A 72,089-nucleotide genomic window follows, 5' to 3' on the forward strand; every position below is an offset into this window, starting at 1 on the left:
ACAGAAAAAAGATAGAAAATATTAGGAAATTCTTTAAAATTGAAATCCTTATGTCGCCAAGAAAAAGTAATTGCGACTGCCATAGTCTTTCCTTCCAACGGATTAATTTTGAATAGAAATGAAAGCACTCGGGCTTGATCTTGAAAACTTAAAATTGGTACAAATGTTAGTTCTGCTTGACACATGCAGAATTGCTAAGTAATTTTTTTATAAGTAAAATTGACTACAATCCCTTTAATTATCCAAAATGTACATATGATATCCCTGAAATTTGAGAGAAATGATAATAATACTGTTAATCAATTTTTCAATTATGCTTTATCAATTTTTTATTGCATATTTGTTTAACTCTGAATAAGCAAAACCTGTTTGTAGCGCTCTATCATTTACCCACACAATTAAGCGATTATCAATGAGGCAGAGTCAAAAACCTGAATAAATCTGTAAGCTGTATAAACCGAGATATGACAAATTAGATTGAGATTAACCAGGCACAAACATTCAAATTGGAGTTGGAGAAACTTAATTCAAAAAAGTTAATATTAAGGATGACAGGATAACAAAAGTTCCGAAAGCATGATCAAAAACGTTTTTTATTTATTTATTGCTAATTACAACTGTATTTACATAAAACACATTAATTAATTTGATCAAATAATAAAGTAATTAAGTAAATCTGATATAAAATCAAAATGATACAGGCATGTAGAGAAACTAACCATTGGTAGTAGCACTCTAATCACAATTCAACACTAGGTCTCAAGACCATCTCCTTGGTGTTGGTGTTAGGGAGTTTATAATGAGTTATTATTGACTGCCAGCACACTTCAGCTTAAGTGGTGAGGATAGTGTTAGGATTGGTTGAGATGTCAGCTGTATAGACTGTAGAGGATGGGACCGAGGATTCCACCTTGAGGAACACCAGCGGGCTGAGAGAAGAGAAGTGAACAGGGACCATTGCGGTTTACTTTGAATAATCTATCTCTAAGAAAGGAACGGATGATGAGAAAGTATGTAGGAGGTAGGAATTTATGGAGTTTGAAAAGCAGACCCGGGTACTAGACTCGAAAAACGCTTTTAAAAATAGTCCTTTGCCTTCAATATTTTTCGCAGTAATATTTAAATAACAATGGCTTAAGATACTCGGGGAATTGAACAAAAGTAGTAAAAACAGAAGTCCCAAAACAGTTATTTCTAGAAATAATAGCAATAAATTGTGGAAACCACAAAAAAATTTACTTACAAAGTTTTCCACCTAGAATGTGAAATTCAAATAAAACTTTGACTGCAGTTAGTTAAAAGATTCTGACAAGTCTAGGAAACAAAAATTCTTATATATATTTTTGTTTTAGATTAATATTTATTAAAATTTCTCAGTATATCCTCCATAAAGGCAGGTCATTTAATCATTTATTTTTTGCATCAAAATACTTCAACTGAGCGATTTTCATTTTATTGTGCTTAATTTTTGAAATATATACCATGTTATGTTATATTTATCATGATTATTAATCAGCTCAACACAGTGGTGTGGCATTCATTACAATGTACAACATCGGATCTGAGAGTAATACGTTTCGCGGAAGAGTAATTTAAGAGTCATTAGCAGAATTGTTTGCATTTTCTATCGTTCCATTCATTGAGATCCGATATGAAAGGGTACGAAAAAGAAAATTCTCAATACCTTTAGATGAGTTATTTCTATTTAAAACTGGGTTTATATAACCAAGTAAGTCGATTTTTTAATTTATTTTATACATTTAATAAATTACATCCAATATGGCCCGACCAGATGACATCTATCGTTCGGTGCCAAAATAACACATTAAAATGATAGACAAGTGAAATGTAAATATTGCAGTTTAGACTATTAGGGCGTTGTGGTGTCTATACAAATTTTAATAAAATTGCAATATGAATTGATCTCAAGTGATACAATTAATAATTTAATTAACAACTACTCAAACTAAATTAAAAACTCTCATTCATAGTTTTATTTGATGGACGAATTATTATTTTATTATGTCACGGTGAAAAAAAAGATTACTGAACTAAGAGAACCCGATGACCATACCTCTGAACGTTAACTAACTTTTTATGGTAAGCACTCTTCAGTAAGTTTATTATTTTAATCTATGTGTTAGTGAAAACAAGTTATTCATAGTTGGAATAAATAATTATTTGTTTCTACCTCTTACATTTATCCATCCATGTTCGGATTTTGGACGATCACTCCTTTCATATAGTAATTAAATCCAAAGATATGACACGATGGGCTTTAGATTAATTATGATATACGGGAATCTAATTTAGTATTATATCCTCCATATGAAAGACGAAAATGTTTTGACCACATTCCAATCTGAAAATTTTCTTCGTTCTTGACAGACACCGCTGAGATTACATGTATAATTAAATAGACTACAGCGGCTTCAACTTATCATACTAACTTAAAACAACTTACCTGCCTCGTACTGAACGTATTACTTGAATGTTTGAAATTTAAGTGAAAAAACTCTGAGGCATAAAATAAAAATATAGAACATCATTTTTCGAAATGATCAAAATTCGCTTTGGACTAAGCAGACTTCCTGTCTCCATTAAATTCAGCTGATGAATTATTAAATGTCTAAATTAGTCTTTAAAACAGGTTAGCCTGTAGACGCTAAGTTGCATTACAACGATAATTATAAAATAATTCAATTAGATCAGATAAAAAACAATATCAGGAAAACTCCACCGGGCAGTTCTATAAAAATATATTTTCTCAAAACATTTGAAAGCCGTGTTTCGCACAAGCAAACATAAAACATATATTAGACTTAGGAGGAATCATAGAATTTGCTATACCTGTACAAAATAGGCTTAACTGGAAATTTTCAATGTGAATATTTTAGCGGTAACAAGACCCTTAAACATATTATACTTGAATATCCGGCATCCAAAAAAACAATTAGAAATATTGTTCAAAGATCTAGACAAATAAAAATATTATTTATGGTAGTATATTAAAAGTAACAGGTTATGAAAAATATTTTACATCCATAAATATTTGATATCTATAAACAAAAATGTACAACAGATATAGTTATGGTGTACTCATACACTATACCATCTACAATCAGACATATTTAACTTAATAAATAATAACAGTAACAAAGGGATATGACAAACTGTCCTACAGAGATTTCATAGAATATAATTAGTTAATATTTGGCTGTATGGGGATGCCACTCACACGAGAAAAAAAAAATTACTAAATTACCAAAAAATATAGAATATATATAATCTTTTCATTTTATATTTTTCCTTTGAAAAAAAAAAATTATACATTCAAAAAATATTTGAGTCCGTTTACATATCAAAAAACTTTTATTATACAATGAATTTTAAGACAGACAAGAAAACATACTCTACGCCGATATCTGAAGCGAAATTAATTTATGAAAAATATAGGATATTTATGTTTATAATTATAATTAATATTGATATGAATTGTAATAATAAAAGAAATAGGAAATTTAACTAAAACAAAGTTGAAATGAATAAATTATATGCCTGACCTGAATGTCGGGAAAGTTACAAATATTCTGATAAAGTATAATAGTGTAAATTGACTATCATTAAAAGTTTTGATTTAATGTGATGAATTGAAAAAATAGGTAATTAGACATAAGCTAAGGATTTCTTATTAATACATTTATATGATGTGTATTTACTCATAGTGTAATTTTGGACTGAAATTATTGACATGGACAGAATAGCCTGCATAGTTTTTTTTTTTTTTTAATTAAAGAGGTTTTAAATTTATATTTAAGGTGTAATAATTTATTTATAATATTGTTGTTTATTTAAAATTGTTAAAAATCATATTTATGATAAAAGCTGTTTTATGATAGATCGTCCATGAGGATGGCCGAATAGATGGCTGTTAGACTTAGACCTCTAGAAATATGGATTGTTTTGAGTAACTTAAATCAGATAAAATTTATTTTATTTAAATAAATATAGAATATTTTAAAGAGCTTAATTTTTGTTTTTTGTCTAATGATAACAATATCATTACTTGGTTTACAAATATTCACTAGCTAACTAAATCTAATTATTATTTACGTAATAATGTAAGGATAAATTAATAATTTAAATAGTAATTCATTTCCAGAATCGTTCCGAGAGAACGAGAAGACAAGAGGTACTTATGAAAATTTAATTAACAAAATGTTTTATTTTCGTTTATTTTTAATCTAATTACGCCTGAACTAAATTTTGGGCTTCATCATTGACAAAATAGTGAGGTTATCATATTAGTCATAAATAATTTCATAATTTTATCAATATTGGAACCTAAATTTGGCCCAGCCAGAGGTAAATATAAAAACATTTCTTATTTGCAAATTCGGTATTTGCAAATAACCCTTTGGTTTCTCAATCACTCACATAATATTAAATATTCTGCCAAGTTATTGAACAGTATTGATCTATCTGGCAACACTTCTTTCACAACAAAAAACTTTCTTCTCATGCTAGGGCATAGATTAATATAATTTACAGAATGAGTAATTTTCTGTGTTTTGCTGAAAGTACTATTCTTTCCCTCATGTAGATCTTTTAACAACACCAATTGTAATTGTTTTAATAAAATAAATTGTATCCGTTTAAGTCTCAAACACTCCTTTTTGGCAACGTTTGCAGGCTGATATGCCCAGTTTTAATAACTTATTTAATTTAATTTTAAAACTTTCAATTACAAACTATCTTACACTATTATTATTCATTTATCAAAAATGTTGTTCTGTGTTATTAGTAAGCGTATAGTATTAAATGAAATAAATGACAAAATCGGTTCATTAGACTAAAATTATCAGACCTGGCTATCAAAGCTTCCAAACTATTTTTGATAGTTGGATGTGAAGTATAAATTTATAGTTATAGTACAAGAGCCAGGAAGAAAAAAAGGCAGTTATTTCACCCCTAGTTTAGATTACTTTAATGAAACTATGTATAAATACTAGTCAAAACTGATGAGTCTGCCATGTATAGGTAGGGGGAATAAAAAATGGCCGCTGTTTCAAAAACTCAAAAACATTAATTTTTCATTTGGAGCTCTATATCTTAAAAACTACCAACAACACTATTAAATCTAAAAGAACATTATTTAAAGGAGAGTAAATTTGCTAAAATATGAGCCCTAATAGAGCTATTTACGTCAAATAGTTCTCGAGATATAGCTTTCTAAAAAGCAACATTTCTTAAAAATCTACTGAAAGATTAAGGTTAGTTAATTTTTGAGAAATCTATATCTCAAGAACTATGTGACGTATAGGTGTCTATTAGCACTCAACTCAAAGCTAGTTTAATGTACTATAAAGTAGTTTATGGCCTTTTCCTTCGTAGGAATAGTAGTTTTTATTAGGAATAGTAATTTCAGAAGCCATAAGACGTACAGATGTCTGTCAGCACTCAAATTAAAGCTAGTTAAATTTACTAAAAAATAGTTAATAATGTTCATCTTTGTAGGAGTAGTAGTTTTTTTATATTTGACTAAATAAAATCACAAACAGTTAATTTCTAGTTGTTCGTATAAAATGTTTGATTTTTGAAAAAATATATCTCTAGATCCATTAGACGCAGATATGTTTGCCAGCACTCAAAATAAAGGAAATTTAACTTACTATAAAGTAGTTTATAACACTTATCTTCATAAGGATAGTAGTTTTTATGATATTCGCATATGAATATAAATTTGGTAAACGAAAATTTGTCCGAACAACTATAAATCAATTTATTTTAGCAAATATCATGAAAACTACTTCTCCTATAAAACTAATTTATAGCTCATTAAACTAGCTTTAATTTGAGTGCTAACAGACATCTTTACGTCAAATGTTTTTTGAGATATAGATTTTTCAAAATAAATTCACTAACTACTGATCTTTCCGTATGTTCTGTACAACATGTTTTTGAACAATTGCTTTTTAAAAAGTTTCCTCGAGAACTATTGAACGCAAATAGATCTATTAGGGATTACAGTTTAGCAAATTTACACTACTTAAAATGATGTTCTCTTAGATTTTCTATTGCTGTGGGTAGTTTTAAAGATATAGAGCTCCGAATGAAAAATCAATTATTTATAACGGTTTTAAAAAGCTACCATTTTCTATTCCCCCTATGTATACTTGGCAGACTCGTCAATTTTGACTAGTAATTATACATAGTTTTCATTAAAGTAATCAAAAATTGGGGTGAGATAACTGACTTTTTTCTCCTCTTGGGCTCTTGTACTATTAGGATTGTCCTTGTGGATAGCCAGGTTAGCCGAAACTTACAGGTTAGTAATTTAAAATATTAATAAGGAGTGTTTGAGACTTAAACGGATAGATTTTATTTCATTTAAATGATATAATCAGTCTAGAAGAAGTGATAAAATTATATATAAATTAATTTAAATTAAAGAAATTAAAATTTCCCCTAATAATAATGCCATCCTAATTCAATAACCCAAAGTAAAGAACGTATAAGTAACACCAATATATATTAGAAATTACAAATAATGATATATATTTAGAGTAATCAGAGTTCATAAAATATTTAGGAATTTGTGTCGATAACTCTAAAATGGTATTAGAATTCATAGATAACAAAAATATCTTGAAAGTTGATTTACAAATTTCTAAAGCAGTGAAATACCTTAAATAAATAACAACAGTATATTTCGCGTTGCCTCAGTCAGTCCTACTGGCATGAGGTCGAGCAGTTAAGACAGTTTGAAATGTGATGATCATAGTGCATAAACGTTCTAACCATCTAATAATAAAAATAAAATAAATCCTCTAAACCACTTTTCCAGAAATTTAATCAGTAATCGTAAAAATATTATACGATAATAAATTTGATAAATATCAAATCTCAATAAACTCTCGCTTAAGGGATATATTTAATCTTCCAAACATTAAAAGAAATATTGCTCTAATGGGAAGAAAGTTTTCTTACATTTATGTAAAATCGTTCAATAACCTACCAAATACCATTAACTATATTATACACCACTAAATACAATGAAAAACAAAAGCTACACTCGTTAGATTGTAGGAGAGTCCAAAAACAATGTAAAAAGAACATTAAATTAAATAATTCTAAAATTAAGTCTAATCAATGAATATTAAAATAAACCGTAAAATAAATAAAAGTTTTTTTTTTTTTATTTTTGAAAGCTGCACTTATCAAACTTTCTCTCAAAATTGAAAGTTTCCCAACTAAAGAGCTTAGATACTATAATCAGTTTCCTAATGATATCTCGACTATCGATGCGATTACAAGTGGTGCTTGCGATTTTCCTTTTTTGGTAAACTAAAACAAAACATTAAATATTTTTCATAAATAATTTTAATTATTATTTTATCTTTTAATTATAATCATATAATTAATTTAACCTTTAAATGTATATGGTTCATTAAGATTGAAAAAAAATCTTCCATGCTATTAAACAAAGAAAACGAAACAGAATGCATTGAAACCATCGAAAAATATGTACTCAAAATTAAATTTTCACTAATTTATTTGTTTGCTACAGGGCTCATGCTAATACTTTAAGATAATTCTTATAAGATTTTTCGTTACGGATAAAATTTGTTCAGAATAATACAATAACAAAACTAGGTTAAAACAGACTTAAAAAGTCAATTTTTTGTAATTGTCTTTTGATATACTGTTATATATATTAGAATATAAAAATGTATTCTCTAAATACAAAACATACGACGCATGTAGAATTTTAAAATCGTGTTTAAACATAAGAAAGGGAGCAAAAAATAATTTTAGTGAAATCGAGGAAATATAAGGGGATAATTACCAGGCAAAATTGAAACAAAAATTCGTAATTACATATGGAATTAAACGAAATAGACTTTTATTTATGCAATAAATTAAAATCATACAAAATACAATATAAACATTTAAAGAAGATAGAGAAAAAATAAATTTATATATATAATAGGTGATAAAACATTAACTTTTATCAATTTTCTTTCTATCTTTCTGTATCCTTTCCTTCATAGGCCTTTCCTTTCGGGAGTAATAGTGAGCACTTCCCGGGGTGACCAGCCCTATTGGGAGGCGAGTTCTTTCCATTTCTTCTTCCAGACATCCCTGTCCCTAGCAGCTCCACTTTGAAGGTCGTATGGAACCATTCTATGCCAATTTTTGATCATCTTTCATCTTCGCACTGAAGGAGATGTCCTATCCTTTTCCATTTGCTCATTCTTGTCATCTTCAGTGTGTCAGTGAGTCCTGTTTCATTCTGGATCCAAGTATTTTTTATTCGATCTCTTTGTCTCACATTCACAATGCTTCTTCCAATATTATTTTGCCACACCTGTAATTTCCTCTCCTGAGCTGTAGTCAGTGACCACGCTTCGCATCCATAAGTGACCACTGACCACTGGGCTAATGAAACTATCGAAGACCTACCTTTTAAAGTCAATAGTTGTTTTTCCCTTCATTGTATGCCTGAGGGACCAAAACTTTTTCCAGCAGAGTAACTGACCCAGATAAATATACTGTTCAATATATGCCAACTTATGGTTGTTAATTTCACACTCCTCTTTTACGCCAGCTGTCATAAGTTTCGTCTTTTGGTAGTTCAGATAAAGACCAACCTCTTCACACAATGCCAGAAGCTTCATCATTTCTCTCCAGTTGTTCCATACCTTTTGCAAAGAGCACAATATCATCTGAAAAATGTAGGCTGTTCAGCTCTTTTCCATTAATGTCAAAGGAAATTTTTTTTATTTTGTAAATGAAAAATGGAAAAATACAAATACATAACTTTAAAAAAATGTATAAAAACAACCTAATTTTGGCCGTTTGTTCTTTTAGTAAGATTAATTTTATATTATTAGACTAAGAAAAATTTTTTTGAAGAACATTAAGCCCACCTTAGAGTAATATAAAATTTATCAAAACTAATAAAAACTTATTACATTTTTATTTTGTCTATATAGATTTCCGAAAACCCCACAAAACATTACCTTAGTTAATAACAACTGGGAGTAACCAGAATTTTTAATAAAATCTCACAAATACTTCTACAAGTGGTGTATTTGATAATAGATTTCAATGTATTAACTGGTATGTAAAATGAAGTATTTAAAAATGGCCAATAAAATTAGAAATACAAAGCGTTTCAAAAATTGATTTACATATAGATCTGTATATATAAAAGAGAATGGTCGAATAATTGTCCACAATAAACTTTTGAGTTATTGGACCGCTTTAAGTGCTGTTTCTTTTAGTACAAGAGCCGGGAAGAAAAAAGGCAGTTATTTCACCTCAATTTTTGATTACTTTAATGGAAACTTTGTATAAAATCTAGTCAAAACTGATGAGTCTGCCAAGTATAGGTAAGAAGAATAAAAAATGGTGGTTGTTCCAAAACCTTAAAAAACTTTAATTTTTCATTCGGAGCTCTATTTCTTAAAAACTACCCTCAACACTAGAAAATCTAAAAGAACATTATTTAAAGGAGAGTAAATCTGCTGAATTATGAGCCGTAATTGAGCTATTTTCGTCCAATAGTTCTCGAGAAATAGCCTTTTAAAAAGCCACATTTCATAAAAATGTACTGAAATATCAGTAGTTAGTTAATTTATTTTGAGAAAAATATGGGACGTACAGATGTCTATTGGCACTCAAATTAAAGCTAGTTTAATGTACTATAAAGTAGTTTATGACCTTTACCTTCGTAGGAATAGTAGTTTTCTTGATATGGGCTAAAATACATTCATTTATCATCATTTAGTTCGGACAATAAGTTTTCATTAAATTAATCACAAATTGGGGTGAAATAACAGTATTTTTTCTCCTCTTGGGCTCTTGTACTATTTCAAATGTTCCCTTTCACCATGGGAAGGTTTAAAGATAATGAAATCCCTAAATTCTCGAGTAGAAAAAAAGTTCTGAACAAAATTAAATGTTGTTGGTTTGTAGCCCAGAAAGTATAATTTTTTTTTTTGTTTTCTTTTTCACAGTTATTAAACAAATCGATCCGTCTCTTTCCAAGGAATAAGAAAAAATATCACTAATTCCATTAAGCTATATTATATTTACAAAAAATTATAGTAGCATAATGTTGCTCGGGGTAAAGTAGTTCAACGATTTTTTTTTAGAAAAAATCAAATCATATTCGTTTTTAGTGTCAACTCAAAGTAATAAATACCATTTTTCGAAGAAATCAAAAATTTTAAATTTTTCACCTTGATTTATTTGGAGCGTTTTTTTTTTCTTCCAGTAACAATTGTTCATATAATCGTTCCTAGCTCCTCTTCATATTACCAAATTCTTACGTTAATTTAAAAGTTGGAAGCCTGAATGTCAGCTCTTTTAGTCTGCATCAATTAAATTTAGATTTGATGCCCTTTTAAGGGCGAAATATGGGTTTCAAATAAAGAAATGAGTTTTAAACTTTTTATTTTATATCTCCTGTTTTAATTGGTTAAATTAGATCCTGTTTGTACCCTTTGGAGCTCTAAATCACAGCTTTAGATCAAGTTTGGTGTAGATTGGTTGAAGTTGTTCCTATTTTTATATTTTTAAAAAAGGTATCAAAGGGGTCTATAAACTTTAGTTATAGTATAATAAATTAATTAATGGTAGAGCTTAGTTTGTTTTGGTAGTTTGAGCTAAAAAAATTATTTTCCGATTTTTTCCGAAATTGGTATTCAAGGGTTTCTTGAAGTGAATATCAGCTTTGTTTCTCCCAAAAAATCTTTTATCACTCTTTGATAGGTGAGTCGGCCTGACAAACAATTTGTTTTGTTCCTTATCGCATGTATTAGTTTAATTTATATTACGAAATCATAACAATAAATTATACATAAATGTTTAATTTTAACTAAATACCATAATTTATAACAAAATATCAATTTCTTTCTTTAAATCCAAAAACATTCTCAAATATAGCAATAACAAAGCATTGCCAGGTCAGCTAATATAAAATAAAACTGTGATAAGTTTTTATTATTATTATATAATTATGTATTAAAATTTAATAGGCTTAATGTTGTTGAAAAGTTTCTTTATTTATTTTATTATTATTTTTTTTTTTGAGTTATTCATATTAATTTCCGCAATCGTCATATAATATTTAACTAAAATGCAGTTTTGAGTTTGACATTTCAGATTAAAAGGTTTCGAGATGACATGAAGACCCCGTGGTTTCCTTATCATCCACATGACTCCAACCAATAGCGGCTGATTGAGTGCTTCCCGATTCGTGATAAATAAATGCAAATTAAAACATAATTATAATATATTTTAATTTGCAATAAAAAAATGTAGGAATTAATTAGCGAAAAAAAATACTATATCTACTTAGAAAAAATTAATGATATTAGTATTTCGTAATTTAATGTTTAACAGTAGTTATTTTAAATACAATAATAGTACGTACGTATGAACTTGTAATGATGAATATAGAAAATTTTGATTTTTTTACTTATTTGTGAAAATGTTAAAAAAATATTGTGAAAAATCATTGCTATTATGAATTCCAATATAGTTGATATTAGTTTCATTTTTTTTTAGATCCCTTTAAAAATTAGTAGAATCAGTTGCCTACGAACCAATGTTGTATTTTCTGTAACCTTTATCGATCAACCGATTCTGTTTCAATTTTTTTCAACCAAATATGCTTTGAATGTACTGTTAGTTTTATGCGAAACAATAATTTAGATAGGTAACTAAGGATATTTAATCACAGAAAAAATATTTTTTTCTCAAAAATAATGGTTCTACCGTATTTTTGTCATAATTAAAAGAATTTTTCATTTTGTGTTCGAATCCGAGATAAGTCATATTCAAAGAACATGTGGAAAATGGTATGACACACTTGAAGAAAAAAAACACAGGTTTTCGATATCTTCTTCAGTAATAGTTAACAAGATATTACCGAAGATAAGATTACAATAGAATATTATATTTTAATATAATATTACATATAAATGATCTAAATTTTAAAATAAATAAATTAAATGGAAAAGATTTAACCAGTTGCTCTACCTTTTTCTTGTCTGGTGACACTTTGCAATCGTCAACAATTTTTCAAAGCACACCTATTTTTTAATCAATGATATAATTGATTAAAATAACACAATATGAAATAAAATGTAGTGAAACATCAAAAAGTAGTTGTAGTTGAAATATAATAATAAAGAATAAAAATTATATTTTGACATATTTTTAATTATTTAATAGTTTAATAACCGTTTAATATAATTAAACCATACAAAAATTTTGCGACACATTATAGCATCCTTGTAGCACCCACTTATCCATATTCTCTTTATGATGATTTATGATGAACATGAACATAAAGAAAGAATCAAGTTTTATTGGATACAGAAAGCACAAAGCGAGTGAGGTGAGATCTTAATAAAAAAAAAAAAATAAATAAATAAAAATTTCTCGTTTATATAAATTTATAAAATATATGTATTCTTGTTTATATCATAAATTTATTAATAAAAAAATTTTATGAAAAGTGATCTCAAAAGGTGAACCCTACTAGCAAAAGCTATAAAGTTATGTAAAAATTATTAATATCTTCTATTGAGAAGTAATTAATAATTATAAGTATAATAACAATAATTCAATTAGTCTTTATTTATAATAATATTTTAACAGTTTATTATAATAAAGAAATAGTATTAAGAACAGCAATTAATTTTATCTAATTAAAAGTAAAATTATTAAATATCAAAATTATTGATTAAATAAAATACCCAAAATATAAAGTTGTGTCATAAGTGAATTAATTATTATACACAATAATATTTCTTTATTTTATATAATTAGAAAATTAAAAATTTTAGAATTTGTCAAAGGTAAATAAATTTCGGTCTTAAATTACTTTTTTGCAATAAATTTAAAGTAATAATAAATGAGTTTCCAAGTCAATATTAAGAAGCCTCAAGAAAATTTTTGCATACAATTAATATTTGTTTAATTTTTTTTAATAAAAATAATTAGTTAGCTTGGAAATGCTTATAAGTAATAATAGTAAAAAATTATGTTTCTTAGTGAACTAGCGATATTAATTAAATTAATATATATTTGGTGTTAAAAAACAGAACCAACAAATCAATACTTCCCAGATCATATTTGTACATCTAGTATATTTTTTAAGAACCTTGTTTATTTGAGATACCTTTGGTTCTAAGGAAATTGATAATTTATACTTGATCCATTAATTAGTGTATAATGTAAAAATTATCAATTTTCAGAAGGAATATTGTATTTTCAGTTTTTCTTGACCACGAAACACCAAATTATAGAAACATTTAAATAATCTGGATTTATTGGATTTTTAAAGAGAAACTGAGAAAACAAAACTCAATAAACCAAGAAAAAATGACCATTAAAGAAGTATATCATTTTAATTATTTTCCATAATAACAAACAATTATATCGCTGCTTTATTTTAGTAGTGGCACATCTGAAAAATAAAAAATAGCTTGTTCATTTTGTATTTGACCTATTATAGAAACTAAAACTGGTGTTACTTTGTGATAATCATACTAGCTATGGGATAGTCTTTAGAAGGACCTCAGAGAACATTATATGAATCATCTTTGGAATACGTTAGATCCAGAATAATATCTATTTTTTTTTTTTGTCAGATATGCTACAATTCAAAGCAGCGATATGAAAAAGAAATAAAAACATTAATATAATTTTTCAAAATTTTCATGACAAACACCTGAAAGATTTCTAATTTATTTACATATAATTTAATTTCTTGTATGATACTAATTTGATTATCAATTATAATAAAAAATATCCATATAGTTTCAACATCTTAATTTTCTTATAACTCCTACGTTTCGGCCTACTCAAGGATATCTTATTCATAATATAACAATATAATATTGGCTAACAATGCTAATAAAAATTTGCAGGCTATTCTGCCTTTGTCAAAATATATTTTAGTTTATTAACCTATTTTTATTTATTATTTTACTTATTCTAATATTATTCGTTTTAATACTTTCTTGGATTGATAAGGACTTGAAGAATTAAATTAAAATGAGTCAATATTCCAGTAAGCTTAAGAGCCAAAAACGTTGCTTTAAAGAAAAATATACATTTGAGGCACTCGGTCGTAAAAAATAAGTGTAAGAATGAAAACTTTCAGTGTTTAAATGTTTGTTAATTACTGATTGGAGAAGATGGTCGGGGGGTGCGGTCAGCAAAGGAACAACATAATTAACAAAAAAATATTTATTTATGCCTATTTTATTTTATATATTTATTTATGCTCGTTTGTTAATTACAATGTTTGATCTTAAACGAAAGGTCTCATACCTTAATTTAATGATAAAATTTTCCCTTTAAGAAGTAAAACATTTCTTACAAAAAAAGAATCCGGTGAAGCAACACAGTTAAATTTTTTTGTAAAGCCAAATTTACAATAAATTTTAATATTTTGTTTTAAGAGCCGGTGCCTCATTTTGTGGAATATTCGGCAACGATTTTAATCTATAGTTTTTACCTCTTTTAAATCACAATTTTAACTTTGAATGTAAAATTTGGGAGGCATAAAGTAGTATTTTGAGGGACTGAGCGTGCACTACTTAAAGAGGGTAGTGAGGAGGAGAATTTTAACAAATTAAAAATAAAAAATGGATTTATTCCCAGTTTTAATTAGCCTCCTCATTTATAACAATATAAATCAACTGTTAGAAGTTATATCGTATACATGAGACTTGAAGAATATCGATTATGTAGCGGCGGGACCGGGCTTTGGTTAAGTATATTTATTTTACAACGAATTCATTTAAATTATTCAATAATAATTCAATAAAATACCTACTGGCAGAGATAGAGGTCGAGAATCCTCACGCGTGGTTCACGCCTCCAGAGATACAGAAACACGAGGCGGGGCGGTGAAGCGATGAAATTCGAATCTGAGGCAGTTTCCCGCCCAGAAGGAGGTGGTGTGATGTGCGCAGAAGGGATGCGCGTGCACCGCCTCCTCCCCACCGCCGCCCCTGACGTCGCCCTCAGTTTATGTACCCCCGACGGTCGGAGAGATCGCCAGTGCCCGCATCGGAGGCGAGAGAGATTTAGTTCAATTATTATTACTGTTGATACAACACATCACACAAAACACGTGAGTAATAAGCAATAATATTTATCATTAAAATTAAGAAATCAAGTGTTAGAGAAAATACCGGTTGACAACCCCTAAGTGCCGAGGCTTCAGGCAATTGATTCGTTCTGTCAGTGATCTGTGCCGATTCGGTTGATTTCGCCTATTATAATTTATCGAGAGTGTTTCGTTTTCAAGTATTGCCATACGCCGTCTAGTTTAAACAAAAACAACCTCGCGTCCCCCATTATCAACAGTTTAGAAAATAATTTATAAATCGTTTTATTATTTAATTTTGTTAATTATACTCCATATGTAATGCAAAAGTATCTCTTCAGTAAATTGTAATTGAATCAAAAACCGGTAAGATTAGAATAACACTTATTTCGAATAATAGTAAACATTGACAACAAAACAAAACAATACTTGACTGATGAACCAGTTTCTTTATTTTAACGATCTAAAACATTGACTATAAAAGAAGGTTATATATTTTAGCATATGAATTCACATATGTTCAATTAATATAAACATATTAAGTATTTATCATTTCAAATTTTTGAATTACATCTTTGAATTCATATTGTAATTTATCAATGTTTTCAATTGTATGCTCAGTTAGAAATCATATTAACAAGTTAAATTTCGTAGCTATATTTACAAATCTTATATTACTTTATTTTTATAAATAAATAAAAAATCTTTAACTATTTTTCTCGTTTCGGTGAAAATCCAGTGTTGCAAAAATGGCAGGAACTCCAGACGAATTGGACTCAGTGAATTAGTCACACTTTTACTCATAGACCCCCTTCAAAGATATCGCTTGTTTCAACTCTGCTCATAAAAAATATCATGTTTCGTTATTAAATTGTTATCATATAATGTCAACAATTTTCGTTATTCGAAATATAAAAATCGCATCCCTCAAATTTCATCCTATATATTTATAAAGTAAATTCATCGAAGTGAACTAGTACTAACCACTGAAAAGCCTTTTCCATACCAATTACAGGTTCGTTCTAATAAATACAATTGATTAAACAGTATCTAAATATCAATAGATTTATTTTTCTACAGCTGGCTTTTTAGCCCGGATGAAGACAATGTGACAAAACGTTGGCGTTTAATACAAGATTACCATTTCTTTATATGTATTAATAGTGGTGATAATTATGGAAAAGGTTTTGTATACATTTTTTTTTTGAGACAATGTACTACTTCTATTGCATGTAAATGAGATCTGTGGAGAATCTACTATTGCATTGTCGTCTCCCATTATTAATGCTAGATCCTTATTTATTTATTTTCATTTAATTCAGTACTTTAATAAATTTTGAATCCATTACTCATTGAGTGATACAATCATAAGTGCCTCTTACCTTCGCTTCACTTACTAACCGGAAACTGCACAATATAAATAATACAGTGCCTCTTTATTAATGGAAAGGACAAGCAATGAAAATAATTATGTTAATATATCTTTTTTTTTTTTTGCTGTACAGATGATTTTAAATGAATTATTATTTAAATAAAATATACAATTATATATTGACGTATATTATCTATTTTAATTAAATAAATTCAAGTAGATAATCCATATTTTTTCAAAATTACAATTTCTAACTATTCGTAAATAATTGAGGAATATTCTTTCTTTATTTTCTTTTTTTAACTAAATTATGTCCAATTAATTTTCAACACTCTTTATTAGTACTTGAAGTATTACTTTCAAAAGTTAATATATCCACATATCATAAACAAAGATTTTTTTTGACAAATTAAAATTTTACATATACAAATTATTCAGTTTATTTCAAATGATGTTCCTTTTGCTGAAATCATATTCTCCTATTCTCCAACTTTAATAGTAAACCTGAAAAACTTCCAATTTAAATTTAAAAAAGTTGTTCTCGAAAATTTGATTTGTGACCACATTATATTTTGCACAAAGACCCTTAAATTAAAAAAGAAATATCAAATTAAATGAATTCAAAACTTCAATTTGTTTTCTCCAGATAGGTTTTATAAATTAGCGTTTTCAAGGAAGTTACCTGCGTGAGATGTCACAGTAATAATTTATTTTTATAACAATTTTCTAAAGGTGGATATATTTATTTTCGATAGAGTGCTACTCAATCATAAAACAATTGATTTTATATTTATATCATATTATCAAGTAATGTTTCTGTTTTACTTTCTTTTTAAAATTACTGATAATCTACATATTTATCCCGATTTTTTTAAACTATCATTGAAGAGATACATTCGGATCAATATGATCAGTATCAGTCAAAACAATATTGTTAATAAATAAAAGTGTTTTAAGTTCTCAAAATTTCCAATGATAGTTTTTGAATATACAATGTATGGTTTATCGATTTTCAAAAAATCACTAGGTAATGTAATTTTTATTTTAAAAAATATTTTTCCATTATTATTTGTTTCTATCATCTTGATTAATTTATATACACTTGAACAGTTTTATTAAAAATCCTAGCTGAAAATGAGTTTTATTCGGAAGTATTTATCTTTCTTGAGTATTCACCGTCGAGTTGGTCAGGGAACAAAACAATAGCACTTATAAAAAGTAAATATCCTGAGAATAATCCTTTGTATTCTTCTAATCCTACGTTAAATAGCTTATAAGAATTTTTATTATTTATTTTTTTTTTTAGCTTTATTTTTACAAAATACAGTATCCATTAGTTTATTATTGTAAAATAATTGCTGCATGGTGGGTTTACATCACATAATGCTAAAAAAAAAACCCTGGTTTCATGTAAGCGTGGGAAACATAAAAAGAGGAGAGTTTTGTTTTAATTGTCCGCTGATCCTTGTTCATATGAATAATGCACTTTGTTATCACTTTTGTTTGAAAATTGATGATTTATTATAGCTTTAACTGCATATATTTAATGTTTTATAGTCATTATAACACGAGGTATATTTTTTAATTTAGTTTTGTTTTTTTTTAGTTTTCTTTAAAAAATATAGCATTATTGATTTTTAGCTTTCGATTGATGATTGACATGAATTGGTTTTGATTTGATATATGATACCTAAATAAATTATTTTATTATTTATTTTTTAAACTATGAAATACTGTAAAATATTTAAACATTTTTATAAATTTAAATGAATCAATAATTTATAAAAATAAATAAATCGTTTAAATAATTTTTTTTCTTTTCGAAAACGAATTCTTGTTTTATATATGGTGAGAAAAAAAATTAATGTAAGCTTTTATTAATCGAAATTTAAAAAAAATATTCTTGGACTACCAGCACCTCTAAGATTTGAATGTCTTAATTTTTTTGTGTATTATGTATTGAAAAAACTAAACTTTAAACTTTTAATTTTAATATTTATAAAACCTGATTACATTTGATATCTTGTTTTGAAATATCAAGAGGAAAAATTAAAATTCTCGGAATCGAAGGAGAAATACAACGCTCCCATTGTTGGCTTTTATCTTTTTAGATGATGTTTACATTTTTTCGATGATAATTTTGGCTGTAAATTGTTTTTGCGGAAAAAAAGGCGAATCCTATAGGATTACAATTATTATCGGTTATAAAGTAGATTTTTAGTTATTTATGGAGATTAATTTTTAGAACGACACTAGCGGATCAAAATTCGTTAGCGAGTTCTATAAATGAGCTTAATTAAAGGTAAACGAACGTGTTAGCTAGCTCGTCTTTTCCTAATTGAGAATGGTGATAATAAATGAATTAAATTATATACTTAATTATTTTGATTATGGCTTATGTTTACAAATCTATTACTTATATAAAAATGTATATATATAGCTCGAGGACGATTTCTGCAACATTGTATGAAACCGGTTACATTTCAATGTGAAGGTTGACTACCAATATTGGTCATTGATGCTCTAAGTCAAGTTTAACTATAAAGGTTGCTACATTTTCCTAAGATACTTGTGTACTCTACATTTTTGTTACGATAATTTTAATTTTAACAACTTAAAGAACTATCATGAAGATTAGAAATGATACTATTCGCTTATTCCGGTAATTCTCAATCAGACCACTTCTGTTTATAGCGATTAATTAAAATGCAATACTCAGGCATTAATTCCGCGATAATCTGAATTGAGATCATGCGCGTATGTAAATTTTCACGAAGCGTTTGCCTGCGTAGTGATATAATTGGTATAGAAACAACACATTAGATAGTATTCATACTATATTCCACTTTCATAATTAATAATGATCAATTAATATAATAAATTATAATTTGTCGATTTTAAGAAAAGAATAGGCGGTAAAATCAGATTCTGAGTAATAAAGAAAAAAAGTATCAATTTGAATGCTTGAAAATTCCAGAAAAAATGTCTTTCTTGATAATTTTCTTTAATTCTGATACAAATTTGTTCAATTAGTTAGCCATCATTCTTGAGTTTTCACAATTTTGTATTTATTCCCTTTCTAGATAAAATTAACCCGGCAATACAAAACATTTGAGTAAGAAAATATAAATGTAGTATTATATATTCATTAATTATTGTATCAAACAAAAAAAAATTTTTTTTTTTTAAATAATTTTATGAATATGTTGTTCTGGTTCTTCTCAACACATGCAACTGAAAAAAAATTGATTTTTATCATTAATAAAATTGTCTAAATAGTATAAAAATATTTAACATCATCAGTCTATTTGTTTTGATATTCATGAAAGATCTTTTCAGGGTTGTGTATATTGTTTTCATTGAAATTCATTCCTGTTGAACAATATGTTTGTTCACTTTCGATAATCATTATGTAAATCTACCATATATATATAAACAGTTAGTATTAAAAAAAAAAAAGAATTAATGTTTTTTGAAATTGAAACGTGAGTGTCTTGGTGCTCTACCGTTTGAAACTGTTACCCGCAGCGTTTAGTAGCCACAAGGTCGTCTACCTCTGACTTACTCTTTCCACTCTTATGTCTCCTGTCAAAAGATTTTGATTGATAACAACTCAAAAATCAAAATACAATAAATAGAACCTAACATTTTTTTATTTAAGTGAATGTTTTTTATAATTTTCGTAGGTTGCAATGACTATGTTTTTTGTTTTGTTTTTTTACAGCGGGATCAAATTGTTTTAATTATTATAACACTACGGTATTTAAATTTTCTTAAATCAAAACAATTTCTTCAGAATGTAATAGCTGGAAAATTAAAAAAAAAAATCAACATTTAAAAAGATGATTTAATTATTTTTAATTGAGTCATTTAGTCATCAAAACTATTTATGCCTGATTTTCACTAAAATGGTCTTAGGAAAGTTAAGTTCATATACTGCTTCACTTAAAAGAAATAGATCAAAATATCTTTCACTTAATCTGCTTGAGCTTCGGCAATTTTTTTGCATTGAAACAGAAAATTTAAAATTTTATTTGGTTCAAGAATTTAATTGAAGACCTTAAATTTATCCAAAAATAAATATTTTGTATTTTTCTCGTCCAGCTATGAAATTTAGAAAAATGTTTATGACTTGTTTTAATTCCGAACAACTCAGTCCTTTTAATTTTTTTCAGGAGGTTATTTTTGTCTTGTATAGGTATTAGTTTCATTGTTATGCCTTCCTTGGTTTTATGAACTGTAATAAACTACTACCTCATCAGCTCAATAAGAGGTTTCCCATTGAATTAATAGTTTGTCCGCATTAACGGTAGCAACATAAATAAAAGAAAAATAATTTTTTAAATTAAAGAAAAAGTACTATTATTGATAAGATATGCAAAAAAATAACCTTCGTTTTTTTCTTCTAGCCAAATTAATATATATATATTTAATTTTCTCACTAATTTTCATTCCGGAGTTTTAGTTCTGATTCTCACGTTCAGCATATTTATTTTTTCTCTATTTATAATTCTATATCTATTCTTACTGTATATTGGTGAAAGAAAATATAGGGAGTATATGTCGTTATAAAGCTCTGTATATGAACGGTATTATTTGCGAGGCCGGGGTCTATCTCTGAAATGATCATGGTTTCCATCCGGTCCTAGACTCACATCCCAACGTGGAATCATTTCGAATAATATCAAGCATTTCACTGTTATATTATTTCTCAGTCCAGTTATCAATTTGTTTAATTTACTCTAGATACACTACTGATAACGTCGTAAGCTAAAATTGTGCCAAATTTTAACGCTCGAATAAATAATATTTTTTATTACCAAATATAAACTCTATTTTATTAATGTATTGTATATAGTTGTGTTGTTGAATTGAAGTTTTATTATTAAGACGGAGAATAGACTTGAGAACTGTGGCTATAGATAGCAAGATCAATAGGACAAGAACTACGCCTCTCGCAACTCAACGTTTAATCCACTTCATTCTTGAGTACTGTCAGGTTCAATTAGATTAGTGTACAATTGAATAAATGCAAATGGGAATTTTATTAATGCAGTTTGATTTAGCTGTTTTTTTAAGCTTAAGTATCAGTCGTACCCATCCGTCTCTACTTTTTCTAGTTATGTGGAATCAGGTCATAGCATTTGTTAATACAGGATGTATTTTTTATAGCTCCAGGACGAACCATTATTATTTTTATATCTACTGTATTAATCAATACAATAACAATAAAACCATAAATAGTACAAGTAATGTCGTTTTCCTGACTGTTTTTTCGTTAAAAAAAACCAAAAACAATAAAGCATTTCAGATTTACATTTATTAACACATGAATATTTAAAACAGGAACTTTATTTTATCTGAATACAACTGATGTAGGATATGTGTCGCCTGATTAACTATGGCTTATAGAGGATTTACACTCTTATCTAATCAATGCAATTTTAGAGAGATATTGAAGTGCCTATGGAAACTATCAATCGAACCGTTTAATATTTTTATAAAAATTAGATTTATTTAAAAATGTTTTTAAATAAATCTAATTTTTGTTTTGTTGTGGAATGTGGCAACATGTGGATCACTACCCATGTCTCACTTGATTACTAAAACGAGAGGTAAAAAAAATGCTTATCCGTTCTATTGTCTGCTTTTGACTAGTAAATGACTGCCCAGCGTTGTAAAAGCCCTGAAAAAATTGGCAATTTCACGGTTTTGCACCAACAGTCACTCAATGGTGGTAGAGTGGTGTATTTATTTATATTAAAAGCTTCGGTTTTATGATTTATTTAACATTAATCGAAATTCTTATTTCATTTTTATCATTATTTACATCAAGAGTATCCAAGGATTTTTTTTTCTTAGGTGTAAATAAATTGTAGTTGGTACTGACCTTCAAACTGGAGCAGTATTCGATTAAAATTCTCCATCTAAAGTTTTTTTAATTACAAATTAACTTATCTACCTACATATCATAAAAATAACATTACTGTACATTATTTATTTAATCTGTTGTTACAAGTATTAAGATATATTATTATTAAAAAATATTCATTGACACAGAATAAAGCTGTAAAAATAATAGGATTATATAATTAAAGTTTATACTTAAAAATATAATTTAGGAGTATTTTAACAAAAGCCATTATATCCGCTTTTTGAAAATTATGGTAGCACCTTCACGTATATAGGTAAGTTAAAATGTTAATTTATAATATTTGTTTAGATTATTTTGTTTAGTTAAAATTTTAAATTATGTCCATACTACTCTTAAAAGCACATTAAATAAATAAACATAGATGTTTATTTCACACATATATGGATTACTCTTCGAGATATTTTAAATTATTGATCAGATAAATTAATTGAAACCCATTTATAAAAACCTGTTCGGGATTTTTTTAAGTGTTTTACATTACCACTCGAGGATTGAACATTTCCCGTGACAAATTGAACAAACAATGTCACTCCCATGTCACAAGTGGTTAATATACTCATCACGTGATGTAAATAGAGAATATTTTGCGTTCTATCGTACGATACTGACAGCAGGTGATTTTTCCGCACACCATCTGTTTACAGTTTTAATCAGTTTACTCTCATGAATATCTCCGCGAAATAGCAAAATATTCAAATCGAAGTCAGATAAGGAAATGCACAATGGGATTTTCTAGAATGTTCTATTCTTAACGCTCTTCGAATAAAAAAAAAATTCTTCAGTTGCTAATTTATTTATTCATTTGTAAATTTAAGTAGTATTTTAGGAAAGGATACAATAAAAAAATAATTAATTTTATGTTTTAGTCAACATATAATAATTTTCTTATTTCACAACTTATGAGTATATAAACATTTAATGAAATTACACTTTCGTTTCATGTTTCATTTTATTTGAAAATAATACTTCATTATTATTAATAATATTTTCTTTCTTTTTTTTCAATCGTGACTCATTTTGAATGTATGTCCTTTTTAAAATAAAATCTGGGTCGCGATTTCCCACTGATGACTCCGTTATCTGATATTTATTACATTTTATTTTATTCAAGTGTATACTTAATAAATAAAACTCTCGAGACCTATGCCCTTAATCGATTTGTAGCTGTTTGTTTGAATATTAATTCTCATGAATACTTATTGTATTAATTGTTGATAACAATTGGTGTCCCGTCTTTAATTTATGTGCATATCCTATGAAATTGTTTTTGGCCACCGTATTAGTTTCTATAGCCATAATTCCAATCATTTATATTGACTCAATTATTAGGTGTTCGTTTTGAGATGATGTTTTGCAATAACATTATAACAATTATAATAAATTAAAATGGATAACATTTTTCTGGAATAGAAAAGTGTAAATGCATATGCTGCACAATTATACCAATATTTATTTTATTCAAACGTATCCTTGATATTTTGCGTTCTACTATTATTGTTATTACTCTACTTTACGGTTGGTTGTTGAAAAGTTCGGTTAAAAAAATTATTGTTTGTATTCTAGTATTTTTCCTTTCAGAAAGAGGTTGCTTAAAATACTTTTTTTTTTGTTAAGAAGCAAATGTCTGTGTTAATTAAAAGTTTCAAGTAAAAATATTTACTATAATATCTATTGTCTCCCTGGTGTTTGAAATGAATTTTATGAAATGACGCTAATTCTTCTAACGTAACCATAAACATTGCCCCTCTTTTTGATAGAAAATATAAAACAAAGATATCTAAACAGCTTTACCCAGGAGCTTTTTCTTTCATTTATACTCTAAGGCAGCTAAGTTATAAATTAAATGTTTTTCTGATTCCTGCAAAAGTGGGTCAGAAATTGAAAACATGAAGAGAAAAAAATCAGAATTTAGTGTAAAATAACTCACTTCGACAGTATATAATATTGTCACTATTTAAATCCGATCATTTTAACATTTCATGATTTCACAAATTAACTTGGGTGATATTTTGTGATTGTAATCTGTTGTTTAAATTTATTCATAAACTATTTTTAGACTTTTTATTAAAAATTTTGATTTATTAATATTGACATTCTTTTTAGTTCAGATGTGTCTTAGATTTTATGTTGTGACTGTTTTATTTTAAACGGTTATATCCGACATATTATAAGTTTTCATTTTTATTCATTGTTAATGGTGATTAGGATTGTGTTGAAAGGTAACAGTTTATACGAAATGGCAGACAGTAAGACCGTTCAAGAAAGGACTGGCCGTTCACCTCGTCGGGTCCCGCTTGCGATGCGCCATGACCCTGAACTTGCTCTCCTTTTTTGCAACATGGCATCACTTTACCTATCTCATCTGTTAATTCAGTAATTTATCAACTTTTTACGTAAATTTTATGCCTATTAAGCCTGCTCAGTTAGTATCCTGTCGCACTAGTAAGTGAGTAGCGAAATTCCTGACGCCAGATATCGGTCACAAGAAGTGGAAGTGGGAGGTGGAGTGGCGTGATCTCCAGTGACCAATGAGAGTACCTCATCGTGTACCGTTCCATATCTCATTACATTAAGAATTTTAATTAATTTATTATTAATTACAAGGTTTTTTCTTTAATGAACTTTATTCAATTTAATTTATTATTTATTAAATTAACTATTGCAAATAAAATTGTATTACAACCTTCGAATATGATGAAAGAGTAGATTAAATTTCATGCGGGTGGTACGACATGAACAGATAAAATGTCGTACGATTTAAAAAAAAATCTGCAAATTGGCAAATATTAAATCAGGACATAAAGTGATTAAGGATATAAAGCAAAACCAGATATGGGTCAAACTTTTCCATTAAACTACTTTTTTAAATAATATTTCGAATGCAAAATACTTTGATTATTAAAAAAAAATGATATTTCAATTTAAAACTAATGCCAAGTTCAAGCATTTTCAATCACAAAATACTTCAAGAGTTTTATATTTATAATAATTTTCTCTCTGTATCTGAAATACCCGTAAGTATTATATCTAAATACAAATTGTGAAATGCTAAACAATATTTTGTAGCTTAAAAATATAAAATATATTCATAATATTTTATATATATTGATAAAAATATAAATATATATTTTGAAATACTATATTCGAGTACTGTCAACTCCAACTAGAACTTTTTTTTAGTTAACATTAAAAAATAATAAATATAACGAAACTATTTACTAAAAATAGTGCTTTCTAAAAGTAATAAAACTAGAACATACGAAACTTTTATTTAAAATATTGACATAAATTAACCTGTCATAATGGAAATACATACACAACGGTATCATTCATTGTACCAATCTTTTGATGGCAGCATATACATTTATTATGGAAATTTTTTTTGTTTATCACTCACGAAAAAGATATAAATATTTATGTTTTTATCCAAAACAAAACTTTGATCAGTTGTGGTTTTGAAACAGACCAATATAAACTTGTTTTTCCCATTCGTTATGGACTATCACTTTTTTATAAGTATTTTTTTCATTTATGAAGACAAGAAATAGATTTTAAATTTCTTACCTTGAATATTGCCTTAACTCTACGACCTAGGATTTCATTTAAATGTCATTATTAGCATTGTCTTTATATTTCCTTGGTCATGATATGAATAAAAAATAAAATAAAAGATACAGAAAGAGTATTATTTATAGTTATAGAGAGAAGTTTAGTACCGAAATGAATTTTATTTCGTTTTTCTTAGCTATTCTTTAATAATATAATAAAATATAATTTTGTTATAAAGTAACTACTGAGATTTCCTTTTAGTATTCCTATTGAATCATCCGATCTTTCTTGGTAAGAGATGTCTCCGTCATTATGCAACATAGGTAGTCCTTGAAAATTAGTATCATATAAATATTGTTTTATCGTATTTCTGAAACAAAAATGTAATGTTTTTTGTAAGCGTATAAAAAATATTATTCTTAATTTAATTGCCCCATCATACTTTATTTAGGTGTTATAAAAATAATTAATGATTATAAAAATATTTTCAAACAAAATATTGGAAAAGTGAGTGGAAATCCTGGTCGAAGTTGATTCCCAGTTTTCTCTACTTTCAGCTGGTTTCATTTCTAGAAAGTCCTCAGCAGTTTTTTATTTTTGTAATGTTTCTTATTTTGTGATAAGCACAATTCAATAATATCCCTGTATGTAATCTCAATAATATTAAATTGATTTTTATATCAGTCTTAACTTAATTATAATTAACTTATATAAATTTCTATTCAAGCAAAATCTTATTCCACCATTAAACTGTTATATTCAAGATTATTTGTTTGTCCATTACTGATAAAACCAATAAATAATTGCGAATTACTATGTACATTATTATACAACTCTGTCTACAATGGATTTTTTATTTAATTCAGTATCCATCATAATTTAATATTGTATTTACTTTTTTAAGTAATGTATTATTATTTTTTCATTATTTCATTTAAGGACAGCTTGCAATTTTTTTCATTAAGGTTTGTTAATTAACTGTAATGGTTCATTGAAAATAAAAAATGAACATTTTAAAAATAAAAAGTTAAATCAATCACATCACCATCAGGTGTAATATGATTAATTTCATGGGATGATTGGTTAATATTCCCGCATTCATTAGTTAATTGCGTTTTAATTAGCAGTCGCTTAGTGAAACTGTTTACTACCCATTTTTTTTCAAGTTGTGCAATCATTTTGATAATTTTATGATGACCACTGACAATCTCAACTCATTATATTTTGAACTAAACGGCCTGTATTTTCCAATAATATAAGCATGATATTAAATCAGTGTAATATTTATTTTTATTTTATTTTTTGAGGAATAGGTTTTTTCTCATTAATTATAATTCATTTTTAAATTTTTCAGACGGTTAAAAAAAAGTAATATGAACTTTTAAAACTTAAACGATATTGCATTATGTTTTAGTAACCTTCCTAGGTTCTCAGTCCTTTGTTTGGAAGTGTCTAAATTCGATTCCGAAAAAAAAAAAATATATTGAATAACTTATTTAAAAAACAAAAATAAATAAAGTGGACCGTAGATAGTTCTGGGAGTAACAGGCCACTTTCGAACTGTTCACAGAACTCGAAGAATGACCACCGGGCTTCCATCCTATGTTTCGCAATCGCAGTCCGCTCCTCCGAGGATAGTTCGGGAATTCCTGGTTCTTCAGGAGAGGTACCCCGTGAGGACTGGAAGCCGTGGTGTAAGAAGGCCAGGCGCGAGGTACATGCATCCCGTACAAGATACAATGAGGGCGCAAAATTAACCATGAAAATTTCCCCCTTTTTTTTTATATTGATGCAGTTTTAACTCTTTAGTTCATTTCCAAATTGAGGTTTAGCTTTTCTTTGAGAATAACAGGGTTTATAGTATTAAAACAATAAACAATTTTACTGAAACTCTAAAATACTCTTCAGACCCCCTGGTACTGGAGGACGCAGATTTTTCAAAGTCACTAAGTAACAGGGTGCAAAAGAAAAAAAAAAAAGGATTCGAGTTAAGGATCTTTCTTGAAACGGGTAAAGAGATATGCGAAACTTGCTTTGGAACTGCGAATAACTAAAGACGATTAGATGGGAGTGGGTTGATCGTTGACTTCCTTTCTGATCCACAGTTATTCTAATCCTTGGCTATTATACCATAACCTATTTTCTCTTTTAAAAACCAAAATAATTAAAATTAAAAAATGGTGGGTTTGCTGAATGATCGTGTTGTTCTAGACTGTTCTAAAGTTCACTCAGCACTTAAATGAGCACAACATTACTGGCCACTAACTAGAGTATAATGTTGAAAATCACCCCGTACTTAGTTTAAACTATTTAATTATTTTTCACAGAACAACAAAATGTTTATTGATGATGATCAAGTGTAGAAAAAAAAGTAAATAGCTCATTACAAATCCAATGCGAATACCTACGATCCAAATTTTATATAAACCTTAAAATAGACTACAAAATAAATTCTTACATAGTCTCGGTAATATATAATAATTATTAATTAAAACGTCATTATACACTCATTTTACAAAAATATTTTTATAGCCAATGTTTACTATCAAGAAAAAGAAAGTTACGTGCTTTCTTTGATTTATATTATAACCACAATTATTACGATAAGGCAGTATTTTTATTACCTGAAATTAGAATAAAATAAAAATAAATTAGTGTTATAACCCGACATTTTTTTTTTTTAATTTTCAATATATGTATTCTGAAAATTCTTACATGCTTTTTGCATCTGATATTTATTTTATTTTCTCACACGGATTAATTTCTACTGTTTCGAACAAAAATTCTATTTACTTGGAAATAATTCTTATGAAAATAGCTGCAATTGAAGCCTTGAAACGTGAAGGCAAGTTCACTGCTTCAGGGATTTTTATTTCTATAGTATTATTTATTTGTCGATTTGTATTGTAGTCTACACGTTTTTTTTTCGAATCAACTCGATTTATTTTCTCCTTGAAGTTTCCAAATAAAAGTAAAAATGATAAACAAAACAAAAATATGAATGAAATATCCTTAGTAATTAAAATAGTACAAAATTCAATTAGCTTTTAGATAATAATCTTCTGAGCGTTGTACTTAAGTTTTCTTTGTTCCCATCCGATTATTTTTACTAATATAATGAACTCTACTCAATTGCCTTATCTGATGGGAAATAACAATTCCGCATCATGTTGTTCTGGCACGTTCCAATATTGTCTTATGATTAATTGGTCGTTTGTGGAATTTTCATTTACCTATTATCTTTCATTTTTACTTTCACTTTCCTATATGTGTAATATATAGTAAACAATATTTAATATATAGTAAGGTAATATATAGTTTTCAACAGAAATACATGTTTTGAGGTCACCTTAGTACGGAAACTTAGTTTCGCAAAATGGTCTGTATGTCTGTGTGAACAGCCTAGGCCCCCTAAAAAAAAATTCCTTCGAAAATAAAATTATATATTTAAGATAGGTATTTATATACGTGTGATGTGACAGAAACTTTTTCGATAAAACCGAGTGCCGCTTTATAGAACCGATTTTTTAAAATTTTCACAAAATGTATTCCAATTATTTGATTAATCTCACGATGTCGATGTAGGATTACATGGTCTCTAATATCAGCTATGTTATATGCTCATTAAAATAGTCAGATGAGTCTTTAATAGCAACGAGGAAAAACTTTATTAAAATATAAATATAAAGTTATGCTGCCCAACTTCATTGGACTGCTAGTCACACAGCATACTTATTTTAATCTAATCAGACGATACTTTTAATCTAACAATAAATAAGCCTATAAAAGTATACAATAATAATTACAAACATTAGTAGTGTACAACATAAGAACATGACTTTTTGTTTCATCTCTTTGGTTCTTTTATTTTTTTCTGCCTTTTTTTTACCTTTTTCTTTTTCTCTTTTTCATTTTTATTTTTTTATTATCATAAAATATTCCTCTGAAGTACCTTTTATTTTGTTTCTTTGAAAAAAAAAAATTAACAGTTCTCATTGTTAGAAATAATAAACATTATATAAATAAAAATGTTAATGTTAATAAATAAAAAGTATTATTATTCACAAAAATATAGGTAATTTCTACACGAGCCCACCAATCTACACAAAATTTGGGGACACATATCTACACAAAATTTGGGGACACATGTAGGGTGATAAATGAAAACAGTGTGATACGCGTACCGCATTCTTCCTCAACTAAGTGACAGTTGAAGTTTGGTGTGTGTGAAAAAAAAATCTCACTTAATTTACAGTTAAATAAGTGATTTTTAAAAAATATCTTTCTGTTTACCTATTATGAAATCCACGTTTTAATATCTTGCCAAGATATAATACTGGAAATCATTTGTGAATTAGTCATATCGTTAAAGAATCGTGTAAGGATGAAATATATTTAATGGCTCAGCGAATAGCACGTTAACTTGGTTCTTATCACTATACATCAAGATAAAAGTGATTTTATAGTTTTTCTAGGTAATAAATGGACTAGTAAAGATTGGTGTGGGTTATCTATGTAATCCCAAACTGGGAGATTTCTTTAGAAATTAGGTATAGCGACGACGTAAAAATATTTTCAAATAAACGAAATAATTCTGTTCGATTCTCTCTACTTGAGGTCTCAACAAATCATGTATCTCAACAAATCTCATCGTGTAAGTGAAATATCATGATTTTTTTTTTTTTTTTGAACGATTTTCTCAGTGTTATAATATTTTAAAATAATATTATCATTTTACTGTCCTTTTTTTATATGTTTGATTCGATTTAAACCGTAAAAAGACTCAAGGTGATGTCATAAAAAATGTACTTTGCGTGTCGTCCTAGTTTGCGTCAGAGGCGTTAGGATTAATTTAATATAACTTCCATATCGGATTATGACCTGAACAAATATCTTGGATGACTCTTACCTCGTTTCACACTATCAATATTGCACGTAATTATTGTTTATTAGCTGAATTCGAGATCTTGTTTTCAGGGGTGTTATTCGATACTATTAAAAAATATATTTAGCGTCTTATCTAAGAATGTTGAAACCAATAAAGTTTATCTTGATCATTCGCTATCTAGCCGGTGATTATAAGATTGCTGAATACGTAATACATTTGCGAATCTGTTCTCTTCACGTGTAATTGTGATGAAAACCAAAAGAGCGTCTCCAAGGTCTGATATGTTAATGGCCTGAATGCAAAACGTAGTTTTGTCATCTTTAAATTAGATTTTTATAAGTACGATAGAGAAACCACTTGATATTCAGTAGTGATAATTTCGATACCAGGTTACCAATGTGCCTGATTTTTTTTTTTAATTAGTACCTAGTACTGTCATTTATAAGATTCTAATTGTACCTTTTATTTTGTAGATAAAAGATGCCCGCCAGATTTCCAGAGATGGATCACCTTCAAGAGATTGGAGGAGACAGCCGCCCATATGGAAGCCACAGCGAAGACATCGTCATATCTGGGATGTCCGGAAGACTTCCCGAGTCTGAGACGGTACAAGAGTTCATGGATAATCTTTTAGCTGGAAAGGATTTAGTGACCGATACAGAGCGTCGTTGGAAAAGAAGTGAGTATTGTTGATTGTTTCAATTTTTATATTCAAATGCTGTTTATAGAGGTCAGTGTTCCGAAATTGTTCGTGGAAAGGGCGAATTTCAGAGAACATTAGGTAAGTTTGGAAATTCGGTTAAAAATTTTGGAATGTTTTAGATTCTCCTTCCCCTCCAAACAGTTGCTGCAACTGTTTAGTTTATAAATATAACTCGTTTCATGGACAATATTTTTATGAAGGTATCTAAGGTTGGAATACATGAGCAAAATATGAATATTTTTTCATTTTCCGATAACATACAAGGCATAATAATGCTTTTAAATATAATAAATTTATTTTAGATATGATTGCATAATGAGTCCGTTCTCAATTACAGGTTATTTTTCTTGCTTTGAATACCAAGATTGTTTTCTTTAAAAAAAAAAAAAAAAAGGAATACATCCTTTCTTGATGAATTAGATCCTCATTATCTTATTGTCCTGTTTGAACATATTAAAATTGATATAAAAATAATTTTTCCATTGAAATTTATCTAACAATGATATAATGAAGTAATAATATCGGATTAACCAAGTATCCTGTTACAATCCTTTGTCATGTTGATTATATCAAGGACCTGTCTATGGTGATGGTGCCTGTCCTGTTTTTCCCAGAATTATGGGTTTCCTTGTCCAATAGTTCTCATAGATCTTCCCATAATCAGGTGAACTCTTTAATTGAGATAAAATTACGATCATATAAGTATTAACTTTGTCCAGACTAAAATTAATGTCTACTTTGAGGAATTTTAGGATCTTCCATTTGAACTTCTACCCCATATACCAGATTTGCTCTACCTTTTTTACACAACTATCAATTAACAAAATACTACCTCGCCGAAATACATTAAACAGTCAATTTTATATAGAGATAATTTATGTAAAGAATAGAATTTATCTTAAATAGATAGCCTCCTTTGGTTATCTGAACTTAACAGCTTAGTAAGATTGGTATTCATAGACAAGTTGAAATGATGCTTAAACTGTGGTTGGTCTAAGAACAAAGGCCAGGCTGTAAGGACCATTAGAATGTTTGAGGATGCAATTATGCATTATTCCTTGCTATTTAAGTAAATGTCTTTTGTAATTGTGCTAATAGTTCTTCAATGTCATACAGCTATTTCTATTCTTTATTTTTATTTTTAATGAACCACTCTGAGCCCTCAGCCTTTCCAGTTTTGTTTTATGTATAGAATTTCATCTCTAGACAATGAATAATTTCAATGTTATTATGTAATTAAAAGTGAGTAACAATTTTAATTGGGGAATTTAAAATTATGCTCTTCAGAAAGAAATTAATACAATAGACAGACAGATAACCCTATTACAGTTTTATTAATTTGAACATACTTTGCTAATGATAAGGGTAATTTTTTAAATATAGCTTGTTAATGTTAAAATAAATTTAGGGAAAATTAGTTTTCTAATGATAATATGATTAGGTAAAGCACCATTTCCATTATTTTTTATTTAAATTTTATTAATGTAAATAAATCAGTTTTTGGAAGAAAAGACCTTTTTTCTTTTATTGTACTGCTTTCATTTTTGCACAACTTCTAAATTTTTTATTGTGTTGTTTTCTCTAATTAATCACATATTTTATGCAAAAAATCGATTTCTAGATGTTTATGGGCTGCCAGCTAGAATGGGAACTTTAAAAGATGTATCACATTTTGATGCAACATTTTTCGGAGTCCATGCAAAACAAGCCGACCGTATGGATCCACATCTCAGAATTGCTCTTGAGACAACCTATGAAGCCATAATCGATGCAGGTGAGGTCTAGTGTCTATCCTGCGCTATCTGTTTTATGTATAACTCCTTATTAATTTATTTTAAATTTTTAATATATAAGTGTAAATGTGATAATTATAATTTTAATAAGGTAGTGTTAAAGTTATTTACTTAATGGTTACATGTGTAGGTCTACAACCAGCCGACTTGAAAGGATCCAACACAGCAGTAATAGTTGGTTCGAGTAACTGTGATAATGAATCTTTCTTTTCGAGTTTCCCTGATAAAATAAACGGTTATGAATTGACTGGTAATGCTAAAGCTATGGTTTCCAACAGAATTTCATACTCATTCGATTTGCATGGTAAGCTCAATAACAGAGGTTATTAACAGTTTTTAAATGTCTATTATGTTACCTAATTTCATCAACTTAAATTTTGTAGGACCAAGTTATACACTTGACACAGCATGCTCAAGTTCCATGATGGCCTTCCATAATGCAGTGGCGGCAATCAGAACAGGACAATGCGATGCAGCTGTTGTCGTTGGTTCAAATGTATTATTAAGACCCACTTCATCATTGCAGTTCCACAGGTTGGGCATGTTGAGTACAGATGGCAAATGCAAAGCTTTTGATGCTTCAGGTTTGAACATTATCTATTTTCAAATTTGTCTTTGTTTAGTTTGATATAAGGTAGGTTAAATTAATTATTTAAACAGGGGACGGTTATGTAAGGAGTGAAGGAGTCGTTACTCTTCTTCTACAAAAAGCGAAAGATGCAAAAAGAAACTATGCCACAGTAGTAAACACTGGATCAAATACTGATGGAGCCAAAACGGAGGGTATCACCTTTCCTTCAGGACAAGTCCAAAAGGAGCTAATCCTTCAAGTTTACAGAGAAGCTGGAATAGACCCGTCTGAAGTTGCCTATGTAGAAGCTCATGGAACTGGAACCAAGGTAATGGATTTTTATTTAATTAATTATTAAAAAGTTGTTATGAGTTTTATTTTTTTTTATGAAAGTGAATTTATATTTGAAAATTTTATTGTTAGGCTGGTGATGCTCAAGAAGTAAATTCTATTGTTGACGTATTCTGCAAAGGTAGAAGGTCTCCTCTACTAATAGGTTCGGTCAAATCAAATATGGGTCACGCTGAACCTGCATCTGGTGTTGCCTCATTGGTTAAAATTTTAATGGCCATGGAAGCTGGTGTGATCCCTACCAATCTACATTTTAAAAATCCCCGACTTGATATTCCTGGATTAAGTGATGGGCGCCTTCAGGTAATTAACTTTATAAATTTTTTCTTTTTTCCCATTATATTAAAAATATATGTAGTTAATGATGTTATAAACCAAATTTTATTTTAGGTTGTGGACAAGAACTGGAAATGGAATGGTGGACTGGTGGGAGTCAATTCTTTTGGTTTTGGGGGCTGCAATGTTCATGTCATTCTTAGGTCAAACCCTAAACCCAAACCACCCCCAGCCAAAAGCAGTATCCCAAGGATTATTATAGCTTCTGGCAGGACACCAGCTGCTGTTACTAATTTCTTACAAAAGGTAAAATATGTTTTAATAAATACTGATAAAAAGATTTGCATTTGAAAAAAAAATATTATTTTGTACTTTTTTATTTCTTATAACCCATATTGTGTAGGTCGAAAAGATGCCAAGAGATGATGAAATGGTTGCACTATTACACGACATCCATAGCCAGAGAATTGTAGGCCATCCTTTCAGAGGATTCACTGTGCTTTCTGAAACACCTGTTCGAGAAGTTGCTGTAAGTTATTTCCAAAATAGTTGCTGGTTATGAGTTTATGATTCTCTATGTATGCTAACTAGCTTGCGAATTTTAGGAGGAACCAGTTGATAAGAGAGAAGTCTGGTATATAATGTCTGGAATGGGAACACAATGGCCTGGAATGGGAAAAGCTCTGATGGGCCTTGATGCTTTTGCTAGGTCTATCCATCAGAGTGCAGCTGTTCTCGCCACTGAGGGTGTGGATCTCCTCAACCTTATCATGAACAGTACTGATGATTCTGTATTTGACAATGTCCTACATTCCTTTGTCACAATTACTGCTACTCAGGTAATTTTGCTTTTATTACATTTTTAATATTGTAAAATATCAATGATATAAATTTTTTTATTAATTTTCTTCTTATTTCAGATTGCTTTGATTGACTTACTGAATTCACTTGGCCTCTCTCCTGATGGAATAGTCGGTCACTCTGCTGGTGAACTGGCATGTGCTTATGCTGATGGCTGCTTCACAGCTGAACAAACCATATTAGCCGCTTACTGGAGAGGCAGGTGTGTAATCGAGTGCAAGCCACCGAAGGGAGCTATGGCTGCCATTTGTAAGTAAAAATCACCTTTCTGTTTTCTTTGAGTTGAAATAATAAAGATGAAGTGATAAAACATAAATTGTCTGTTGTAGCTCTAACGTGGGAAGAAGCCAAAGCACAAGCACCACCGGGCGTCTTTGCAGCTTGCCACAATGGTGAGGACTCAGTAACTATTTCAGGACTTCCTGATCTAGTTGACAAGTTTGTTGCAGAGCTACAGGCTCAAGGAAAATTTGCTAAGAAAGTCAGTAGTTCTAATGTAGCTTTCCACTCTAAATACATTGAAGAAGTTGGTCAGAAACTGAGAATCAACTTAGAAAGGGTACGTGTTCATTTATTACATTTAAAGTGAACTTTTTCAAGTAATATCGGTACAGAATTAATAAACTCCTTTATTTTAGATCATTCCAAATCCAAAACCGAGGACAAAGAGGTGGCGTTCAACTTCAATTCCAGAATCTGGTTGGAACTCACAACTTGCTGCAACATCTTCTGCAGCTTACCATGTCAATAATCTCCTATCTCCAGTCCTGTTTTATGAAGCTCTCCAACATATTCCAGAGAATGCCATTGTTATCGAAATTGCACCACACGCTCTCTTACAAGCCGTTCTCAAGAGATCTGTACCTAAGTCATGTCTGAATATTGGTTTAGTAAAGAAAAATATTCCTGATGAACTAGGCTTTTTCTTAGGCAACATTGGAAGGTTAGTAAATATCAAATATATTGGAGTTGGCTTTGATAGTATTATTTGAGATAGTAGTTAGGAATTATTACATCGAGTGTTTCAATTTTATTTAATAATTGTAAATTTATGTTAATGCTTTTCTCCATCAATATAATGTTAATAATTTTTCAGGGTTTACAATGCTGGTCTTCAGCCCAAGGTACAGGAAATGTATCCACCCATTACATACCCTGTATCAAGAGGTACACCAAACATTTCATCATTATTGGAATGGGACCATTCTGTCGAATGGGATGCAGCTGACTACAGAAAAATTGTAAGGAAAATGATCAAATTATGTTTTTTTATTTAAAGATATATCAATTATTAGTTAGAATAATCCGTAAACTTTTTTTAAACAATACAACATGAAAACATAAACATTTGCTTGAAATATGATGTTTAATAAACTTATGGTGCCAAATTTGAATATCTTTAATTAATAACGGTTAATCAATTAGAATTTTTAATTTATTTTCCTTTTGCTCCTTTAAGGTTCATGTATATATTTATTTATTGATTATTTTCAATTTAGGGCAAAGGTACTGGGGAGTCAATCATTGAAGTGAACGTTGGAGATAGTAAGGATGCCTACATTACCGGCCATTGTATTGATGGGAGAGTTCTGTTCCCAGCTACAGGGTACCTTGTAAGTATCAGCCTCCTTATAAATGTTCATGTGTATCAATGAAGACACCCATAAAATTTATTCGTTTCCTTCTAGACCCTAGCCTGGCAAACATTTGCTAAACTGCATGAGAAGGAATTTGAGCAGATGCCTGTCATCATTGAGGATGCACAATTTCTCAGGGCAACAATTATGCCTAAGGATGGTAAGTAATTATTTTGAAAGTCCACTATATGTTATTAGTTGTATTTTTTTTTTTTTAAATTCTTTACTTATTGATATAATTAATGTTACAGGCATTGTTAAGTTCCTCGTCAACATATTTGATGGGTCTGGTGAATTTGAGATTTGCGAAAGTGGAGCTGTTGTGGTGAGAGGAAAAATAAAGGAGTCTCCTGGCTATGAGAAAGAATCTCTCCCTCTTGGACCCCTTCCAAAAAAAGTCAAAGACAGCTTCGAACTTCAGAAGAGTGAAATTTACAAAGATTTCCGCCTCCGAGGCTATGATTATAAAGATATTTTCAGAGGTGTTATTAAAGCTGATGATTTAGGTAAACTAGCACAATACTTTTTCTATTGAAATTTATTAAGCACTACTTTATAACTCTATAGCTGGTGTTTTTTATGTTAAGAATATTAATCTTGTTTTTTTACTTTTAGGAAATAGTGGGGAATTAGAATGGAAAGGAAATTGGATCAGCTTTATGGATACACTGTTGCAATTTTCACTTATCAAAACAAATTCAAGAGAGCTTTATCTCCCAACAAGATGTCAAAAAATCGTCATTGATCCAATTGCCCATCGTGCAAATATACAGGATGCAGAAAGTAAGTTCCACTTATTAATTCTTTGAAAAAAAAAACTTTGACATCTTCTGTAATAACGTTATACTCTAATTCAAATTAAAAAAATCTCAAAAAAATATTTTAACATCATTGATGCATAAATGTACCTTTGAGAAGACAAGTACTAAATAATATTCTTAATTTATTATTTGCTTTACTCAAATTTATATATTGTTTTCTCTCTAGGTGTTCCTGTTAGGTATGATTCATATATTGGTGTAGTGCAATCTGGTGGTGTTGAGATCCGTGGAATTAAAACAAGCCTTGCTCCTAGAAGGCAACAGACACAGGCGACCCCATTAACTGAAAAATATATTTTCGTTCCATTGAACAACAATAAAGTAAGTACTTTACGTTTAACCCCTCCTTCCCCCTTCATGCTCCTACTCCATAAATATTAAGATATATTTTATAAAATATTTTTTCCACTTAGGTATTGCCACAGACTGAAGTAATCACATCTCAAATCCAATTGGCTGTTGAAAACTGTCCGTTAAGTAAGAAAATAAAGATTGTTGAGTATGTTGGAAAGCAAACTGCACCTATTATGCCTTCTGTTCAATCAGTGTTGGCAGCAGAACCAGAATTACGAGTAAGAGGATTTAATTGTTTAATAAAAAAAAAACACCTAATTATTACATTTGGAATTTTTTTTTTCTAAAACCTTTCTTTCAATCAGGTTGACTTTTCGATTGCAACAACTGAAGATGTAGATAAGAGTGCTCTTAGTGATGTCAATTTCATTAAGAAGGACTTGACTGAGGATCTTTTGGATGATAGTTGCAATATTTTGATTGGTCATAAACTGCTATCCAATGGACAGCTCCTCAACAATGCCTCTGAAAGCATTGTCGAATCTGGGTTTATTTTATCTGTTGAATCACACAAGTACAGCACAGCCGAGTTGAAGAAACTCGATGATTTTGTCTTGGTCTCGGAATCCAAAACTGACGAAAACACATATGTTTTGTTGAGAAGGGTAAGTGAAACCTAATATTTTAGTTACTAGTTTTGTATAACCAATGAAAGATAATTCAGGGCAATGATTTCTTATGTTTTTGATCATAAAACGAATGAATATAATTAATGATATAGTTAAAACTAATTTCTTTATAATTTGTAGGAGAGGGAATCTATACCAAGCCAAGTAATCCCTATTCAGCAGACGAATTTCAAATGGATTGAACAACTTAAGAAAATCATGCAAGAATCTAAAAATCCTGATGAAAGGGTGCTCCTGGTGTCAGATGACAATCCTTTCTGTGGTCTCATTGGTTTGTTCAACTGCTTAAAGAGGGAAGAAGGAGGAGCTAAACTTAGGTACTATGATAAAGTTAATTGTCTTTGATTATTACTTTTTTCAAGCCTAGTCAAATTTTAAATTCTGATTTCATTCTTACAGGTGTGTCTTCACTTTTGGGAACAAGTTCTCAATGGCTCAGCACAAAGATCAAATTAAAAAAGATCTGCTTGTAAATGTTTTAAAAGATGGAGCATGGGGTTCATTCAGGCACTTGCCAGTTTACTCTAATGATCGCTCACTGAATGTTGAACATGCTTATGTCAACACACTTGTGCGTGGTGATTTGTCAAGCCTTCGATGGATTGAAGGGCCCCTATCATTCTACAAGTAAGTACTCAACATTTTTTTCTAAATTCCTATTTGGCTCTTTTTATGTAAAAATTCATTTTATACTTTTTCCCATAGACCTGAATATCATCCTGGAAAGGAACTTTGCACAGTATATTACGCACCTTTGAACTTCCGAGATATTATGTTGGCCACTGGAAAACTCCCTCCTGATGCACTTCCAGGAGATATGGCTAACCAGGTATAATTATTTTTTCGTATGAGTTTTATTTTATAAAATATTATTTTACAAAATTTTAATGAATGTATTTTGCATTAGGAATGTATCCTTGGACTTGAATTTTCGGGAAGAGATTCAAGAGGAAATCGTGTAATGGGTTGTGTTGCAGCTTGCAGTTTAGCTACCACTGTTTTGGCAGATCCAGATTTTATGTGGACTATCCCTGCAAAATGGTCCCTAGAAGAGGCTTCAACAATCCCTGCTGTCTACGCAACTGTAAGAATATCTTTTGTTTTTTTATAAGTTTCCTTGATGCAGTATATTTTCCTTCTTTTGCATTGCCTGGTCTGGTACAATATTGGATTTAAAAAAATACTGTTTAATGGAAATTATTATTAGTTGGGAGTAATTAATTAGTATCTCAATAACTTTTATTTAAATATTTGATGTTTTGCAGAGCTACTATGCCCTTGTTGTGCGTGGTCGCATGAAGAAAGGAGAAAGTGTCCTCATTCATGCTGGAACAGGTGGTGTTGGCCAAGCTGCCATTTCAATCGCTCTTCACATGGGCTGCACTGTATTCACAACTGTTGGTACACCTGAGAAACGCGAATTTATCCTCAAAAATTTCCCAGAAGTAAGCGATTTCCAGAATTATATTGATTGGAAATTTGTACAAACATTCTGTTTTATTCTTAATTTTATTATTATATTATAGGTGAAGCCATCCCACATTGGTAATTCTAGAGATACAAGTTTTGAACAGATGATAATGAGAGAAACAGAAGGTCAAGGAGTTGATTTAGTTTTGAACTCACTGGCTGAAGATAAGCTGCAAGCTTCAGTGAGGTGCCTTGCAAGACACGGTCGATTCCTTGAAATTGGAAAGCTCGACCTCTCTAATAATTCACCACTGGGTAAATAACATACTTTTCTTCAATTTTGCGAAATGATTGATTACAAAACTCTTGTTAGACTTTGCTGTTTATGGCATTTACCATTTAAATCAATTTTATAGGTATGTCTCTTTTCTTGAGAAACACAACATTCCACGGAATCCTCCTTGATGCTCTATTTGATGCTTCATCAGATAATCCTGATAAGATGGAAGTTGCACGATTGGTCCGTGATGGAATTAAGACTGGTGCAGTCAGGCCTCTTCCAACCACAACCTTCAGTCACGCACAATTGGAACAGTCTTTCAGGTAGAATTGTGTTTTTGGCTTATTATATTAAATAATTCTATTCTATTTTAATTATTATAATATGAACTTTTTTATTCCTAGATATATGGCAACAGGCAAACACATTGGTAAAGTTGTCTTGAAAATAAGAGACGAAGAGACTGAAAAAGTAGTGAAGCATCCAAAACAACTTTTGATGGAGTCTTCACCAAAGACTTACATGAATCCGGAAAAATCTTACATACTTGTCGGTATGTGTTCCAGTATAATTATTATTATCTAATAGCTAGTTGAAATTTATTAATGGCTCTAATATCCCCATGATAGGGACGAGGTAGAGAAACTGTTATTGTTCCTATGTTCACAAATTATATATTGGAAATTCTATGGGTGTTGATAAATTGTAATTATTTACTCAATTTTTTTGTGTTAAGGTGGTCTTGGAGGTTTGGGATTGGAGCTAACCCAATGGATGATTTCAAGAGGTGCTAAGAAAGTGGTTCTAGTCTCCAGATCTGGAGTAACCAATGGGTATCAAAACATGTGCATCCGTCGTTGGAAACTTTCAGGTGCAACTGTTGTAGTCTCCACTACTAATGTCACTGACATGAAGGGAGCTAAAAGTTTGATAGAGGAGGCAAACAAACTCGGTCCTGTTGGTGGAATATTCAATCTTGCTGCTGTGAGTTTTTATTTTTATCGTTGTTCAAGATGAGGATTCAGATTAATAGAAAGTAATAATAAATCCGTTCTTTTTTATCTACTTTAGGTTTTACGTGATGGCTTGTTCGAAAACCAGACAGAAGCTGATTTTGCCACAGTTTGTAAACCAAAGATCGATTCAACCATAAACCTTGACATTGCCAGTAGGTCATGCAATCAGCTTGACTACTTTGTCACATTTTCATCTGTTTCCTGTGGAAGAGGAAATCTTGGCCAAACTAATTATGGTCTGGCCAACTCTGCCATGGAAAGGATATGTGAAGAGAGACAAAGAAATGGCCTTCCAGGGGTAAAAATTAAATTTCTTTATTGTTTTGTCCTTAAAGATTAGCTAAAACTTATTGTTTATTTAATTTTTGTCCATCCAACAGTTGGCTATCCAGTGGGGTGCTATTGGTGATGTTGGTTTGGTTATCGAATCTCTTGGAGGTGACAATGAAACAGTTGTAGGAGGAACCTTGCCCCAGAGGATTACTTCTGTTGTGTCCACTTTTGACTTCTTCCTTCAACAACCACATCCAGTTCTGTCTTCATTGGTCATTGCTGAAAAGAAACAAGCATCAGAAGCAGGTTCAATCAGTCTTGTTGACGCAGTAGCCAACATTTTAGGTAAGAATAACAGGTTTTTCTTAAACTCAGTCTGTGAATTATTTTTTAGGTCTATAGTTAGAATTCAGCTGAGGAATTCTTACTGTTACAATTTTACTTATTGCCAAGATATATTTGGAAAGTTATATGTTTTATTATTTTTTTCTAGGTATTAAAGACACAAGTAACGTACTTGGTTCAACCAATTTGGGAGAACTGGGTATGGACTCACTGATGGGCTCAGAAATCAAGCAGACGCTTGAAAGGAATTATGACCTCGTTCTTAGTACTGGTGAAATTAGATCACTCACTTTCGGAAAACTGAAAGAACTTGCTGGTATGCAAACTAGTACTGAACAAGTACAGGTAGGTTCTATATTATTTTATATTATAATATAATGGTATAATAAATTGCTAATGGAAAATAAGTATATTTATCACTTACCAATTATTTAAAAATTTGAAAATCTTGCATAATAATAGACCTACTTTCTTTCTATTTGTATTGAATTTTTATGTTAATTACTTTTTTAGGAAACTAAGGTACAAACAAAGCTGACACCAACACAGACACTGGTGCCAATGCCATCTGCAACTCCAGCCAATGGTCATAAGCCTTTCTTCATCGTCCACCCGATTGAAGGTGTTGTTAGCCTTCTTGAAGAGTTTACTTCCAACATTCCATTCAATGTTTATGGTTTGCAATATACTAAAGATGTCCCTGACGATAGCATACAGTCACTTGCTGCATTCTACTTGAAGGTATGTCTTCTCTATCAGCCTTAGTAATAATTATGTTATGCATCATTTTTTAAATTGTATATTTGTTCATCACTGATTTATTTAATTATTTTATGTAGTCCATGAAGAGTATTGAAGTTCAGGATCCAATTTTACTTGGTGGATATTCTTTTGGTGCATCAGTTGCTTTTGAAATGGCCTTACTACTCGAAGCTCAGGGCAGACGTGTACACCTCTTCCTCATTGATGGTGCTCCTGATTTTGTAAGGATACGCACTTCAATGTACAGATCTAAGAAGGGTGATGCTGATGAGTGTGATGCCTTTGCTTACTTCATTACTTTATTCAAGACTGTTGATCACCAAGAATATATTAAGGTAAGTCATTATTTTAAATTATAAAGATAACTTCTATGTTTCTTGGAACTTAGATTTTGTTATTAAGGCACTGTTTTAATAAAAATGATTGAAATGATTTGCCATCGATTTTCACAAAAAAGACAAACACTAAAAATAAGTCATAAAATAGAATTTTTCTAATTATTCATAAAATTTAAAATCAATCACTTTTAATTTCAGCTCCAACAAGAGTTCAAAGCTTTGCCAGACTTCAATTCAAGATTGGAACTGTGCGCTGAGAAACTTAAAGGTAATGGTGAATCAGAAGAAGATTTGAAGACTGCTATTGTAGCGTTCTATAAGAAATTAGCTGCTAGCGACATTTATAAGCCATCAGGTGTTTTCAAAGGAAAGGTCGTTCTCTTGAAAGTCGAACAAAACTTTGTCGATATTGAAAGTGATTATGGACTCAAAAAGGTAATTTACAAAATTAAGTATTTAGAATCATAGTTACAATTTTATAAAAATGTTATCTGTAATATGGTTTGAACATGGTGCCTTATCCCGCCAATGCTCAAAATTTAAGCAATTTTTCTTACCATTGCTTCAAAAGTGGCAATGGTATGGAAACTAGTACCGTAAGTAGGTTTATTGCTCCTTTCTGCCAACCCTTGGTAGCTGTCTAGAGGTTTCCGCCTCATACTAACCAGAGTGAGTATGTCATGATTTATTTCTCCGGATTGCCGGGAATGAAATAACTACCTCAGGTGAGAATCAAACCAATACCATTCCAAACTAGGCATTCTAGAATCGTGGCTCCCTCCAGTTTGCTCAGCCATCATTTTGTCCTATCAACTACATTTATACTATGTTTTCATTCTATAACTTTTTTAGAAAATTTTAGATATTCCATTTCTGTTGTAATTTACTAATAATCATTTACATTAAATTTGTGTAAACTTGCTCAAAGTAAGGGAGAAGAGAGTATGCAGATACCAGATTTATTTTGAAATATCTAATTTCTTTGAGTCATAATAATAACCATATTATTATTAATCATTTAGAAAAAGTACCTTTGAAAGCTTTTGGGGATTTTAAATGTAGAATTAGCGAGCTAATATTTTTTTTTTATTCTTTCAGATCTGCAAACAGAGTCCTGAGATTCATTCCTTTTCAACCACTCACCAGGAAATCATCAAAGGCCAGGTAGCTAAGGAAGTAGCTGACAAGATCATTAAAGCTGTGAAATCATGATACACAACTTCCAAGGGCAAACGAAAACGTCATCGTAACGGTCGTAGAAGGAAAAAGGCAAACTCCTCTAGTAATCTATAGGGCATATTAAGTCTGTGAAATTGAACTATTTCATTTACATGTTAATGTTTTATTGAAGATCTATCATAGAGGCACAAGTTACATACTTAATATGTATATTGTCTCTCATTCCATTGTATAGGTAGTACATATCTAGATTATGGAACTCTATATCTCTCTCAGTGTATTGTAGTCATGATAGAACTCTTATTAATATTAAGGTTAAAATGTGGAAAAATTTGTTATTTATTTTCTTTATGTAAATATTATCAAATTATATTTTGAGGTATAATTTTTAATTTTTAAGCGTATTTATGTATAGACACTTGTACAGTTACTATTTTCTAACACTTATCATATAGTTTGTGAATTATGGCTGTTTGACTGAGATCTATTTTATTGTGATTAAATAAAATTTAATTGATATTTTCAAGATACTTACATTATTCATCCTTTAATTTTCCTTATATATATATATTTATATTATAGTTCAAACTATATTTTATAAAATACTAGTAAGTTGTCTGAATATGACATGTGAAACAGTTCATTGGTCTTTGGAATGCCTAGAACCATATACTTAAAATATATCTCTGACTACTACTAACATACGGAATGAAGTTGATTTCAGGAGGAAACACCAATCTATTTTGGATCATTTGCTATAAAAAGGTTATAAAGGTGATAAATAATTTTATTTGTGAAAAGCATTATTCCAAGGATTATAAGTCACAATAACAGTCAGGGCTTTCCAATAGTTCAGTGTATTCATTATTGCAGTATAATAGTATCATGATTAAGTGTTTTTGTAATTTTAAGAGATGAAAAAAAAAGTTTAAAAATCTAGAAATGTTGAACTGTTGAAAGAACAATTGAACTATTAAGTAGTCACGAACACATTTGTTAATTTGTTTTAAAATAATTTATCAAGCTCAATAATTATATTTTAGATTTTCAGATGATTAGAGTAAAGTAGAAATGAAATTTAGGTAATTTTCCTTACGAATTACCTTTAATCAAACTTCATATCAATATTAAATTGGTTCCTCTCACAAAGTTGAGACTTGAGATTTAATCAGTTCTAATAAAATCAGCTGTTTCTCAAAATAAAGATAAATCAGCTTAAACCACTGACTTTACCTCCCTCAGTTTCAGGGGTGATAAATAATCTGGAAGTAATTCATTATATTTATTATACTAGTCAACTTTTATAATCAACAAAAGGAGCCATTTAGGGCTAAAAGTAATTATGAGATATACCTACATACGAAAAAATTAAAATGACAAAAATATTAAGAAAATTCGTAAATAATAAAATTATTATAGAGATAAAATTAAAAGTATTGAGATTACAACTAGGGCAGGGGATAACAGTTTTTCTAGCCATTTCAAAATCAAAGAGAAACAAATACATTAATGAATTGGCTTATTAGATGAATACAATGGTTAAAATTATATATATTTTAAACATGTGTTGGGAATACTAAAAATGTATTTTTTTGCCATAAACAAAACATTGACATTATGTGATTATTACACATACAAAGACAAATATAAAAAGTTAGATCATTATTCTATTAGATTATAGAATTACTTCATCTTATAAGTAAATAGTATGTTAAAATCCATTTAAAGCATATTTTTGTTATTCTAAATATATTATTTTTATAAATTAAATATATAAATTGGTCAAAGAAGCAAGTCCTTTGTAATGCTTTGTAAAAAGTCTAATGCTAACCTTATAGAGACAACTGACAATTCCAGTGTGTGTTTGTTAACAACAACCGCATATAACATTCAAATATTCATCTACAAAATTAAATTGAGCTATGTTAAACAATATGGAGGTCATCATAATCTTTTAATTTAAATAGAAATTCATATCCAAATAGTGAAATTAATTACAGAAACATTTGATTATCTATCAATCGACGTGTTTAGAAATGGCACTGGATCTGGCCCATAAGAGGAAATATTCAGTATTACTTAGGCTGTTAAACTGGGATAACATCTCGTTAGGTGATGTGCCTTTAATTAATAACAATTTTATATGTGAGATCATCTTAAATGTTGTTAAGTAAATATACTCTTACAACATGTAAATATCAGCTCCAATATTTAATATGAACTTTATCTAATATAAACAGCATAACTGTGAGTTAAATACTTTTTAATTTGTGAGTGTGTGAAGAGAGAAGTGAAATAAATCAAACAAAGACATCTATTTTCAGGGGTGGATTTAGGTATTAGTACTGGGCCTAGGAGAACAGGATGACAGAGGGCGCACACTTAAAAATTTATTTATATTTTTTCCTTTTAATTAAAAATGAATTTTTAATTTAGTCATAATAATTATAAAAATATATTTTTGTTAGCATATAATATTATATATGATTTGAGAAAATATTTTTAATTAATAGGTAAATATGTTCATTATTAACTTTATTCTTACTGTATAAAATCTATAAGGAATTTAGGGTTTGAACAAAAAATTTTACTGTTAGGTATGTTTTTACTTTTTTTTTTCTTCTGATCCCCCTAAAAACAAAAAATAGATATGAAATAGAAGTGAAGAAAAACATAATTCCTAGTGAGTACTACCTTTTTCAACCGTGGGTACTTGAAGGTCTTAATGAAATACTTATCTATGTGTTGATATGTTCATCTGTGGAAACTCTTGTTATAATAACTGGAGGTGAGGAGATTTTGCAAGATGATTAGTTGTGAAGAGATAAATAATTAAATAAATAAAGTAAAATTAATGATAAGTAAAAAAGAAGGAAAAGAAGTGAAGAAAGAAAACAAAGAGCGGAGGGGAGGGGGTTAGGTTTATGATTTTCATCAGCCATTTAACTGAAGTAATCCAGAAAAAAAGTGAAGGAAGAACTGGTGACTCCTTTACAGTTGTTTGGGCTCTAGGCAGGGTGACTCTTTAGCCCCACTCCTTTTTAATATTGATCCAAAGACCATTGTGAGAAGGATGGGATTAAATTATGGAGGAAAAATATTTCATAGAACAACTCAACTGCTTGCACATGCAGATATTACAGTCATTCTGTATGTTGAAATATGAGGAAAATAAAGTGGGGCTCTGTGTCAATGAAGGTAAAACCAAACTCCTTGTTTTAAGGATTAAGATCATCTATCAAACTACTAACTTTTCATCAGTATCAAACTTTATTTACCTCTGGTCCAAAATTAATCATTACCATAATGATGAGTTAGAATAATGGCTGCTAGTAGAACTTACTTTTCCCCAGCGAGACTTCTGAAGAGTATACTGTTGAGTCATGTAAACAAGTTTAGGCTGTACAAGACTATTATTTGGCCTGTTGCTCACTGTGGGAAACATGAACCTTTAAGAAGGCATCTTCAGAACAAACAGATAGCTTTGGGAAAAAAATCCTAAGATGGTTAGTAGGATGTAACCTGCAGGAAGGAGTTTCCTACCTAAGAACAAACAAGGAAGTCTACTCAATGTACGGTAATCTATCTATCTTCCAATTTGCATGAGATTAGCTCGTGAAATGAATGTCTTCTTTTAATGGATGAAGCTAGGACAGTGAGAAGGCTTTATCATGGGGAGCCAGGTGGAATTAGGGCAAGAGAAAGACCAAAGGCAAGATGGATGAATAAAGTAAAAAAAGGATTTCAGAAAAAACGGAATATCCATAAGGAGCGCAGGAAACAGGGAAGACTGGGAAAAGCAATTGAGTATCCCCAGGACTGCTACATGCATCTGTTGAACCAATAATGCATGAATTCAGAAAAATGTTTATATTTTTTTCTATATATTTGGATTCAACTAGTAATATTTAATTTTTATCTGTCAATGATGTTTAATCCATACAAGTATTTGGTAATTGAGTAATGTTTGAACAGACATCAAAGAGATTAAACTTTTTCTAATATTTTTTTGGGCAATTTAATAAGCCCGAAATTCAAAAGTTTTATTGTCAAGTTATTTTTAAAAGCGGAAAATTATAGGACCTACTAATTCTCTTCTGAAGGTATGAAGTGGGGAAAGTAAAAACTCTTCGGCCTAGAATTGCCCAAAATTTAAATCCAGCCCTATGTATTTTGGAGCGATGTGTTATTTACATTGTTTTGCAATAATTTATTAAATTTGAAATTATCTATTTATATTGATATGTGTTCAATGTTTGAAAATGTTATGTAATTACACTCAAATCGTTTTCAGTTTGATTATACTTGGAATTTCAGAAAAAATAAAGTAAAATATTTTGAAAATAGTAAAGTTTATTAAAAATTCAAGTTAATTAATATTAACTAGTATTGTGCTCAACTTATATGTTTTATTTTTGTGCCAATAAAATTTTGTTCAAATGTATTCAATTTTTTATTTTAAATTTCATTATTAATAATAAATATGATATTATAAACAATAATAGGCAAGAAAAACATTATATATTGGTTTTCTATCAGGATACATAAAAAATATATTATTAAATAAACAACATAAAACATTTTGGTGATCCTGCTTGGATATATATATATATATATCTAAATTAAGGAAAACATAATATATTTTGATAAGCCAGTCAGGGTAAATTTAAAAGTTTACAAACTATTAAATAAGAATACTTAGTAAAAAAAATAAATAAGAAAATAAAGGAAGTATGGGGTTTTCAAAAACAATGATCCAACTTCATTAAGTCATATTAGTACAAAATTTCAGTCAATTCAAATGTATTTGAAGTTTAAGTTTTTTTCCTTCTCTTTTTTTCTTCTATTCAAATATGACCACCACAGACCTCATCAAGGTGATTCTGAACGTGTTGGAGTCTGTATTATCTACTTAATTGATCACGTGTGTTTACTGCTATTAAAGTTAATTCAATTTAGAGGTTAGAGATGAAAAAAAAAACATTATCCTTGATATATCTGTGCAGGAAGAAGTCACAAGGAGTGGAGTCTTGAAATCATGAAAGCCTTATAAATAAGATTTGAAATCGATCCATTCTTTTTGAAAGATACTGTAAATAAATTATCTTATGTAGAACATGTAACATGGTGAATACATTTTAAGTTTTACATCATATAAATAACAAACCAGCTGTAAATTGTAAATATATACATACATATACAAATACTTTATTTATATAACAAAAAACACTAACAAATCAGATCGAAATACCACTAACCACTCATCACTCATTTCAGGAAAACAGGACCCAAAATCATACACCATGAGAAAAACAATTTCAATGAAATGATCATAAAAGAAAAATATAAGAATAGGGCTATCAACAAAAATTGGATGTAGAAAATTTTAATTTAAGTATAGTTTTACATATTTTCGAAATTATCAATAATCCCTAAAATACATTGAAAATTATTGTTATTACAAATAAATTAGTATACCTTAAATGTATTGAATGACTGAAATTATCAAAGGTACTACACATTAAAGGTACTTGTGAAGAATAGCCTGCAAAACGTTTTTAAACTGGATGTGAAGTGTAAATTCATATTTAAGGTATGCCAATTTATATGGTATGTGTAATTTAATTGCACATATTTTTTAGTTCTATTAGGCTTTACAAAAGGTCTGGACAAGGTACGTTCATGGAGAGGCAAAGATTATAGGAATGTGGAGAGTGGAGAGTAATTGAGAAGTGGAAGAGTCAATTAATCAATTAATTGAGAGCACTTTTGTAGCATGTTAAAGAGATTAAGCTTAGGCACCATAGGAACGAATACCATGAGTAGAGAAATGATACTGCAGGCTTTGTGAGGAGAAAATTCAGATAAGACGGAGATAACAATATATGTTAACATAAAATAATTTTCTTCAACATCACAGTTCCCATGGAACTCAGAAGATATAAGATTAACCACATGCATAGATGCGCTGGGAGTCAACTACTACGGAGTATTTAAGTGAACAGGAAGATGTTTCTAAATAAGAACTTTTGAATATTTACTTTTTTTACTCTCTATCTTGGATTTAAAATATAAAATTAACTCATTATTACTTGCCAAGGACCTGTCTTGTAGGATTAAAGTAATCAAAACTACTATGCTGTTTACTCAGAAATGTTAATATGAATAATAGTACAGGTAGGCCAATAACAAAAGCACATGCATATGTTTAGTGAATATTTGATAGTATTATAAACTTATAAATTTTAAAATATACAAGAATCTCTATTGAAAATTGAAAGTATAGGGTAAACGATAACCAAAATCATGATACATATTTTCAAGAATATATATTCATAAATATGAGTAAAATTGGTATTTATAAATCTGAGTAAGATTGTTATTTATAAATCTGAGAAACAATTTAGATAATAAATCAATTTAAAAGTGCAGTATGACACTAAGATTTATTTGTGTATCTGTGTATGAATCTAGATGATATAATGATTCATAAATGAAATATAAACCCAAAGTTTTATTTTATTAATTTAATGTTCATATTTATTTAGCAAAAGACTACAAATATTAGTGTTTGTTGCTAACTCTCTTTGTCAAGTAGGGAATTGAAAGTAAGACTATGAATTAAATAAAGGTCCATTTCCACATGACAGATATCTGTCCTGTAAGTAATATCACAACAGTGAGAAAGTATGACAGTGCTGGTTTAAATGTTGATAGTGATCCTAACCTTACTTAAAATTCAATTAGATGAATAAATAAATAAAAACTGATAGTGAAATAGAAACAACACCTGTCACTGTAGACAAATAACAAATAAGAAATATGTATTTTTAGAAGTTATATAAGGTTGGTGTAATTAGATTATAAGTTCAGACAGTTCACTGCCAAAGCTGTGGTATAAGATGGATATCTCAGCTTCATATCTTCATAGAAATGAAGGTTATATAAACAGGATGGAGGTGGAATAGACTCAGCCTCTACCAGCCTGTCACTAAGTCTCATGTTTGAGAAAATGTTAAACCTTAGATCTCTCATTGTACACAATCACAAAATGCAAAACCTCTATAAAGTCGATACTTGATTCTTTAATGGAACGGAGTATAAACGCTTTCAACAATCCTGTAACCTGTGTCAGGTCCAGTAGTGATTTTTTTTAGTCTAATTTTTTGCTGAGTAGTTTCTGATGTGTCATCGGTTGTTGAACTAAAAACAATACCGTGAAATTCTTGATTTTTCCTCAGTTTTTGGAAATTTCAACCGTAAAGGACTAGTTTTACGGTAATAAAGACTTGAATAGTTTTAAAAGAAAATTAAATTTGCCACAATTTGAGACCAGTGACGCCTCTGTAGACCAAATATTTTACAATACAGGTTTTCAATTTTTTTTATTTTTTGACGCAATAGAAATTTTTAGAAATATTTTGTTGGTTTTGGGAAGTGCTGTCGGATCATCATTTTTGGTCCTTTTATAAATTGAGTATCCATCTATCCATGTATCATATATGTATTGCTACAGATGTAATCTATCCCGGTATTTTCTCCTCAAAGTACTGATTGAAACTGATACTTTTCCTTTTTAGCCTTGCGTGAGAGTGACTCAATATCTAGCTACTTCGGTCAAGTTAAAAATGATATTCAAGGTCCAAAATCATCAAGATTTCGAAAAGGAAACTGCCAATTTTCTCTAACCCTGAAGAGATAGCATCACCAAGAGAAGCGGGTCGTAGTCACTCTGTATGGTGGTAACTCTGACAACTGAAACTTTGATGAGCTGCGGTATCACATTTCGCTTGGGCTACAGCAAAAACGAGCTTCAACCTTGCCAGGTCAACCCATACACTAAACACAACTCAGTTCCGATTCTACTCCTTCCACGTCTATTAAGAGGTAAACCGTACTATTATACTGTTTATACACACATTAATTATTTCTTATCACTTTCTACTATAACGATCAAGTAAGATACTGTTGGTTGGGAGCTGAATTCGGCCCTCTCACCTGGAGTTGAATATCCCAAGGCCTCAGTCCCAAGTTGATTGCCAGATATGTTGATTGACCTCTTGCAGATGATTTCATATAGCTCCAAAAGTGGCTGTGGAAACGTGTACAGCTGAGAAATTTGAGGGCTACAGCGTTCTTTTCCCCGAAGTAAATATGAGATGAACAAACGGGGATTGATCCGCTGGTTAATATTGGATGTAGGTACAAGGAGGTTTGGCCTAATCATCATGTAACTTCAAATCAGTAGGTCAGAAAAGGGGAATAGCTTCCGCATTTTCCGTCTATCTCTCTCAGGTGTAGGGAGGACTGAAACTGTGGAACCACGGTGCGAACAAAAGAATGCCTTTTATGATCCCAACGATTGGGAAGGAGCCACAAAATTACATTTATAGTTAATTTTTTGAATGGTTTACAGTCAAGGTTATTATGCAAAGAGTAAGAGGGATATTGAAGACTGGAACATTCCTTCGTCTTATACCTTTCACGATGTGCCCTAGGATTGCACGACTTGACTTCAATATTTGGTAAAGACCATTCAGATCACCCAGGGTGACTATTCCGTCAATAACAATATTGTAATTATAATTAAAACATATTTATGACCTGTAGGATAAATCCTTCTCCTTACCGTATTTATACCAAGATACTAAACCCAATAAACAGTATCAAGCAATATCGATTGCTTGAAAGCCTTGAAGTACTATGTTCAGATATATATAAAACTGCTCTGTTGATACTTTCCTGTTATTTACTTGTTTTGTTTTTCAAGATTTTGATTGAATTATTGATTGTAGCTTTTATTTATGTGGGAACTTATAAATCCTTGTTGGAATTATGAATGTAAATGAGTTACCTTGAGCTTCATATCTTGTTATAAAAGTATTAAAATTGTTCATGATAGTCACTAATGAGATACATATCATCACCAATATATCAAAAACTATTATTTCTTGCTAAAAATATTCAACTCACTACACTATAACTTTTTTTTTGTTTCTCTTATCCCCTTTCTAATAATTTCTGACGTAAGGAGGGACGGGGGGAGGTGGTGGGGATGGGAAGTTCTAACCATGATGGAATGGTCAAATTTTCCGTAGAGCCACCACGAAATAAAAGTCACCCCCTCTCCAGGCAGGATTTATACTGCCGCAGCTGCAGTTTTGAGGCTGCGAAGACCGACGCCTCAACTACCTCGGCTATAAACGGCCTCGCAAATAAGGGTTATAAGGAGAACGGGTTATCGTATAGTTTATCCATCCGGAGGATGATGAGCTTTATCCTCTTTGACACAACGGAATAAAAGTCAACCTGCTCAAGCCCGATTCAAACTGGCTACGGTGCATCTCCATAATCCACAAATTAGATACCAACTATCTATGTTTGGCAAGCCATCCAAACTCCGCTAACAAAGCTTGAAAAAAGGCCCTAACACCTTAATAATACACAAAAAATTATTTTCATCTTAACCAAGCTGTATTTTGTAGATTGCAGCTGCCGGCTTTAACTAATGCATTAAGCCTTTTTATTTCATTTGCTGGTTAAGTATATTAATTTCATAAATATTAAAGCATGTAAAAATATTACCTTGATGAAATGGAAGGTCGTTTTTTTTTATCAATCCCCGCAGCATTATAATTATAGTTTCTTTTCGATTTAATGCATATGATGCCTATAACTTGACCTTTTTGAAAATTCAAAATGGTCGGCTTAGAATAGCGTCAAAAGTAAGCGAAGTACGCTTGAGGAATAACAATTAGTTGATCAGACATTCTAACTTCCTCCCAGATCGCAAGCAGTATGCTTAGTGCTGCTAAAATGGAATTTAGTTCGTAAATATTGTGGATCTATCCAATTAGGCAAATCAAACATAAACCCTCTTTTCTGGGCTATTTTTAGTGTTTAGGCTTAGTGTTTACTATGTTATTTAAACGATATGTGAAATACGCTTTATTCGATCTCCTTAAATCTAATTCTAAATGGAAATCCCGGCTGATATTTGTAACCATGCGCGTGCAGACCTAACAATGGGAGAGCAGACCATATATTATATATATAGTCCATTCTGAAACGTTGCGTAAAAGAATGATATGTAATTCCGCATTCTAAAGAATACCCCCTCCATTTTATATCCATACTTTATACAATTCAATCATTACTTTTTAAATGTTTATTACCCATAATCGCAATAAATTAATAAAAATTAAACTTGAAAATCGAGTATAAACGTAATTATTGTACATCAATTCATACGATATATAAAATACACATAATAAAATATATGAGGTGATGAAGAAGTATCCTATGAGAGCATCAGCCTTCTGGGATTGCTAGCAAAAATATTAATCATCTCTGCTACAGTGGTGGCCTTTTTTCATTTATTTTCTGTAACTTGTAAGTCATAATGGGAAGAATGAAATCTAAAAAAAAATCTTTTGTATTCATCCCCCCATTATTTTTAGAGATTAGGATATGATGAATAATTGTGCTCATCCAGCTTATCCCTTTAGAAGTGTGATTGTGATCTTGTGATCCATGGATATGTCAACTCAACATGTTACTTTACTAATCATATCATGTTTCCAGAAAGAAATTATCTGTCAAAAGTTCAATATTTTTTTTTCTTGAGTCCCAAAAATTTAGGGGGCCGTGGCTCCTCCTTGCTCCTCTGCCTACACCCATGTTTGTAACTAATCTACTTATTTGTTGAATTATGTTGATTTCACTTTTCTTAAAATTTATTTTATTGTGATATTAAATTGTTTGCTGGACACATATTATTTATATAGAAGTGTACCCGGTGTGGACCCGGTTACTGGAAATAAGATCACTAATAAGCAAAACTAATCATAATCATGAGAGATAGTTGGCCGTTGATGACTTATACGAGGAGAAGATGGTTGGGGGGTGCGGTCAAAATAAAACACAAATAAGTTGAAGTAACTTATTTAATTGTGCCGAAGTTTCGGCCAAAATTTCTAGCCCTGAGGAAGGCTAAGAACAGAACAAGATAACAACCAATGAATACAGAAAATAAAAAAATAAAATATAAACAGAAAGACATAAGTAAATAACTGCACAGAATGGAATTAATAAAATAAAGTGATGAAAGAAGTAAAACTAATCATATTTTTTCCAATGTTTCGTCCGACTTTCAGGCCTTTATTAGACTTAAGTGAAAATTCGACAACAATTTTAACGGAACAAAATCTGGTGGAAGCAATGAAAAATATATATAATTAATATGGGAAGAAAATGTGTAGTATAAGAAGAAAAGGAAGTATTATAAGAAGATGGAAACAGTACGAAAGTAGAGAAATATGAAAAGTAAAATTAAGATCCCAAAATCAAGTTGGTAAAGAACTTATATGTAAATAGCGGAAATTATTTAAAATTAAAAACATGGGAAACAATGAAAACGAAACACAAGACCATAATCATAAGTGGTGATGATAATTTAATAACCTAGGAATGTAAAGTAATTTTTTCTTTTTCTCTTTTATAATTTTCATACTGTTTGTTAGCTTCTTATATTCTACCATTTCTTCCCACATAGCTAATGCATCATACTTTTTCTTCTTGTTGACGGTTTCTTATTCTACATTGCTATATTGTTTGCACTTAGCTCAGACGAATGCCTGAAAAACTTCATCATAAATAAAATCACTTTTACTTACCAGTGTTCTTTTTTCTTTTATAAAAAAAAAATTATCCATCAAACGATCATCTATCGCAGCATTATGTAATATTTATTACCAGAAATATTTTCACACTGCATTATTATTATTAAAATAACTAACGAACTTTATTCAGTTTTCAACAAAATAGGAAATCATCTCTCTGGTAATTTCGAACAAAAAATTGGAGTACCACAAGGATGTGTTATCAGCACAACTTTGTTTGTCTGGCCATCAATGGCTTGGGAAGAAATATGCCGAGAGGAATAAAGGTGATGCTCTACGTGGACGATCTAGCGATTATGTGCCGCTCAAACGATATAAACCAAGTAAAATCAAATTACAAGAAGCTCTTAATTGATTAAAAAACTGGTAAAACAGCTCAGGTCTTACCTTCTCAACCGAAAAAAACTAAATGTCTACATTTCAGCAGAAAAAGAATAACACCTCCATCCCCAAAACTCACCCTAGGAGATTCTCCGTTAACGTATGTCAAACATACTTATTTTTAGGTCTGATATTCGATAGGCGTCTTTCTTGGAACCACCATATTAGTACACTTAGAAACAGATGTATAGATAAAATTCCTCGGTGAAACATGATGGGGAGCTGATAGATCAATGATGTTGAAAATATACATTGCCTTAATCCGCTACAAACTTGATTATGGAAGTTTTGTGTATTGCTCAGCTCGCTTCCAAAGCCCAGCCAAACTTGACACGGTTCAGAACACCGGAATCCGCATTGCCACAGGTGTCTTTAGGACCAGTCCAATTTTAAATTTATGTACTGAATCTGGAATATCACCCCTACTATTTAGACGACAAATATTAGCTACAAATTATTTTTCCCAACTATACCTGCAACCCTCACATCCAACTTACAAGTACATTTTCAATCCTAAATTCTCTATTCAGTTCTAACAGAAGATAAATACATCACTACCTCTCGCTGAACGATTATCGGTAACTGAATTAAAAGCAATAATTAAAGCAATAGAGAATTAAAAGCAATAGCCATCAACATACCACAAAATAACACTCCTCCCTGGGCCTACCAATGTCCAAATGGAAATTTCCAACTATCCAAATACCGCAAACAAAATACAACAACGTCAAAATATCATGAAAAGTTCCGAGAACTGCTGCAAACTCTACAAGACATACCGCCATATATACAGATGGCTCGAAGTCAGGTAGCGCGACGTGACATCTGCTTTTGTGACACAAATCACAACCCATAAGAGAAAACTGCATCATCTCTCTAATATTTATACTGCAGAACTAAATTCCATAGCATCCGCTAGTCCTCTCAGGTAAAACCGCAGCAATCTTAACTGCACAGGAACTTGCTCGCCCTTTAAAGGAATGTATAAATAAAAGATGGCAGCCAATGTGGGACGAAAGTCCACCCAGTAAGTTAAAATCTGTAAAGAAAGATGTGAAGTGCTGGATTAAATCAACTCGAAGTAGACGCTGGGAAGAAGTAGTGATCACCCAACTCAGAATAGGACATACCCGATTGACACACATCCACCTCATAACAGGAGAGGCCCCTCCAAAATGTTCGAAATATCATAGTAATCTGACCGCCAAACACATTTTTGAAGAATGTAATCACTTCAAATTAACTCTGAACCAGATAGGGATACCAACAAATGTTCCAATGGCGTTGAGAAACGACAAATTCGTAATAAAAAGAGTCATTAAATTCATCCATAAGACTAACTTAATAATCAGCCTTTAATTATTATAATTATCTATTTATCTTGCCTTATTTTATTTGTTCTATTTTTATTTTATATACTTTGTTAATTATTGCGGTTCATTTTTATCTTTTCGAATTCACTGTTTTATTATATTTTATGACGTTTTATAATTTAATTTTTATTCTGTACTTTACTCTGAGGCTTTAAAGCCTAATTTTGACGTCTATATATTATTCTAATGCGATCAATCCCAGAATAAATAAAGAATGTTATTATTATTTTCAAGATTAGAATAGTTACTTATCTGCATTTCATCATCCTTTCCACTATTATAACGATTATTAAACAAATTATAATTGCCTAGCTAGATAATATTTTATATCTCACAGAAATGAGTCCCACTGGTGCGGATCCGCACACCATAACAAAGCTATGACTGGAACAACTTGGCCTTACCAAAACCAACAACCAACGGGCGTTGATGACCAGGCTTTTAAACGCCCTTTCAAAACTAACAAACAAACAAGTTTCTATTAGTCAAAAACTTCGAATATATACTATATTATTTACTATACTTTTCGAAACTTTGATTAGCTGTATGTCAGATATGAAGAAACAAATTTTGTAGAAATTTTAATTTATTAAAATATAACGACTAGTCCTTTTAACATGAAATTGGTTATGGTGGTAAAAACTGAGAAAGCTCCGAACATTTTTCTGTCTTAATTTCAAAATGGTCCGGAGGTTTACAAGGTTCAAAAAACATCCGTCTATCAGACGGCAAAACAAAATTTTTAATCTATTTATGATGAGTTATCAATAATTTTAAACCGTGATGTTTTTATGTAATAAAATTAAAATTTTCATCATAATGATCTTTTTCTAGGAGAAAAATGTTTGATCGACTGCAGTCCCCTCCCCCTTCCTTCTTGTGACTCCGGGTGTTGGTCAATAAAGGTACCAAAATAGGAGAAAAAACTATATATTGTTAACCAACACCTCCGTTTCAACCTGACAGCCCTGACGAAGTCATGCTAAGAGGGGTTGGTTAACAATAAATAGTTACTTTTACTATTTTGATACCTTTATTGACCGCCATCCGGACTATCTTCTTACAATTAAGTTATTAAATAAAAATTATATGCTTTTGTCAGTTCATTAAGTTGTCGAGGTGGCTGTCTATAATTGGTCCTGGCACCAATACTAGAGATGAGTTATAACCGATCAGAAAGCCTTTTTCACGCCATCCATTCAAGATTTTCATTTTAAAGAAAATTATAAGCTATTGGACGAATCCTCATATCTGGCAATGCATATTCAAGAGGTAAGAAAAGCTGGATTGGAGGATTGGTGAGTTTCACAGGCACTCACCGTAAATTCTCGCAGGATGGTAAGTCCTACACCAGTGAATACCAATTTACTGCATGCTCTGACGAAAAGATAGAGGGTACAGGAAGAAGAGTTCCTGAGGAGACAGGGTAAATTAATAACATATTTTGATCTTCGCAAAAATAACGTTTGAGCATGGTAATTCTCAAACATGGATTTTCACAACTGGGCTTATCAATTTTTTATTAACTCATACTTCTGAGCTATTAAACGCCATGAGATGCTACCAGTAAGCCGTTAGCATTTAGTGAATCAGAAGATTCTCTCCTCTTGTACCCTTGGTAGAAGATGGTATGCTCCGATTTCCGAATTAAGTTAATTTTCTTAGCAAGGTTCTGAAGCATACAACAACGAAGATATGACCATCGAATTGAAAAGTAATTTTTGTTCCCCAATTATCACTATTATCTTTTCGTGGAATTTTTAACAAAAGTGTTGCTTTAGCACTTGCGACAAAAGCTTAAGTAAAGACTTTGGAAGCTTTATAAAAATTCCTGGATGAACTAAATGGAACTTCCAACTATGTTCTTGTCTTGGTGTACTCCAATTTTTCATTATACCAATTCAATGTTTCAACTTTTTTAATTCTGGTGGATTTGTAGAGGAGTAGTGCTTTAGATATCTCAGCATTTAAAATTAGGCAATTATTACTGCAATAATCTTAAAGAATCGTTAGCTTGAGGTTTCAAGTTTTGCAACGGAGGAGAATGTCGTCTGGTCGTCTCTTAATTTAAAGAAACTCACAATACCCGATATAAAAAGTATGAAGTATGTGGAGCTGAGGTACCCCCACTTCTCTCTGTAAACATCCCGAAGGTACACTAATTTCTTAAAATTATTCCACGGAATTACTATTTCTGTTGGGGTAAATTCCCTTGCAATTAACCGAAATTGAAGTTTCCGATTCTTACTTATCCTCTTTAAGGATTGCATAGGATGGACTTTGATTTAGATTCGCTGACAAGTAATCCAATTTTAGCTGCTACTCATTGTTGATTTAGGAACGCACTCTTAATGCTTAACAAAATTACTATCAACGATATCCTAATCTTTGACGTAAGCTAATCTTTGCCAACGATTTATTGTAAATCGTCCCTCCTATCTGGATTTCTGACTCCGATGGCTTATTACTAGGTATTATTGTTCAAGCATAGCTAACAATCGCCTGGTCTGAGACTCTTGTTGTTATGAAAAAACTAAAATGAAGCTCCGAAGAATCTCAGTGAGCACAATACATCCCAATCGGTTACCTGAAACAGACATATAAAATGTAGGTACGTGTTCGCTTCGGTGGTACATGTATACAATAAAATGCAGACAGTAATTTATAATTTGAAAAGGTTATAATTTTTCGACAATGGAACAATTAGTATTATAATGGCCGATTGCTGAATCATAAGTTTTATAATATTTAATAGAAGTGTTATCATTATTATAGTAATATGGATTTTAATGTGATAATGATGTGTTTTTATAAAGATGGCGATATTTTCATTCATTAACTAACTGTTTTAAAATTAATATAATGCATTTGTTTTTTTTTAAATTTAATTTAAGAAATTTGTGTATATATATTTATGCATACATACACCATTATGTTTTTCATAATAATTCTTTTTTAAATTTAACTAAAATGGTGTATTAATATTTTCAAGTTAGACTCATCATAGTTAGACTTTTGAGTCGTTAATAAATTTAAAGAATATTTAATACAAACATTTTCTCATATACATTAGCACAGAATGAATGAGGTACGTAATTATATTGCGTAATATCTTATTATCATTAGTTCTTTTGTGAATTAAGAATAATGAATAATGATAAGTCAATTTAATACTAAATCTACAAGAATGGGTGACCTTTCCCAAACGGATTTGGCACACCTTGGTTTTTTCAGAAGTGCCTTAATTCTATTCCCAAAAACATTGTTAAAAAACGAATAACATGTTTGAAAAACAAATTTAAAGATGAAGACAAATATAATTAGAAATGGGCAAGTTCACTGAGTACACCTCGTACTGAAATATGGATATACGGCTTGTCTATGTACTTACGTACCTACGTAAAAACAACAATAATTATTGAAAGGGCCAAAAAACTCACGTCCAGGAGAATTAAAAGAACAAGGATAATTATTACCAATACTTATTAATTCATAGTAGCTACAGATAAAAACAGATTTAAAATTTACTTTGTTGCCTTAACATTAATGGTAAGACTGAGTTAATATATCTCTAACAAAGGAATCATTATTAGGTTTATACACTGAGAAAGATAATAATAATGAGTCCACGCATTGCGTCCGTTGACAAGTGTAACACATAAGTCAAAATATATTATGCTGAGTGAGGAGTGTCAGGCTGTCATAATTTTAGGAATTTATGACCTTTCCATTTTAAAATTTTAATTATAAAATTTCCAGATTGCGTTAAAATATTGCTAGAGTTTTATCATCTACAATCGCTTCGAAGTCCATGGTACACGGAATTCCGCCCCAAGCATTGCGAGCGATCGAAGAACGACCAAAATTGGCCTCGCGATCGAATTGTTGGCCACCCCCGGTCTAGATGTTCTTGACAAGAAGAATTCGCGGGTTAGTCGAGTATGTTCAATTTGTAGTCTACTTCATGTCGTAGCTTTGGATTGATGTATTCCAAGAAAGTCATAAACATGGTTGGTTATACTTATAGTACATATATATCACAGTACATATATGTACATAGACATAGTTGGTTATTTATACTTGCTCTTAATTTGTTCTCTGCTGTGTTGGTCCAAGTTGCCTGCCATTTAATAATTATTTGTATTCCCCTCAGAGGATAAAGGTCGCTGTGGGGGCAATCTAAGCAGTCAGTTGGTGGAATCAACGATGCAGGTTTTGCTGCTTGGTCAGCTTTACAATTGTCCTGGTATCCAGATAGACATAACTGTGCGGTCAATCCAATACAACTTTAAGATTAGTTTAAATATGAGTACTGCGATAGGATATGTTGCATCTGCGTTTTTCAATAGTGACAATGAGCTCATAGAATCTGTGAATAGTTGGATTTTAAGTTCGCGAATTTTCACCGCTGTCAGTTCTACGGTAAATGAAATGCTTTAGGAGTGAAGACTTGTTTAGACTAAGAAGTCATCTATTATGGTTACTACTCAAACACAACTATCATCTTTGGAACCATGGGTGTATATGAGAGAATGTTCTCTATATTTATCCACAAATTCTTAAAAATATTGTCTTGTGTTGCTATTATGTCTTGAGTGGTGATAAAGTTTTTAACATATATTGATATTAGAAATATGCCATGGTGGGAGTTTTTAGTATGATTGTTGGACAACAATACATTAAAATATTTAGGTAATCTCTTTTTTGTTAGATATTTTTGAAATAATAGGTTTTCACCTGCTATAATTGATCATTCTGATCCTAGGAGAGCTTTAAACTTAGCTATTTTTTTAAGCAATATGTGTCGCCTGTATTCTAATGGTGGTTCCCCAGCTTCTAACACATAAACTGTCTATGGGACTTGTACTGTAGGCGTTGGTATGGTATTACTGCTTATATATTTTTAAAAGGAAATAATTAGACTTACCATCACTTTGAGACTATTGATTTCGATATTGCCAGAAAAAGAGATATATAAATGATCTTTCTAGAAACGAATTAAGATATGGGAGAAAACCTGCTATAAAATTACAAATAACTTGAGGCGATTAGATGGGAGACGTTTAATCAATGGTTTCCGATTTTGATCCACACTTATTCATGCCCTTGACTGGTATTCTCAAAATAAACAGTGGGTTTTACGGGCGATTTCAGGCTGTATAAAAACCTTGGGTGTGTACTCTACAATAGGTAGGAAGTTGATAACAAAGTATAGCCTGAAATTAGAATCTAGAACCCCTAGTCATCAGCAACTTCTTAAATATGTTTTCAGTGATGAATATATATTTAAAAGTTATTTTCGTAAATAAAATAGTAATGAAAATTAATTTTAAGGTTAAGGTCTTAATTGGTAAGTAAATAAAAATATTTTTGTTATTATTGTTTCATATTTAGAGAGTATTATAATTTCTCCTTGAAGCATCAGGAGAAAATTCATACAAAACAAAAATTCGAATAAAATATATTTTATAATTAACACATCATAAATATTCAATTATCTCTTTGTTAATTATCTTCAGGGTATTGTAAATTGGTTTCCTTTATTCCCATGCCTTTAGGTTGGGGAATATAATGAGTCTCTGAGTTGGTTTAGTCTTTCCGAAATAACCATTCAGCGACATCGTATTCTTCAGGTAGGTTCCAATATTGTCTAATTGTTAATTGATAACTTGATAATTTTTGGCTGTTTACTCTTTTGTATATGCACTTGCTCTACTAACATAAGTGAAATGGATAAATATTTTGTGGTTTGTCGAGAAAAAGAGTTTTCTAGTTCAAATTTAATTTTACATTTAGGGTCCCAAGTAGTTGATTTATAAAGAACATCGTTCTGTTGTTATCTCTCTCTATGATATGGCCCTCTGTTTTTTTATTTATTTTTTAGGATGATTTTTGGATACATTGACACACAGAATTTTCATTTATAAGGGACTGTGTACTTCTATAAAAATCGTTCAGCTAATTGTCGAGTAAATCAAATTTGATCTAGACAGAATTTTACATTTTTTTGATAAATATATTTTTACGTAAGTCTTTTGTTAACTTCTTAAGATAGCTCAGCTTCAGTCATTTCTCAGGGTATAATTCATTTGGAATTAATTTGAAATCTATTTGGAATATGAAACCAATCGTCCTTTTAATGGTTTTAAAAAGAGAAGAGAAAACATTTTTTATTATAATAATATTTCTTAATTCAACTATCTCATTTATTATTTTTTTTTTTCTCCCAAACTACAGAACAGAACTAAGTTCCTAGCGTCATAAAATTAAAATAAAATCACAAAAATAAGCAACGCAACGTAAATATTTTGAAATACCTTTTATTTTTTAGCAAGATTGATAAATAACAAACTTACTTTCAAATAACTGACAAATAACAATAATGTAATTCTCAATTTCCATAAGGTGAACTGAAACAAATCCACCAATCATTTCTCCCAAAATTAAATAAATGCTTCCTTTGCAAGGCTCAAATAAGTGTTTGTACTACAAATGATGACTTACATTCCCTACAAATGTTTTTAAGCATATTCCTTTCATATGTATCAAGCTTGTCTGATTTTTATTTTCGAAAAAGTTCCTACCCAAATCGGAAAATAGCGTTCGTAATTGAAAGCTCCGAACTTAATTATAAATATTTTATTATTTATTCTTTTATTTATAGATAAAATTAATTTTTAATTTACTTATAATAATTATAAACATGTGAATTTGTCAGTATATAGCATTCATCCTACACGATTTGAGAAAATATTTTTAATTAATATGTTAATATATTCATAAAAAAAAACATTGTCGTAACTGAATAAAATGCATATACAATTTGCGGTTTGAATAAATAATTCTTCGTAGTTGTTTTAAATGTAAATTTTTGAATAATTAGCTAACTGAATGCGCAAGGTCTGAGATTTCTATCGGCTGTTTAATTAATGTAATACAAAAAAAAAATTATGATTCTGCTATGTACTTGGGGCCAAATAGTAATAATTAATTTTAATATTTTAATGATGAACAATCCATATATGTATAAATGTGTTGATGACTGTCGAAGAGGTTTATTTCCAATATCCTTGCAATTTAGGTGAACAAGGCACCCAAAATTTCAAAGTTTGATTTCCAAGTTATTTTCATAAGTAATGTTATGTGATAGAATTGAGGCTGTCATTTTATTCCAAGTATCTCTGTAAAAAAAATTAATTTCATCTCAATTTCTAATTATTTTGATAAAAACTATATAAAGGTAAGAGCCAAAATTGCAAAATTGAAGGCTCTGCCAACGATGCTGGGGAGAGAACAAAAAATGACGTCTGTTCCCAAGGGTAATATAAACGTCATTTTTTCGGGTTATTACTTACTAATTCGTTCTTGACTGATAAGAAACTACTTTTAATGATAATATGAAACACACTGTCATGTTTGTGATGTGCTGGAAGGTGTACAGAATAAATTAAAAAATCACGTTTTATAACTCGCAATTTCAATTATTTGATATTTTCCTTGTTGGATCTTCTGAAATTTGGTGTGAAACTAATATGAAAAAATCTATCCGCCGCGTTTGGGAAATAATTTATCTACCTTTTTTTTTTTTAATAAATAAAAAAATCACGATTCGAAACTCGAAATTCCAGTTATTTTATACATTTTAGTCTATTACTCACTTGAAATCAACATTTTGTAAATTTATTTAGCCAATTATTTTAGTATATCGTGTATTGAGCGAAATAAAGGCGAAACGTTTATGTTTTTAATGAATAAAATTACCCATATATTCGTTTTGGCATGGGTCTTAAATACTTCACTACTTACTTTTTAAAGGCATTTATTCCACCCGTTATATAGTCTAGGTCAGAGTTTCCTAACCTTTTTCAGTTTTCGGCTCCTTAAGTAATCGGATTTTTTCCGAGACTCCCTTAATACGTCAGATCTTTTTTTCCTAAATTTTTGACTTTTTTGAAAAATTGGAAAACTTTCCTTTTTTTAAACAGTTCCTATTTTCCTTGGTATAATATGCAATACCTAATTTCAACTGTTTCCATAATATCTATATTGAGACTGGACAACCACCTCCAAAGACTCGAAACCTGCTGAATTCTTGGAATTTGAATGTTAGCGCGAAAATTTGATAATCTCAAAACAATTGCTGAAATTTTTAATTGAATATTTCGCGGCACCCTCACGACGGCGTACACTTTGGAAAACGCTGATCTAGGTAACGCTTTCTTGAAAAGAATAAAGTGCATTTTTTTTTTTGCTTTAAATAACTCAAAATGAATTTTCTAGCACAAGAGCCCATACGTTAAATAGTTTTCGAGCTATAGCTATTTAAAAAGCAACATTTCATAAAAATGTTCTATGGGACGTACTGAAAGATTAGTTAGTGAATTTAGTTTCGAAAATCTACATCTCAAAAAACATTTGAAGTACAGATGTCTATTAGCACTCAAATTAAAGCTAGTTTAATGAGCTATAAAGTAGTTTATGACGTCTATTTTCGTAGGAGTAGTAGTTTTCATGAAATTTGCTAAAATAAATTGATTAATAGTTGTTCGGACAGATTTTCATTTGCCAAATTTATATTCATATGTGAATATCATAAAAACTACTACCCCTACGAAGATAAGTGGAATAAACTACTTTATAATAAGTTAAATTTCCTTTATTTTGAGTGTTGGCAGACATATGTGCGTCTTGAGATATATTTTTTCAAAAAACCAATATTTTATAGGAATAACTTAAAATTAACATTTTGTGAGTTTATTTTGTCAAATATCATAAAAACTACTACTCCTACAGAGATAAACATTATTAACTATTTTATAGTAAATTTAACTAGCTTTAATTTTAGCGCTGGCTCAGTCTGTCCAATGGTTTCTGAAATGAAGTTTTTCATAAATCAAACTTGTTCGAACAAGTACAAATTAATTTATTTTAGCAAATATCATGAAAATTACCATTCCTTGGTAAAGGTAAGGACTTCTTTATAGTCCATTAAACTAGCTTTAATTTGAGTGCTAATAGACATCTGTAAGTCACATAGTTCCTGAGATATAGATTTTTGAAAATAAATTAACTAACTACTAATCTTTCAGTAGATTTTTAAGAAATTTTGCTTTTTAAAAAGCTGTATCTCAAGAACTATTGGACGTAAATAGCTCTTTTAGGGCTAATATTTCAGAAAATTTACTCTTCTTTAAATAATGGTCTCTTAGATTTTCTAGTGTTGTTGGTAGTTTTTATGATATACAGCTCCGAATGAAAAATTAAATTTTTTTTATTTTTTGAAACAGCTGCCATTTTTATTCCCCCTACCTATACTTGGCAGACTCATCAGTTTTGACTATTAATTATACCTAGTTTTCATTAAAGTAATCAAAAATTGGGGTGAGTGAAAAGGGGCATGTTTTCCAATATAGTTTGGTAGTATAAGTAGTAAACATGTCCACTTATAACAGTTTCAGTATAAGATAAAAACAACAACCAAGAGACTTTTTCTATATAGAGGTGAAATTAATTGTTCATTCAAATAATTGGTAATTTTATCATGCATAATCGTGAAAAATTATTTCAATCAACGCATAGTTTAATAAGTGCATGTAAATTCTGTGAGAAAATGTTTCGGGAAATGTTCTTGGAACAACGATATGATGGGAAGCGTTCTGTATACAACTTGCAAATGGCTCAGTATTGAAATCGAAACTTATTTATACTTTCTCTAAAAATTGGTCGTTGTATACAGATAATAATCTTTTAAAATTATTGGTCTTACTTTTAAGAAAAAACAAATATCGACCAAAATTTAATCAAGTAAAATCAAAAATGTTATCAATTTTTGCTCAATACACAACCTCTATGAAGTGGATTTAAACCTACCCATAGGTTTGGAGAAAAACCTATGGATTAAGCATGTATGTATATATCAGATCATAGTACAATCATTTTTTTAGACATGATACTTCTCAGGAAATGATCTAGAAATATTATTAAAAACTAAAACGTTTCCTAGTATTCATTAGCGATAAATTTGCTATTAAGTTACCAATGCATTTCTTATAGTATATAAATTTATATATTTAAAGGTCTCTAATTGTAACTTTTATGTTTTTTCAGATAAAGGATGCCTGCCAGATTACCTGAGATGGACAACTTCCAAGGGGTCGGAGGAGACAACGGCGATGACATCGTCATATCTGGAATTTCCGGCAGATTTCCAGAGGCCGATTCCATGAAAGAATTCATGGATGGTCTTATGGAAGGGAAGGACTTCGTGACAGAGAACGATCTTCGGTGGAAAAAAGGTGAGTCCACATTATTTATTTATTTAAGAGTTTCGACCACTAGGGCAATTCACAAAGTTAGTCGATTACAATCGAAATATTCACAAAGTTACTACATGAGAAAGTTACATCTAATTACAAAGCGAGAAAGTTAAAAATTAACAATTACAAGTTACAAATTTACAGTTACAATTGCAATTACATGTTTACAATTAAAATTACATCTCCTGTAAATATGAAGAGAACCGGTGTGGTTCGTGAGCAATACATTCAGTGAGAATATGCCTAGCGGTGAGATCGTTTCCACAGTAGCGACACGTCGGTGCATTTTCTTTTTTCATGAGATGACCGTGGGTGAGTCGAGTATGGCCTATCCGAAGACGGGTTAATACCACATCTTCTCTCCGTAGCAGATTCAAGTTTCTGGTTGGACGTTTCACTGTCTGTTGGATCATTCTTAACTTATTGTCTCTCATGGTGAACCATTCATCTTGCCACTCTTGCCATCCAATTTCTTTTATCCATAAAATAACATCTATGCATATTGATGATGTTATGTCTTTATAGCTAGTCTGGCCTGCGTGTCTGCCTTTTCATTTCCAGTCATCCCACAATGACCTGGCAGCCATAAAAACAAGACCCTACAACCCATTTTGTTCAAAGTTTTTAAATGCTGCTTCAACTCTATTATGAATGGGTTGTTGGAAATGGATCTTGTTAAGATTAGAGGGCAGATTCCGAGTCAAAACAGATGACCGATTAATCAATCAAAGATTTGATTATCAGATGAAGAGAAGAAATTATTTAGAGGGTGGTTTGGGTTAGATATGATTTTGGAGTAATATTTTAGTGCCAGAATTTTTCTTTTAACTAATAATGGTATTTCAGATGCTTCCACGTGTAAACTACTTGAGGGGTTGGAGCGGAAAGCGCCAGTAACTATTCTCAAAGCGGTGTTTTGAATGGGATCTAGCATTTTGAGTGTTCTTTTGCTTGCCGAACCGTAGGCCACACACCCATAATTAATTTAGTATGTTAGTAAACTCTGAAGACGAAGTTGTACCCCGAAATGTCTGTGAATTGTAAATATTTTTTTTAAATTATATAAATATTTATAATATATAAGTTGAATCTTTCAGGGGCAGGAATCTTGATGTATGAATAGATATTGTCTTTAAGTTTTCTTTATTTTATAAAGTATTTTCTTCATCTGATGCTTTGACAATGAAATGTTTAGGTGTTCATGGGCTGCCAGAAAGATTGGGAACATTGAAAAACCTATCACACTTCGATGCAACCTTTTTTGGAGTCCACGCAAAACAGTCCGAATGCATGGATCCACATCTCAGGATTGGTCTTGAGACAACCTATGAAGCGATAGTTGATGCAGGTGAGAATTAGTGTGCAATAACCCATAATATCTTTAAATGCATTTATTTTGAATTCATCAGGCAAACAAAAATAAAAACTATATTTTCACCATTACCATTACTTTTGCCATACTTATTTCAACTTAGCTTTTGTAATCTTATTTCGAGGTCTACAACCGGAGGACTTTAGGGGTTCCAACACAGCAGTAATAGTTGGCTCGAGTGCCAATGAAAATGGATATTTCTACACTACTTTCCCAGATAAAATAAACGGTTATGAACTGACTGGTAATGCTAAGGCTATGGTAGCCAACAGAATATCATATGCATTCGACTTCCATGGTAAGTTCAATCACAGAAAATATTAAAAATCCCACTAACTCAACTAATTTAGACAACTGAAATATTTTCTAGGACCTAGTTATACAATTGACACAGCCTGCTCCAGTTCCTTGATGGCCTTTCACGAAGCAGTAGTTGCAATTAAAACAGGGCAATGCGACGCAGCAATTGTCCTCGGCGCAAACATCACACTAAATGCAACTGCTTCAGTGCAGTTTTTGAAGCTGAGTTTGTTGAGTCAAGATGGAAAATGCAAAACTTTTGATGCTTCAGGTTCGGAAAATATCTCTTTTTATATTTCATTTTGTTTATGTTGAGATGATGTATATTGAATTAATCATTTAACAGCGGATGGTTACGTAAGAAGTGAAGCGGTTGTTTCTATTCTACTGCAAAAAGCGAAGGATGCAAAACGTAACTACGCCACGGTAGTAAACAGCAGAGCGAACACAGATGGCACCAAACCAGAGGGCATCACATTTCCTTCAGGACATGCTCAGAAGGAGCTCATCCTTCAAACTTGCAAGGATGTAGGGTTACGCCCGTGTGATATTGACTACATTGAAGCCCATGGAACCGGAACCAAGGTGATGGATATATTTTAATCTTATCAATATTCGTAATGAATTTTTTGTGATAAAATAGATTTTTAGCTTAAAATTATATTTTACAGGTTGGAGATGAACAAGAAGTCAATACGATCGTTGAGGTATTATGTAATGGTAGGAGCTCTCCTCTCCTCATAGGTTCGGTCAAAACAAATATGGGGCACGCCGAACCTGCTTCTGGCGTTGCCTCTATAGCTAAGATTGTAATATCCATGGAAACCGGTGTCATACCTGCTAATCTTCATTTTAAAAATCCTCGACCGGACATTCCTGGCTTAAATAATGGGCAACTTCAAGTAATTAACTTTATCACTTTTCTTAGCTTACGCATTAAATTAATAATCGATTTAGTAATAAACATTATAAACAACTAATAATAACTAACGCAAACTTTTATTTTAGGTTGTCGACAAGAACTGGAAATGGAATGGTGGGATTGTGGCTTGCAATTCTTTTGGTTTTGGAGGCAGTAATGTTCACGTCATTCTTAGGTCTAATTCTAAATCCAAGCAACCCCCAGTCAAAAGCAGCATACCTAGGATTGTGCTAACTTCTGGCAGGACATCAACTGGTGTTACTAATTTCTTAAAGAATGTAAATGTGTTTTAAAATCAAATTAAAAAAAAATTGTTTTTCATTTGTTTATCATAATATGATTTATTGTTCAGATTGAAAAGATGCCAAGAGATGATGAAATGGTTGCACTATTACACGACATCCATAGCCAGAGAATTGTAGGCCATCCTTTCAGAGGATTTACAGTACTTTCTGAAACACCTGTTCGAGAAGTTTCGGTGAGTTGTTTTAAAGTTATTTAATGGTTATTCATTTTTGCTTCATGCTATTACAGCCATGTAATTTTCAGGAGGAACCACTGCAGAAGAGAGAGGTCTGGTACGTCGTTTCGGGAATGGGATCACAATGGCCTGGAATGGGTAAAGCTCTGATGGGCCTGAAAGCTTTTGCCAAATCCATCCATCGGAGTGCAGCTGCGCTTGCCAAGGAAGGGGTCGATCTCGTCAATCTTATCATGAACAGTAAAGAGGAATCAGTATTTGATAATATCATCAATTCCTTCGTCGCAATTTCTGCTACTCAAGTAAGTTTTCTTCTATTGCATTCTTGCGAATTTTCAATATAGAAGAAAAATGTTATTATTTATTTTATTTTGATTTCAGGTTGCTTTGATAGACTTATTGAGCTCACTCGGCCTGGCTCCTGATGGCATAATCGGCCACTCTGCTGGTGAAGCCGCATGTGCTTATGCTGATGGCTGTGCCACGGCTGAACAAACCGTATTATCCGCTTACTGGAGAGGAAGGTCAGTAATTGATTGTAAGCCCCCGAGAGGAGCTATGGCAGCCGTTAGTAAGTCAAAATCACACTTTTATTTTCTTGAAATTATAAATAATAAAGGTGAAATTTAACTATAATTTTTCTGTTATAGGTCTAACATGGGAAGAAGCCAAAGCACAAGCACCACCCGGTGTCTTTGCAGCTTGTCACAATGGTGAGGACTCAGTAACAATCTCAGGACCTGCTGATTTGGTAACCAAGTTCGTTGCAGATCTGCAG

The 72,089-nt window shown here is 30.4% G+C and overlaps 2 protein-coding genes across 2 annotated transcripts in view; both read left to right on the forward strand.

The window, feature by feature from the left end:
* Positions 1–15,058: 15,058 nt before the first annotated feature.
* LOC106690460 (fatty acid synthase) lies at positions 15,059–45,011 on the forward strand. Its single transcript, XM_014435911.2, has 37 exons — positions 15,059–15,166; positions 31,360–31,565; positions 33,211–33,363; positions 33,513–33,686; positions 33,766–33,966; positions 34,043–34,281; positions 34,377–34,607; positions 34,695–34,886; positions 34,984–35,109; positions 35,186–35,419; positions 35,501–35,690; positions 35,771–36,000; positions 36,080–36,384; positions 36,538–36,682; positions 36,941–37,054; positions 37,130–37,238; positions 37,330–37,584; positions 37,694–37,861; positions 38,066–38,220; positions 38,313–38,471; positions 38,559–38,858; positions 39,003–39,199; positions 39,282–39,509; positions 39,588–39,711; positions 39,790–39,966; positions 40,148–40,327; positions 40,409–40,607; positions 40,709–40,895; positions 40,977–41,125; positions 41,309–41,556; positions 41,644–41,886; positions 41,969–42,206; positions 42,355–42,551; positions 42,720–42,947; positions 43,046–43,303; positions 43,505–43,741; positions 44,405–45,011. Exons 2-37 carry the CDS (start codon positions 31,367–31,369, stop codon positions 44,516–44,518), a joined length of 7,083 nt encoding a protein of 2,360 aa, XP_014291397.1. The 5' UTR covers positions 15,059–15,166; positions 31,360–31,366; the 3' UTR covers positions 44,519–45,011.
* Positions 45,012–63,424: 18,413 nt separating this feature from the next.
* The window catches only part of LOC106690461 (fatty acid synthase), a 30,230-nt gene continuing 21,565 nt past the window's right edge, over positions 63,425–72,089 (forward strand). Inside the window, exons 1-12 of the mRNA XM_014435912.3 lie at positions 63,425–63,553; positions 68,028–68,215; positions 69,432–69,584; positions 69,733–69,906; positions 69,979–70,179; positions 70,255–70,493; positions 70,580–70,810; positions 70,917–71,108; positions 71,183–71,308; positions 71,380–71,613; positions 71,693–71,882; positions 71,962–72,089. The exon at positions 71,962–72,089 is cut by the window's right edge and continues 102 nt beyond it. Coding sequence (XP_014291398.1) covers positions 68,035–68,215; positions 69,432–69,584; positions 69,733–69,906; positions 69,979–70,179; positions 70,255–70,493; positions 70,580–70,810; positions 70,917–71,108; positions 71,183–71,308; positions 71,380–71,613; positions 71,693–71,882; positions 71,962–72,089 — 2,049 coding nt within the window. The 5' untranslated portion in view covers positions 63,425–63,553; positions 68,028–68,034. The remainder of the gene's footprint in view (positions 63,554–68,027; positions 68,216–69,431; positions 69,585–69,732; positions 69,907–69,978; positions 70,180–70,254; positions 70,494–70,579; positions 70,811–70,916; positions 71,109–71,182; positions 71,309–71,379; positions 71,614–71,692; positions 71,883–71,961) is intronic.

The sequence above is a fragment of the Halyomorpha halys genome, unplaced genomic scaffold, assembly GCF_000696795.3.
Source record: "Halyomorpha halys isolate HHAL.00 unplaced genomic scaffold, Hhal_1.1 Scaffold1724.1, whole genome shotgun sequence".
Taxonomy (NCBI): Eukaryota; Metazoa; Arthropoda; class Insecta; order Hemiptera; family Pentatomidae; genus Halyomorpha; species Halyomorpha halys.

Excerpts from the sequence above, each read along its gene's own strand:
- LOC106690460 (XM_014435911.2), top strand. The coding sequence starts at position 31,367 with ATGCCCGCCAGATTTCCAGAGATGGATCACCTTCAAGAGATTGGAGGA. Across the intron at positions 35,691-35,770 it reads GGGAGCTATGGCTGCCATTT|CTCTAACGTGGGAAGAAGCC; the intron begins GTAAGTAAAAAT and ends TGTCTGTTGTAG. Across the intron at positions 36,385-36,537 it reads TTCTTAGGCAACATTGGAAG|GGTTTACAATGCTGGTCTTC; the intron begins GTTAGTAAATAT and ends ATAATTTTTCAG.